We start from the raw sequence: 72,089 nt of genomic DNA, 5'->3' as shown, positions 1-72,089 counted from the left end.
GTGTGATTTTGGAACGAACGTGATCCGGGAGACTTGGAGTTGAAGTCAAGGAAGCTTCGAGGTGGCCACGAGGCAGGGAGGCGCGCCCCCACCCTCGTAGGCCCCTCGTGGCTCCCCTGACCGATTTCTTTCGCCTATATATATCCATATACCCTAAAAACATCGGGGAACAGAATAGATCGGGAGTTCGCCGCCGCAAGCCTCTGTAGCCACCAAAAACCAATAGGGACCCTATTCCGGCACCCTGCCGGAGGGGGGATCCCTCACCGGTGGCCATCTTCATCATCCCGGCGCTCTCCATGACGAGGAGGGAGTAGTTCACCCTCGGGGCTGAGGGTATGTACCAGTAGCTACGTGTTTGGTCTCTCTCTCTCGTGTTCTTGAGGTGGCACGATCTTGATGTATCGTGAGCTTTGCTATTATAGTTGGATCTTATGATGTTTCTCCCCCTCTACTCACTTGTAATGGATTGAGTTTTCCCTTTGAAGTTGTCTTGTCGGATTGAGTCTTTAAGGATTTGAGAACACTTGATGTATGTCTTGCCGTGCTTATCTGTGGTGACAATGGGATATTCACGTGATCTAATTGATGTATGTTTTGGTGATCAACTTGCGGAATCAATGAACTTATGCATAGGGGTTGGCACACGTTTTCGTCTTGACCCTCTGGTAGAAACTTTGGGGCACTCTTTGAAGTACGTTGATTTGGTTGAATAGATGAATCTGAGATTGTGTGATGCATATCGTATAATCATACCCACGGATACTTGAGGAGACATTGGAGTATCTAGGTGACATTAGGGTTTTGGTTGATTTGTGTCTTAAGGTGTTATTCTAGTACGAACTCTATGATAGATTGAACGGAAAGAATAGCTTCGTGTTATTTTACTACGGACTCTTGAATAGATCGATCCGAAAGGATAACTTTGAGGTGGTTTCGTACCCTACCATAATCTCTTCGTTTGTTCGCCGCTATTAGTGACTTTGGAGTGACTCTTTGTTGCATGTTGAGGGATAGTTATATGATCGAATTATGTTATTATTGTTGAGAGAACTTTCACTAGTGAAATTATGAACCCTAGGCCTTGTTTCCTAGCATTGCAATACCGTTTACGCTCACTTTTATCATTAGTTACCTTGCTGTTTTTATATTTTTAGATTACAAAAACCTATATCTACCATCCATATTGCACTTGTATCACCATCTCTTCGCCGAACTAGTGCACCTATACAATTTACCATTGTACTGGGTGTGTTGGGGACACAAGAGACTCTTTTTTATTTGGTTGCAGGGTTGTTTGAGGGAGAACATCTTCATCCTACACCTCCCATGGATTGATAAACCTTAGGTCATCCACTTGAGGGAAATTTGCTACTGTCCTACAAACCTCTGCACTTGGAGGCCCAACAACGTCTACAAGGAGAAGGTTGCGTAGTAGACATCAATTTGTTTTATCACACTAACGGATCTCACGAGTTTTTTGTTGAGTTTTGTGTTGTGAAGTTTTCATGTTTTGGGTAAAGATTTGATGGACTATGGAATAAGGAGTGGCAAGAGCCTAACCTAGGGGATGACCAAGGCATCCCAAGGTAATATTCAAGGACAAACAAGCATCTAATCTTGGGGATGCCCCAGATGGCATCCCTCTTTTGTCTTCAATCCATCGGTAAATTTACTTGAGGCTATATTTTTAATCGCCACATGATATGTGTTTTGCTTGGAGCGTCTTGTATTATAAGAGTTTTTGATTTTTAGTTTGTCAATATCATCCTTGATGTACACACCTTTTGAGAGGGACACGCTTTAATCATGAATTTATTAGAATAGTCTATGTGCTGCACTTATATCTTTTGAGCTAGGCAGTTGCTCTAGTACTTCACTTATATCTTTTTAGACCACGACAGTGGTTTTATTTTGTAGAAATTGATGAACTCTCATGCTTCACTTATATTACTTTGAGAGTCTTAAAACAGTATGTCAATTTGCTTAGGTTATGAATTTGGTCCTAATATGATGGGCATCCAAGAGGGATATAATAAAACTTTCATAAAGAGCTTTGAATATATGAGAAGTTTAATTCCTTGCATTTGTTTTGAGATATAAAGATGGTGATATTTAGGTCATGCTAGAGAGTAATTGTGGATTGGTAGAAATACTTGTGTTAAAGTTTGTGATTCCCGAAGCATGCACGTATGGTCTATCATTATGCGATGAAGTTAGAGCATTATTTATTTTTGATTGTCATCCTTATGAGTGGCGGTCGGGGACTAGCGATGGCCTTTTCCTACCAATCTATCCCCATAGGAGCATGCATATTAGTGTGTTGCTTTGATGGCTAATAAATTTTTGCAATAAGTATTTGAGTTCTTTATGACTAATGTTGAGTCCATGGATTATACGCACTCTCACCCTTCCACCATTGCTAGCCTCTCTAGTACGGCGCAACTTTCGCCGGTGCATTAAACCCACCATATACCCTTACTCAAACCAGCCACCATACCTACCTATTATGGCATTTCCATAGCCATTCCAAGATATATTGCCATGCAACTTCCAACAATCCGTTTACTATGACATGCACCCTCATTGTCATATAGCTTTCCATGATCTTGTAGTTGGCATAGTATTTGTGGCTTGTCCACCCTTCATATTTTATACATGTCACACTAGATCATTGCACATCCCGGTACACCGCCTGAGGCATTCATATAGAGTCATATCTTTGTTCTAGTATCGAGTTGTAATTTTTGAGTTCTAAGTAAATAAAAGTGTGATGATCATCACTATTAGAGCATTGTACCATGTGAGGAAAGGATGATGGAGGCTATGGTTCTCCCACAAGTCAAGATGAGGCTCCGGATTTAAAAATAAAAAAGAGGCCAAAGAGCCCAAAAATAAAATAAAAAAGAGAGGCCAAAGAGCCCAAAAGAAAAAAATAGAAAAAAGAGAAAATAAAATGAGAGGAAAAGAGAGAAGGGACAATGTTACTATCCTTTTCCATACTTGTGCTTCAAAAATAGCACCATGTTCTTCATGATAGAAAGTTTCCTATTCACTTTCATATACTAGTGGGAATTTTTCTTTATAGAACTTGGCTTTTATATTCCAATGATGGGCTTCCTCAAATTGCCCTAGGTCTTTGTGAGCAAGCAAGTTGGATGCACACCCACTTAGTTTTCTTTTGATCTTTCATACACTTATAGCTCTAGTGCATCCGTTGCTTGGAAATCCCTACTCACTTGCATCGATATCAATTGATGGGCATCTCCATAGCCCATTAATTTACCTTGTTGATGTGTGTCTTTCTCCCTTTTTGTCTTCTCCTCACAACCACCATCTATTCCACCTATAGTGCTATATCCATGGCTCACGCTCATGTATTGCATGAAAGTTGAAAAAGCTTGAGAGCATTAAAAGTATGAAACAATTGCTTGGCTTGTCATCGGGGTTGTGCATGATAAATACTTTGTGTGAAGAAGATAGAACATGACAAGACTTTATGATTTTGTAGGAATAACTTTCTTTAGCCCTGATATTTTGTGAAGACATGATCGCTTTACTAGTATGCTTGAAGTATTATTGTTTTTATGTCAAAATTAAACTTTTGTTTTGAATCTTATGGATCTGAACATTCATGCCACAATAATAAGAATTGCATTGATAAATATGTTAGGTGGCATTTCACATCAAAAATTCAATTTTTATCATTTACCTACTCGAGGACAAGCAGGAATTAAGCTTGGGGATGCTTGATACGTGTCCAATGTATCTAAATTTTTTGATTGTTCCATGCTATTATATTATCTATTTTGGATGTTCTATATGCATTAATATGCTATTTAATATTATTTTTTGGACTAACTTATTAACCTAGTGCCCAGTGTTAGTTGCAGTTTTTTCCTTGTTTTTGGCTTTTACGAAAAATCAGTACCAAACGGAATAAAATTTTACGATGATTTTTCTTGGACCAGAAGAAACCCAGGAAGCTTTGGGGGAGGACAGAAGACCTACGAGGAGGCCACAAACCCTAGGGGCGCGCCCCTATGCCTGTGGGGCCCTCGGAGACCTTCCAACCCTAACTCCAACACTATAAATTCTCAAATATTCCCCTTACATCAGAGGACACACCAAAAATACTTTTCCGCCTCTGCAAGCTTCTATTCTCGTGAGATTCCATCATGGGGCCTTTTCGGTACTCCGTCGGAGGAGGATTCGATCACGGAGGGCCTCTACACCAACCTTGCTGCCCTTCCGATGAAGCGTGAGTAGTTTACCACGGACCTAAGGGTCCATAGATAGTAGCTAGATGGCTTCTTATCTCTCTTTTATCTTCAATACAATGTTCTCCTGGATGTTCTTGGAGATCTATTCAATGTAATCTTCTTTTGCCCTGCGTTTGTTGAGATCTGATGAATTGCGGATTTATGATCAGTTTATCTATGAATATTTTTCGAGTCTTCTTTGAACTCTTTTATGGATGATTGAGATAGATTAGTATTTCTTACCGATCTATTAACTTGGTTTGGCCTACTAGATTGGTTTTTCTTGCAATGGAAGAGGTGCTTTGTGATGGGTTCAATCTTGCGGTGTCCTCACCCAGTGACAGTAGGGGTAGCGAGGCACATATTGTATTGTTGCCATTAAGGATAAAAAGATGGGGTTTATATCATATTGCTTGAGTTTATCCCTCTACATCATGTCATCTTGCTTAAGGTGTTACTCTATTCTTATGAATTTAATACTCTAGATGCAGGCAGAAGTCGGTCGATGTGTGGAGTAATAGTAGTAGATGCAGGCAGGAGTTGGGCTACTTGTCACGGACGTGATGCCTATATTCATGATCATTGCCATAGATATCGTCATTACTTTGCGCTTTTCTATCAATTGCTCAACAGTAATTTGTTTACCCACCGTATGCTTTATTCAAGAGAGAAGCTTCTAGTGAAACCTATGGCCCCGTGTCTATTTTCCATCATATATTTTCAGATCTATAAAACCAAAAACCCAAAAATACCTTGCTGCAATTTATTTATATTTATTTTATTTTGCCTTTTACTTATCTTTTATACCTGTCTCTATTAGATCTCACTCTTGCAAGTGACCTGGAAGGGATTGACATCCCCTTTTTCGCGTTGAGTGCAAGTGTTTATTAGTTTGTGCAGGTGCATATATTGGGGACATTCTTGTGCCTCCTACTGGATTGATACCTTGGTTCTTAACTGAGGGAAATACTTATCTCTACTTTGCTACATTAGCCTTTCCTCTTCAAGGAAAAATCAACGCAAGCTCAAGAAATAGTAGCCACCCGCGTTGAGGAGCTGACAAGCAAAGATGCCGGCAGCCATGCGATCACAACTGATGTTGCCGGAGGAGAAGGAGTTCCTCCTCAACAGAGCCATATAGGTAATCCACTTGTATTTGAGCACTTCATATTTCTTTTGCTGTTTTTGTTTTCTTGAACTTTGTTTTGAATCTGATTTGTCTTTTTCCTTCATCTACAGTTCCAGCTCCAATCGACGACATGAATGTTGATGTTGATGTTGCGGTGATCACCAAGGACGCCGCCACGGAAGCCAACAGGATTGCCGCTGACAAGGCCGCCAAGGCTGCCCAAGAAGAGGCCGCCGAGAGGACCTCTATGGAAGAAAATTCCAAGAAAGTCGTGGATGGGGCTGGCAAGAATACAAGTGGACCAACTGACAGCGTCCTTGCTGCAGGAGCGCTTGGTGCTACTCCGGCCACAAAATCACCAGTTGCCGGCAAGGCTATCATGGAAGACATGCCATCTACATCTGAAGATCCTTCGGCAAGCAAGTACCTCAAGGTGGGTGACAACTTATACGTCTAAATCTCAGGGACGACAAACATTGCAGAGCTAAATGAAGGAGAAAGCTTTAATGAAATTATTGCTGCCGTCGGACTAAGAGTCGTTGATCAACCACATGTCATCAGCAGTGAATCCAAGGAAGAAGAGATCCTCAGAGCTATGAACGGCAACTTTCAATAGCGTCAATCACTTTTCCGCAACCAGTCAGATAGTCAGAATTCCTGGGTAGCAGTTGTGGGAGCAGTGGAAGCAGAGTTCCTTAAGTGCGTCAAACATGCGCAAACTGAATATTCTGAATCCCTCAAAGAGCTGACTGTCCAATGAGAACAGCTGAGCAATGAATGGGAATAGTTTTTCCTGTTGAAATCTGATGCTGAGAAAGCACAAGATGAGGTCGCGCAAAGATTGTCAGCAACAGAGGGAAAGCTGAATGAGCGCAGGGCTGAGCTCAACTCTCACGAAGAAGACCTTGCCGCTCACGAGGAAGCACTAGCTACCAAGCTCCTCGGCAAGGATGAAGAGATTGAGAATCTGGTTGTGCAGAGAACACAAGAGCTGGAGCTGAAGTATAAAGAAGAACCGCAACCTATTCTATGGATCATGCCAACAAGCTCAAGGAGGCCATTGATGTCGCTAAAGCGCAGAGACCGCCAAGAGTGAGTTGGTGGAGAAAGTGAAGAAGCAGGGAGTAGACATCGAGGACCTTGGCAAACAGATCTCAACTTTCAAGACTCAAAGGGAGCAAGTTCTTCCTGATCTGGCGGATATGCAGACCACCATATCCAACAAGAACAAGGACCTCACCGCCACCAAAGACTCCATAAAATATTTGCAGTTGAAGGTGGCGACGCACGAGAAGAACCTTGATGAGAGCAGAACTCGCGAGAAGGGCTTGCTCAAGGAACTTTAGAAGGAGAAGAATCTGCTCACCAGTGCCGCCGCCACATACAATGACTATGAGAATGGCGTGAAGGTCTGGAACAAACGGCTTGTCGATGCAGCTCATAAGCTTACTGCGCAATTGGCCAGCATGGGTCTTCAGAACTTCAGCTACTCCTCCAACAAGAATTTGAGCACCAACGCCAGGTTGACCATTTTCTTGGAGTGCACCAGTGATATCTACTACACAACCTTCTTCTTGTAGACGTTGTTGGGCCTCCAAGTGCAGAGGTTTGTAGGACAGTAGCAAATTTCACTCAAGTGGATGACCTAAGGTTTATCAATCCGTGGGAGGCATAGGATGAAGATGGTCTCTCTCAAGCAACCCTGCAACCAAATAACAAAGAGTCTCTTGTGTCCCCAACACACCCAGTACAATGGTAAATTGTATAGGTGCACTAGTTCGGCGAAGAGATGGTGATACAAGTGCAATATGGATGGTAGATATAGGTTTTTGTAATCTGAAAATATAAAAAAAGCAAGGTAACTAATGATAAAAGTGAGCGTAAACGGTATTGCAATGCTAGGAAACAAGGCCTAGGGTTCATAATTTCACTAGTGCAAGTTCTCTCAACAATAATAACATAATTGGATCATATAACTATCCCTCAACATGCAACAAAGAGTCACTCCAAAGTCACTAATAGCGGAGAACAAACAAAGAGATTATTGTAGGATATGAAACCACCTCAAAGTTATCCTTTCTGATCGATCTATTCAAGAGTTCATACTAGAATAACACCTTAAGATACAAATCAACCAAAACCCTAATGTCACCTAGATACTCCAATGTCACCTCAAGTATCCGTGGGTATGATTATACGATATGCATCACACAATCTCAGATTCATCTATTCAACCAACACAAAGTACTTCAAAGAGTGCCCCAAAGTTTCTACCAGAGAGTCAAGACGAAAACGTGTGCCAACCCCTATGCATAGGTTCATGGGTGGAACCCACAAGTTGATCACCAAAACATACATCAAGTGAATCAATGGAATAATCCATTGTCACCACAGTTATCCCATGCAAGACATACATCAAGTGTTCTCAAATCATTAAGGACTCAATCCGATAAGATAACTTCAAGGGAAAACTCAATCCATTACAAGAGAGTAGAGGGGGAGAAACATCATAAGATCCAACTATAATAGCAAAGCTCGCGATACATCAAGATGGTATCACCTCAAGAACACGAGAGAGGGAGATCAAACACATAGCTACTGGTACATACCATCAGCTCCGAGGGTGAACTACTCCCTCCTCGTCATGGAGAGCGCCGGGATGATGAAGATGGCCACCGGTGAGGGATTCCCCCTCCGGCAGGGTGCCGGAACAGGGCCCCGATAGGTTTTTGGTGGCTACAGAGGCTTGCGGCGGCAGAACTCCTGATCTATTCTATTCCCCAAAGGTTTTAGGGTATATGGATATATATAGGCGGAAGAAATATGTTAGGGGAGCCACGAGGGGCCCACGAGGGTGGAGGGCGCGCCCAGGGGGGTGGGCGCGCCCCCCTGCCTCGTGCCTTCCTCGTTGCTTTCTTGACGTGGACTCCAAGTCTCCCGGGTTGCTTTCTATCCAAAAATAACTTATCCAGAAGGTTTCATTCTGTTTCGACTCCATTTGATATTCTTTTTCTTCGAAACACTGAAACAAGGGAAAAAAACAGGAACTGGCACTGGGCTCTGGGTCTATAGGTTAGTCCCAAAAATAATATAAAAGTGCATAGCAAAGCCCATAAAACATCCAAGATGGATAATATAATAGCATGGATACTTCATAAATTATAGATACGTTGGAGACGTATCAGCATCCCCAAGCTTAATTCCTGCTCGTCCTCGAGTAGGTAAATGATAAAAGAAATAATTTATGAAGTGTGAATGCTAGCAGGTGCATAAGTTTGATCAATGATAATTGCAATCACCTTTTCTAGCATCATTATATGTCATAACAGTAGTTCAACTCATAGAACTTTTCATGATCAAGTAACAAGCTATTCACATGTTAAAGTATAGATCATAAACTTTCTTAAAAACTAAAAAACCGTGTTATTAGTCATCAAACAATTACAATTCATCTTATTTTCAGGAAGAGTCTATGTCAGAGCTTTGATTCAGCAAACTTCACATACTCAACTATCTTTTAGTCTTCCATGATTGCTACCACTCAAAGCATATTTAGAACAAATAGTATTCATCAAACACAGAGAAAGATAGGGGCTTAATGTTTCGCCTCCCTACCTTTTACCTCAAGGGTAATGTCAACAATAATAATTCATGCTCAAATATATTTGAATGGCCATATATGCTTAGATCTTTCCATCACATGATGCTTGCCAACTAAAGAGTAGGTTCGAATAAGAAGGAATACTATTGACTCTTGCATAAAAGTAAAAGATAGGCCCTTCGCAGAGGGAAGCAGGGATTTGCAGAGGTGCCAGAGCTCGAAGCAAAAACGGAGATGAAAATAATTTTGAGAGGTATGCTTTCATTGTCAACATAACGACCAAGAGTTCCCAATATCTTCCATACTAGATACATTATAGGCGGTTCCCAAACAGAAAGGTAAAGATTTTACTCCCCCTCCACCAACAATCATCAATCCATGGCTTGCCCAAAACAACGGGTGCCTCCAACTAACATCAAACCTGGGGGAGTTTTGTTTACAATTATTTTTTATTTGATTTCGATCTTTTGATCATGGGACTTGGCATCGAAGTTACCAGCCATTTTCTCGTGAATGATGAGCGGAGTCCACTCATCGTGAGAATAACCCACCTAGCATGGAAGATACTGCTAGCCCCTAGTCTCTACATGAGCGATTCGGGCATACAAAATAGATTATTATTTGAAGGTTTAGAGTTTGGCACATGCAAATTTACTTGGAACGGCAGGTAAATACCGCATATAGGTAGATATGGTGGACACTCATGGAAGAAACTTGGTTCAAGGAGTTTGGATGCACAAGCAGTATTCCTGCTGAGTACAGATATTTTGGCTCGCAAAGGATTCTAAATAGCAAGCACCACATGTTAGAGGATCCGTAACAATATAACTTCTATACAAATATACCCAAGCACAACTCATTACGTTGTCTTCCTTGTCCAACTTCAACTAATTTGCTTAGGTTTGAAAATAATTAATGAGGCTCACAATCATAGAAGATGTCCAAGATAGTATTATATGTGAAATCTCTCTTCCTTCAATATTCTTTCATGAATTGTTCAAGTGACCAATACAATGTTTGCTAACCTTCAATAAATTTACCACCTCTACTTCTTATATGTGAAGTCATTACTCCCCATGGGATAAGCATATGAAACATATATAATTTCAGATCTATGACATTCAAATCATTCAACCATTTACTCATAGGATATAAGTGAAGCACACGAGTAAATGACTAACTACTCCAAAAAGATATAAGTGAAGATCAATGAGTAGTTAAATAATTATGTAGCTATGTGAAGACTCTATAACATTTAAGACTTTCAGATCTTGGTATTTTATTCAAACAGCAAGAAAAGCTAAAGAAAATAAAATGACGCTCCAAGCAAAACACATATCATGTGGTGAATAAAAATATAGCTCCAAGTAAAGTTACCGATGGAATTAGACGAAAGAGGGGATGCCATCCGGGGCATCCCCAAGCTTAGGCTCTTGGTTATCCTTGAATATTACCTTGGCGTGCCTTGGGCATCCCCAAGCTTAGGCTCTTGCCTCTCCTTATTCCCTAGTCCATCGAATCTTTACCCAAAACTTGAAAACTTCACAACAGAAAACTCAACAGAAAACTCGTAAGCTCCGTTAGTATAAGAAAATAAATCACCACTTAGGTATTGTTGTGAACTCATTCTAAATTCATATTGGTGTAATATCTACTGTATTCCAATTTCTCTATGGTTCATACCCTCCGATACTACTCATAGATTCATCAAAATAAGCAAACAACACAAAGAAAACAGAATCTGTCAAAAACAGAACAGTCTGTAGTAATCTGTATCAAACGTATACTTCTGGAACTCCAAAAATTCTAAAATAAATTTGTGGACCTGAGGAATTTGTCTAGTAATCATCTGCAAAAATAATCAACTAAATATCACTCTCCAGTAAAACGTTTTAGCTAATCTCATGAGCGCCAAAGTTTCTGTTTTTTACAGCATGATCATAAAGACTTCACCCAAGTCTTCCCAAAGGTTCTACTTGGCACAAACACTAATTAAAACACAAAACCACATGTAAAAAGAAGCTAGATGGATTATTTATTACTAAACAGAACCAAAAATCAAGAAACTAAAATAAGATTGGGTTGTCACCCAACAAGCGCTAACGTTTAACGCCCCTAGCTAGGCATGATGATTTCAATGATGCTCACATAAAAGATAAGAATTGAAACATAAAGAGAGCATCATGAAGAATATGACTAGCACATTTAAGTCTAACCCACTTCCTATGTATAGGGATTTTGTGAGGAAACAATTTATGGGAACAATAATCAACTAGCATAGGAAGACAAAACAAGCATAATTTTAGAACTTTAAGCACATAGAGCGGAAACTTGATATTATTGCAATTCCTATAAGCATATATTCCTCCCTCATAATAATTTTCAGTAGCATCATGAATGAATTCAACAATATAATCAGCACCTAAAGCATTATTTTCATGATCTACTTGCATAGAAATTTTATTACTCTCCACATAAGCAAAATTCTTCTCATTCGGAATAGTGGGAGTATCATAAGAGACTTGAATACTATAAATTGTTTCCACATTAAAAGGGTAATGTTCAGTAAAAGGGTAATCATAATCATGACAAGTTTTATAAATATAATCATCACTACTTTCTATAGCATAAGTTTCATCACAATAATCATCATAAGTAGCAACTTTGTTCTCATCATAATCAATTGAAACCTCTTCAGAAATAGTGGATACATCACTAAATAAAGTCATGACCTCTCCAAATCCACTTTCATAAATATTATAAGATTCAACATCCTCCAAAATAGTGGGATCATTACTTCCTAAAGTTGACACTCTTCCAAACCCACTTTCATCCATATAATCATCATAAGTAGGAGGCACGCTATCATCATTATAAATTTGCATATCGAAACTTGAGAGGCAAAAAATATAATCTTCATTAGACATAGCATCCCCAAGCTTGGGACAAACATTAATTGCAGCAAATATATTCTCAAAAACATCATCTTCTCCAAACATAGGATCCCCAAGCTTGGGCCTTTTCATATCATAAGCATAATCACTCTCGTCATTAATAGTATGGATAGCACCAATAGTATAGCAATTGTCATATTCCAAGCAAGTGCCAAAAAGATTTTCAAGATCATAATAAGTATCATTATATTCCCAATCATAATCATCAGAACAAGCAATAGTCATAACGAGATCATCATCAAGTGCATCATCTTCCACAATTATTTTTGATTCATTTTCATGAGGCACAACAATAATAGGAGCAACATTACTTGGGAGGGATACGTTTTTACCTTTGCTTCTCCATTTTTTATTTTTCTTCTTCTTCACCACATCATGTGTGGGTTCAATCCTCATTTTGTAGCTCCTTATTAATGAGATTGGTTGAATAGAAGGCTCCCCCTCGTTACTTGATTCATCATAAGAAATAATAGGAGGATATTGGGAAGTCTCTTCCCTTTCATTAGTATTCTCTTCATCCTCTATTTCTTTTGTTTTCTTTATGTAATTGGCAATATAAGGATTTTCAATGCAATTCACTTCTCAATACATATAAATTTTCTCTAGATCAAAATTAAGAAGTTTATAACGGGCAAATTATGGGAGATAGTTAGTTATACGTTTCATTTCTTCATAGCCCATAAGCAAACTAAGTTCATTATAATGTGCAAGGGAAATCAAGTCATCACAATTTTTGGACACGATTAGATCATGAAACAATTTGCATCGGAGAGTTAAATGACCCCGTTCATTGCAAAGTTCACAAGTACGGCTAAGAAAATTTAAAATTTCAGCACAAACATCTAGCCATTCTTGCAACAATTTAGTTTCTAAATGCTTATGCCTCTTGCAATATCTATCTTCCCTATTTGGTGTGTATTTGCAAACCCAATGTACTCCACAAAAATTGACATGTTTATAGGAGACATTTTCATCAGAACTAGTGCAATCATCATTAGTACTATGGATATTCAAAGAGTTCATACTAACAACATTGCAATCATGCTCATTATTCAAAGATTTAGTGCCAAACATTTTAATGCATTCTTCTTCTAGTACTTGAGCACAATTTTCGGTATCCTTATTTTCATGAAAGACATTAAAAAGATGAAGCACATGAGGCAACCTTAATTCCATTTTTTGTAGTTTTCTTTTATAAACTAAACTAGTTATAAAACAAGAAACTAAAAGATTCGATTGCAAGATCTAAAGATATACCTTCAAGCACTCACCTCCCCGGCAACGGCGCCAGAAACTGCTTGATGTCTACTACACAACCTCCTTCTTGTAGACGTTGTTGGGCCTCCAAGTGCAGAGGTTTGTAGGACAGTAGCAAATTTCCCTCAAGTGGATGACCTAAGGTTTATCAATCCATGGGAGGCGTAGGATGAAGATGGTCTCTCTCAAGCAACCCTGCAACCAAATAACGAAGAGTCTCTTGTGTCCCCAACACACCCAATACAATGGTAAATTGTATAAGTGCAGTAGCTCGGCGAAGAGATGGCGATACAAGTGCAATATGGATGGTAGATATAGGTTTTTGTAATCTGAAAATATAAAAACAGCAAGGTAACTAATGATAAAAGTGAGCGTAAACGGTATTGCAATGCTAGGAAACAAGGCCTAGGGTTCATACTTTCACTAGTGCAAGTTCTCTCAACAATAGTAACATAATTGGATCATATAACTATCCCTCAACATGCAACAAAGAGTCACTCCAAAGTCACTAATAGCGGAGAAAAAACGAAGAGATTATTGTAGGGTACGAAACCACCTCAAAGTTATCCTTTCTGATCGATCTATTCAAGAGTTCATACTAGAATAACACCTTAAGATACAAATCAACCAAAACCCTAATGTCACCTAGATACTCCAATGTCACCTCAAGTATCCGTGGGTATGATTATACGATATGCATCACACAATCTCAGATTCATCTATTCAACCAACACAAAGTAATTCAAAGAGTGCCCCAAAGTTTCTACCGGAGAGTCAAGACGAAAACGTGTGCCAACCCCTATGCATAGGTTGATGGGCGGAACCCGAAGTTGATCACCAAAACATACATCAAGTGAATCAATAGAATAACCCATTGTCACCACGGTTATCCCACGCAAGACATACATCAAGTGTTCTCAAATCATTAAAGATTCAATCTGATAAGATAACTTCAAAGGGAAAACTCAATCCATTACAAGAGAGTAGAGGGGGAGAAACATCATAAGATCCAACTATAATAGCAAAGCTCGCGATACATCAAGATCGTATCACCTCAAGAACATGAGAGAGAGAGAGAGATCAAACACATAGCTACTGGTACATACCCTCAGCCCCGAGGGTGAACTACTCCCTCCTCGTCATGGAGAGCGCCGGGATGATGAAGATGGCCATCGGTGAGGGATTCCCCCTCCGGCAGGGTGCCGGAACAGGGTCCCGATTGGTTTTTGGTGGCTACAGAGGCTTGCAGCGGCGGAACTCCCGATCTATTCTATTCCCTGAAGGTTTTAGGGTATATGGATATATATAGGCAGAAGAGATACGTCAGGGGAGCCACGAGGGGCCCACGAGGGTGGAGGGCGCGCCCAGGGGGGTGGGCGCGCCCCCTGCCTCGTGCCTTCCTCGTTGATTTCTTGATGTGGACTCCAAGTATCCCGAGTTGCTTTCTTTCCAAAAATAACTTCTCCAGAAGGTTTCATTCCGTTTCGACTCCGTTTGATATTCTTTTTCTTCGAAACACTGAAACAAGGGAAAAACAAGAACTGGCACTGGGCTCTGGGTCAATAGGTTAGTCCCAAAAATAATATAAAAGTGCATAGCAAAGCCCATAAAACATCTAAGATGGATAATATAATAGCATGAGTACTTCATAAATTATAGATACGTTGGAGACGTATCAACCAGCTGTTATCCGGAAGGTGCTCGTCAAGGTTGGTTACTGGAATCCTGGTGTTGACTTCTCCAATGTTCTCGCAAGTTTGTCGGAAGATGCTGACTCCAAGGCCATTGAAGAAGCCATCTAGCTAATCGTTCATAGAGTAAACCAGGTGAACATGGTTGAAGGCCAGTGCAGGTACTAGTCGTCGAACCTTGTCTTAACACCAACAGTTCATGTAAAGGACCATATTTATCTTAAGTTAGAACTGCTGCAAGCTATATGATGTAATATAAAATATCTGTGTTTGATGGATGAATGCCATTTCCCCTTTGTTCAGATATCATTTTGCATGTGTATACCCAACGCTTGTTGGAAACTTCCCGATGCGCACACTTGCCGCGAGCGCTTGAGGAACGGGTCGTTAGCAGCCTGCTGGAAATGCTGCCTCCAGCGAGGTAACTTGGCGGTCACAGTGCAGCTACTAATCTTTCCGAGTGGACTCGAGACAAGACAAGAGCGCAATCTGATTACGACAAGGTTCCTCCATGTGTAGGTTTTCCATACAAAAGCCAAAAACGTTGAAGGGAAAATAGCTCTGCAACAAAGAATTTGTTTGAAAAAAATTCAACTTAGATTTTCTTTGATGTACTTCTATTCATGGAATATTAAATTGAACGTCACTTTTTGGTGTCCATACCATCACTCACCCTGGCAAACATGCACACGAGGCAACCTTCTGTCCTTTGAGGAAAAGAAAGAAGAGAAAATAAAGGTATGTGAACTTGACGGTTTATTAGCATCCATACAAGGCAAGCATACCTAATAGGGGCGGGGTGTCCCGATGTTTCGATGAGATGATAACTATCGATTTGGTGGAGATGGCTTTGACGATCCGACTACAAATGTGTACGACGTTGCGCCTTAGCAATCGCTAAACCAACTCCGAGAGGTTATTGACCACGCCAGAGCACGATCAACCTGACCACAAAGCTCTATTCCTGCAAGCAATCAAAGAACAAGCAAAAATATGACAAAAGCAATTTAAATATTGCGAATATATATGAAGTATTGATAAAGGTGGGGATCCGGAAGCGGTCTTGGTCTGGTTGTTGGACAGAAATGAAGTATACGAAGTTGCAATGGCTAACTTTTAACTAAACAAATCCCAAGGAAAAAGCTACTAGATGGATCTACTTATATAGGAGCGAGGGGGGCAAGGAGGTGGGAGGACGTCCCAAGGCATCCTAAGACTAACCCTAGGTCGTACAAGGCTCATGGGCCCAAGTGGAGGTGATGCAATACCTTTGGAGTTGTAGTTTGATTCGGATTCTGCTGCAGCATCACATTGTTTGGTCGATAACTCAACGTTTTGGACGAATTTTAAGGTTAATCCAATTGGGTTGGAAAGAGCATGAAATCTACGTTCTAACAAAGAAAGAATCACCCTATTCGGAGTCTGTATGAAAGTGTTCTTGGCGTTTTGAGTCAGGTATGTCTGTGCAGTCCGAATCTGAATCCAGAACATGAGAGACTTGGACTCTATCTTCTCTTGGCCCAAAAGTGACATGAGAAGACTTTTTGAACAAAACCTAAACTTCTCTTTTTCCTTATCTTCATATGTGGATTGTAGAAATGTCCCATACACCTGCAATTAGACATGGCACAAAAGTTAGTGATGTATTTTTGTCCTGGATGACATAAATTAATTCTTGCATAGTTTGCATTAGAAATCACCTCGCAAATATACAACTATGCAATATTTTTGATTGTATCCAAGGTAGTCATGTCCTCATCATCCTCCCCTTCTTGAAAAAAAGCCGTCCTCGACGTCCTTTAATCTGAAATGTGGCTAACAAAGGAGACAAGGTGTACATGTTATCCATTTTTACTTCCTTTGGTTTTTGCACATATGACACATGTATACATGAGTAACTTTCATAGTTCATAAAATATAAAGCCAAAATATTATCTCAAGAAGTAGAAGGCATGAAAGTATTGCAACACAGTTTGCACATATAAGTGAAGCTCTTGTTCATATCAAATGATTGACAATGTTCATCATTAAACCATCCCAACATTGGTGAATAAATCTTACTTCCATCAAATTTACATTCTACCACATGCTTAAATAAGCAAACATGCAATTAGTCATTTGACACAGAATCATCACCAAGATTAGAGGTCATATCAACATGATTAAACATTGATTCTTTTGCATCAACAATTAATTCAATGGGTGCACTCAAAATTGTTGGTATTTCAGCTGTTTGATCACATGATGCATTCATGACAGTAACACGATTCTCTAAAATAGGTGGTGTGCTCAAATCAATAGGTAACTCAACACATGATGTATTCAAGTTAACTAGGCATGCAACATTCTCATGTGAAAGTGGAAAATTTGTACCTTTGTCTTTATCGCTTATGATCAACTCAGATGATGTAGGCACTCTCGGTGGTGATGTGTGGTGGAGATGGTGTAGTCCTCGAAACAATGGATGTGTTGTCATAGTACGCCTAGTAGCTGAAGAAGCATATTTATCAACACTTTGAATGTGCACCTTGCGCTTGTTCTCCTCGTGGGCAACACGTCGTTTTATTTTCTGTTCATCTTTGCAAGCAAGACTAAACAAACGGTCCATGGGATAACACTCTCATGAATTAGTATCTCATGGATATCACGGTTTAGTGCTCCCCAAAATCTATCCATAAAATCTTCTTCACTTTCTTCTAAAAATGAGTGCAACAAGGTAGTTTGTAAATCATCATAATATTTTGCTACAGTGTCACTACCTTGTTTTAAATGTTGTAGTTTTTTAATCATGCCACGAGTACAATGAACATCTACGATTTTATCTCTCGTGGCATGTTTTAAACCACCCCAAGTAGTAGGTATATAATTAGGGTTTAACCGACAATATTCCCCACCAAACAGAAGCATAACTAGTGAATGAACCAACCACGACCTTAACTTTCTTACTGTCAGCAAAATTATGGGAAGCAAATATAGTATTTATGTCGAACTCCCATGCAATATATAAAGCAGGTATAAAATGGCCATTAAATGGTGGTATAGAAACATTAACCCGATCATGTGCATTTGGATGTTTGTGTACCTCTCGTGATGGTTGTAGTATTTGCTTAGGCGGTGGCACATCTCCCACGATCGAAGAAGCCCAAGAACTAACAACCCCGGAACCTGCAATAATTAGTAGAAAGCAAGAAACAAAATCTGAGAATAATGTTCCTATGAACTACTAGGATGTGGTGGTAAAACTCTCACGGTATAGCAAATATCAATGTCTTACAAGTTCCTACCATGCAGCAGGTGGTGACTAGCAACCAACAGTGTCAAATAACTCCGAAGATTTAGTAAAGCGATTGCTAGGGGAACGTACATATACATGGTGTAGAAATATGTGGAGCTTGGAAGGCTTAAATATATGGTAGCAAAAGTTTAGCAATAATCAATTCAGAGATGCAATGTTGAATAAATGCTAACAACGGTACAGTGCTGGTCCAAGGCTAGACCGGACTAGAGACGCAAGCCTGGAACACTAATATGATCACGACGTAGCAAAACTGGCATCAATAAAGGATATGAAGTAGCTCTGGATAGTGTGGCACCCTGGCTCAGAGCAACCGGTTTACCCTGCATTGCCAGCCCAGAGATCGAGTCTTCTGGCAATACACAACAACATGGTACATAAATAACCGCTTTATTGATACTAGCGTGGTACAAAGGTCTGATATTACACCGTGATTTGAGGCCAAGCGGCACACACGGTGCTGCTGGACAGTATGTGCATTATTTAATGAACATGGCTGGGGCCTCGATCACACGAAACTACGCGGCAGCGGAAGAACGACGTAGCGGAACTCCATGGCATAGGGACACCGACGTGGACACGGCCTAGACACGAGATATGCTCCCATGCGAATCAACTTGCCTGAAAGCTGGCATGACACGCCAGGTCAGTACATTGAATGTACTTGCAAGCTCACAACAAACATAAGCACGATGACAAACAATATCATGATAATTAATCAAGTTAAATTAATGCAAGAAATTACTACAAATGCAAAACTATGCAAAGCAACCAAACAGCGCACCGAGTCACACGGACTCTCTTACCAGACGGTTACCTCGTAACCAAACAGTGACCACACCGGGGTCACACCTGAAACCAATCTCTCATGAACACCTCGAGTGTTCAAGGTTCACCATGAAACAATGCATCACAACAATTACTAGTTTGCAAGATTAATTATAAAAGTTGATCCATGGTGTGACTTACTCCCGAGACTTGCCCATAACCGAGGGCGCGGCTATCGATTGATTAAATACACTCTGCAGAGGTAGCGCACTTTACCCACACTACGGAATACCTGGCCTCGTACTCCCATTCGGGTGGACCAAGGTATTCTGACGAAACCTTTTGCCATGCACTCTCCCCGGCCACTCCGACCATCTGCCTCTCAGGGCTAGGTCTTGGATGGCCCCGTGTCTACCAAAGACACCAACGGCCACCGTCGTGGCAAAACGGTCCCAAACGGGGACAAGGTACCATAAAAACAAAACAAGCACACAATGTTATGTCTGCCTACCGGGCCAGGGTATGCACGCCCATAACCTTCCCTCGCGGGAGGCACCGGTAAGAGCCACGACAAAGGAACGAATGAAGACCTTCCCATTAGGTAAATGTGGTCGCACTGAATTAATAACCCGATTCAGTGGCACCATGATGTGATCAACATCATATTCAGGTTGAACTTAATCAAGTACTAACTTTCAGAATTTTTTTTATTAGTAACATGGCATCATACCGGAAATCATGCAACTACTCGTCACACAGAGCAAGCAACTCTTAAGCATGGATCAAAACAAGCAACATAACTATCTTGCAATACTAAGATCAGAAACTTCTCTGGTTATAACTCATTTTTATCTACAAACAACATTTTTATTAGTTCATCATTTAGTTGAAAACTATTACTAGAAAAAATAGCTACCATAAATTTCCATAACAAAATATCTAGTGCAAAATCTTACTCTACTTAGCCAAACAATTCTATGAACTCAACCAGAAGCTAAAACAAGCACATCAAGCATCAGAAAACAACTAGCAATTAACCATATTAATTTATCAAATTTTAAATGCAAATAAAGACTCATATTCAAGTAGAAAATCATATATATTGAAATAACACCATCCAAATGATGTTGTGGCTTGCCTTAGTGCAGAGGAGGGTCACACTCCTCCTGGTTAGCTTCAAGGCAAGATCCTCCTTCTGAAAATATTTTTAAACCACAAAAATAAATGTGAAAACACATTCTGAAAATCACCAGAAATTCTAGACATCAAGTAAAAATCCACCTTTTGGTGTGCTGCTAGAGCTTTCTTTAACAAAGACAATGCAAAAAGAATCAATTCATTTGGACTTATGGTTTAGAAATGGTGGCTGGTCAAAGTTTAGTCAAATTTCTGAATTAAATTTGAATAAATAGAAAATCCTGGGGGGTGACGTCGAAGGCGTAAAGTGGAAGTGCTCCTCCACTCGTACCGCTTCCGGCGCGAGTGGTGAGGCTGACACTGGGCCCCACCAGTCAGGAGAGAGGGAAGGGGATCGAGATCAGAGGGGAGGCGGTGCTTCACCGGAGCTCATGCCAGCGACGAGGGGGTTTGGGGCTAGGCTAGAGGGATAGATTGGAAGCGGGGCTCGCGGCGCACCTGCCCGTACCCGTGGCTTGGCGAAAGGTGGACGGAGCTGGTCGCAGTCGAGCTCGCAAGCTTCGGTGGCGGACGGGGTTCACCGGAGAGGTGGAAGACGGTGGCTAGAGGCAGCTCCGAGGGCTTGGCGGGGTCCAGGCAGCTCCAGTAGACCACCAAGGCCCTGCCCAGGCAGCTGCTTGAGCTCGAGAGGCCCGGGAGAGGGGCAGCTGGCCTGGAGGGATCGCCGGAGTCCTCGGGTCGGGGCGATAGCTAGAGGCCTGCCCGAACGGGCTTCTGCTCGTCTACGTGTTCGTGGAGGTGGTGTGGAGTGGTGCGTGGCTAGCAAGGGAGGCGGGGTTGCTTTATATAGCCGGAGCAGGGGGGACGTGTCGCCGCCGGAGCGCTCTGGACACGCGGCGAACATCGACGAGAGGCTCCAACGCAAGGGGACAGGGTGCAGCGTCAACGCCGGCGCTTGCCCACACTCGCGGACGAGCACAGGAGGCGGTTTGAGATGGGGACAAGCACACGCGCGCACTGTGCCGTGTTGGCCACGACTTGACCTGGCTTGCTGCTGCGGCTCCTACGTCGGCGAGCGCCAGGGAGGGGTCATGGGTGATGGGTTGAGGGTTGTGGCATGTTGCGGCAGTCGGAGGCGAGCGCTTGCATGCACACGCGCGAAACAGAACGCAAAGCGCCGGCCAGAGCGCGTCGAGACGCTGCCAGGCGCCGTGTCCCCGCGCGGTCACCAAGATGGTATGGCCAAAACGACGGCCAGGAAAGGCCAAACCTTGTCTACGAGCTCGACCGTGTAGTGCTACGTCTAGGAGAGGTGATGGATCATACCGAGGCCGACCAGACGCGAATCTACCAAGCTGGCAAGTTTCTCGTCAGAAACTTGGTCGCCAAGTTTGGCCACCTTCTAGAAGGCCATTAGGGCTAATCTCCTCGGTTTTAGGGTTTCTTAGGAAGGTCTTTAAGCTCAAGAAATCTCAGGGCCAAAAGCTCAAGGAAAAATGCACTTGCTGTACAAAGTGCATTTCTGGTCCAGAAGTGAAAATATTTTCTACAGCAAAAATATTAAAAAAGTGATGCAATATTTTTGCATGGGAAGATGTGCCATGGTCCTAAGAATATTTAGGAATTCTCTCCGATTTTTCTGAGCAAGAAAACTTGAGGTTGCTTTGGAGCACAAAGTTCTGAAATGAGCTTAAGAGAGAAAAATGAATATTTTCCTTTTAGGAAAAATATTCATTTTATTATTTTGGGAATTTGTGGGAGGAATAAGGTAGATAAGTCACTTGGGTGAAAGCCAAGGATATGCCCAAGTGACAAGTCCATTTGAATTGATCCAAAAATCCAAATCAAGTCAGGGCAAAAACCACGATGAAAACCAAGTCTCGAAAGAAAGCGAAGGCAAGTCCGGTAAAAAGAGAGAAGGCAAAATCCAGGCTATCACAAACCTCCCCCACTTAGGATGAATCTCGTCCTCGAGATTTGGTTTCTTGGGAAAACCATTCTAGGTAAGCAGTCCTTAAAAATTCCTCTCTTTCCCAGGTTGCTTCTTCTTCGGTGTGATGCTCCCACTGAACCTTGTAAAATCTTATCTCTTTGCTGCGAGTGACCCTTTCTATCTGATCCAATATTCTGATTGGCTTTTTCCTCATAAGAAAATCCTTAGCCAATTCTATCTCTGACATATCAGTCCTTTTCTCCGGTGGCGAGATGCATCTTCTTAGCTGTGAGATGTGAAACACGTTGTGTACTTCTGACAATTCTGGTGGCAATTCCAACTGGTAGGCAACTGTTCCGACTCTGGCCATGATGGGGAATGGACCGATATATCTGGGTGCCAATTTTCCTCGGGCCTGAAACCTCTTGACTCCTTTCATAGGGGTGACTCGGAGATACACGTGTTCTCCGGGTTCGAAGCTGATCTGACGATGTTTGGCATCATAGTAGCTCTTCTGTCGGGATTTGGCCAGTTGCTGTCTGTCTCGGATTTCCTTGACTTGCTTCTCTGCTTCGAGCATTAAATCAGTCCCGAAAATACGGCTATCTCCGGTTTGAGACCAATTTAATGGGGTGCGGCATTTCCGGCCATACAGGGCTTCATAGGGTGACATCTTTAAGCTGGCCTGGAAACTGTTGTTGTAGGAAAACTCGGCATAGGGCAGACAGTCTTGCCACTTGGTTCCTTGGGCCAATGTACATGCCGGGAGCATATCTTCGAGTATTTGATTTACTCGCTCAGTCTGTCCATCTGTCTGAGGATGGTAAGCCGTGCTGTACTTCAGAGCGGTCCCCAAGGCTTGATGAAGTCGGGACCAAAATGCGGATGTGAATAGAGATCCCCTGTCGGAGGTGATAGTCTTGGGTACTCCATGCAGACTGACGATTCTTGATACATACAGCTGTGCAAGTTGATTTGCACGGTATGTGGTCCGGATGGGTAGGAAGTGTGCCACCTTGGTTAGAGTGTCCACTATGACCCATATCGCGTCGTTTCCTCGATGAGACCTTGGTAATCCGGTGATGAAATCCATGCAAATATCGTCCCATTTCCATTGGGATACCGGCAGAGGCTGGAGGAGTCCGGCGGGTTTTTGGTGTTCCGCCTTTACCTTATTGCAGATATCGCAGCAGGCCACAAAATACGCGATGTCTTTCTTCATTCCATCCCACCAAAATATCTGACGAAGATCCTCATACATCTTGGTACCACCGGGATGAATTGAGTATGGTGCTTCATGTGCTTCCGCCAATATTTTCTTCTTCAGACTGTCTTGGTTGGGTACGCAAAGTCTTCCTCGGAACCTTAGCGAACCTTGCTGATCCATAGTGAAATCCGGTGCTTGCCCTTGGTGCAGCTTCTGAACATATATCCGTAACACCTTATCATCCGCTTGAGCTCTGCGGATTTCTTCTTCGAGAGTAGGAGCAACTTCCAATATATTGGTAAGACGGGCGTCGGTGATTACCAGATTTAGCTGCATGATTTCTTCATAGAGCTCTGGAGGCAAGGAATCCATTAGGGCATTGAGGTTGGCTGGTTTGCGGCTGAGGGCGTCAGCCACCACATTAGCTTTGCCCGGGTGATAATTTATTCCGAGGTCATAGTCCTTAACCAACTCGAGCCATCTTCGCTGTCGAAGGTTCAAGTCGGGCTGAGTGAATATATACTTGAGACTTTTATGGTCGGTGAATATCTGGCACTTCTTTCCAATCAGATAATGTCTCCAGATTTTCAAAGCGTGCACCACTGCGGCCAATTCCAAATCATGAGTAGGATAGTTTCCTTCATGTTGTCGCAGTTGGCGAGATGCATAGGCCACCACTTTGCCATCTTGCATGAGTACACACCCCAGTCCTTTTCTGGAGGCGTCGCAGTAAACATCGAAACTGCGGTAGATATCTGGAAGAGTTAATACGGGTGCCGATGTCAGTCTGGTTTTTAACTCATTGAAGCTCCGTTCGCAGTCTTCAGTCCATACGAACTTCTTGTCCTTCTTGAGGAGCTCAGTCATTGGCTTGGCGATCTTGGAAAATCCTTCGATAAAACGGCGATAATATCCGGCCAGTCCAAGGAAACTCCGGATTTCTGAGACGGTGGTGGGTGCGGACCAATCAAGTACATCTTTTACCTTGCTTGGGTCCACCGAGATTCCTTCTGCCGAGAGGATATGTCCGAGGAATCCCACTTGCTGGAGCCAAAACTCACATTTGCTGAATTTGGCATACAGTTGATGATCGCGAAGCCGTTGCAGAACTGCGCGAAGATGTTCCTTATGTTCGTCCTTGCTTTTGGAGTAAATGAGGATGTCATCAATGAACACCACCACAAACTTGTCCAAGAAGTCCATAAACACCTTGTTCATCATATGCATAAAGAATGCAGGAGCGTTGGTGAGGCCGAAGGACATAACAGTGTATTCGTAAAGACCGTACCGAGTGGTGAACGCGGTCTTAGGAATATCTTCCTTCTTAATCTTGAGTTGATGATATCCCGTCCTCAAATCAATCTTTGAGAATACTTTGGCCCCACTGAGTTGATCAAACAGATCGTCAATCCTCGGCAGTGGATACTTGTTTTTAATGGTGACGTCATTCAGCTGTCGGTAGTCTACACACATTCGTAGACTGCCATCCTTTTTGTCCACGAAGATTGCTGGTGATCCCCATGGGGAAGAGCTTGGACGAATGTATCCTTTTTGCAGCATCTCATCCAGTTGTTTCTTCAATTCCACCAATTCTGAGGAGGGCATCCGATAATATTTCTTATGTATCGGGGTGGTTCCAGGCACTAGGTCAATAGCGAACTCCAATTCCCGGTCTGGTGACATGCCGGGCAATTCTTTAGGAAATACATCTAGATACTCACTGACCACTAGGATTAATTCCACCTCTTCTGTCATGGCTGCGAAAACCATATCCTTCGTGGGGATGCGCTTGCAGGCATAAAAACTGCTAGTGCGACCTTCCATATTTTTCACGGTAACTTCCCTGGTCGCACAGCTGATGCAGACTTGGTATTGGGTTAACCAATTCATGCCCAGAATGACATCCAATTTGTTGGAATCGATGATTATCAACGATGTTGGAAACTTGACGCCCTTGATGTCAATCTCCAAATTTTGGCAGACGAGATTGCTTCTGAGGAGGGATCCCGGGGATTGCATGTGTTTTCCCAAAATCGAGCAAGGAAAATTGTTTTGGGAAGCAAAACTCCGCGAAATAAAAGAGTGGGAAGCCCCAGAGTCAAATAAAATTACGGCGGGTATGTTGTTAACGAGAAACATACCAATGACGACTTCCGGGTCCTCTTGGGCTTCGTCTGCGGAGATGTGATGAACTTGCCCTTGGATTATATCGGGGGCGGAATACTGCTCCATGTAGTTGACTTGCGGCTGAAATGGAGCGACGTGCTTGGTGTTCTTGGGACACTGTCGGGCGTAGTGTCCGGTTTGACCACAGCTGAAGCACGAATTGTTGCGCTGGCAATCGTCGCGCACCGGGCTGGTCACGACATTCTTGACTTGTGTAGTAGTCTTGTTGACGTTCTGCTGCCAATTGGGTTTATACTCCACCTGAGTCTGTTGCCATGTACGAGCCTTTTGCACTGGTTGCATATCCTTCTTGGGCTCGAATTTGCGCTTGTGGTCATTAGCAGCTGGCTTGTTGTCGTGCAGGAGCTTGTGTTCCCTCTCGGCGATGAGGGCCTTGTTCACCAGAGTCAGGAAGTCCGGGAAATCAAACATACTGAGAGTGCACCGGAGATGTTGATGTAGGCCTCCAAGGAATCGGTCGATCTTCCGCTCTTCTGTGGCCACATCGTGGAGAGAATAGCGGGCCAGATGGTTGAATTTATTCAGATACTCGGCGACGGTCATGCTGCCTTGAGTGAGAGCGAGAAATTCGCGTTGCTTGATCTTCATGACTCCGGTGGGAATATGATATTTGCGGAAATGATCCTTGAATTTTGTCCAAGTAATTTCCTCGTCGGCAGGCCATATTGCTTTGGCATTATCCCACCATATAGCGGCAGCTCCTTCGAGATAATGCGTTGCGAAGGGAACCTTGTCTCCGTCGTCTGTGCGAGCAATTTCCAGTTTTCTTTCAATAGTCCTTAGCCAGTCGTCGGCGTCCAAAGGATCAGTAGCATGGCTGAAACTGGGAGGCTTGGTTCGCTGAAAATCTGATAGCTTGGAATGATGGCCATTCTGGTTTCCATTCTGCCCAACCATAACTTGTACACTTTTCAGTATTTCCAGCAGATCGTTGCTCCTTCTTTCTTCAAACATTCGCAGGATTTGCTCGGTGGAAGGCGGTTGTGGCGGTGGAGGCGGAGGTGGCTGGTATGGTTCAGGGGAATGTCCTGCCTGTCTTGCGGAACGACGGACAGGGACATCCTCACCAGCTTGACTGCTGCTGCCTCCACGCGGCATCCTATTTTTCGTTTTCCCAATACATAGCAACCATGATGAGAAAATTCCAAAATGGGGGAAAAACCAATGACAAATCCCGGAAGAAAGCAGCGAATAAAACCAAGTCGAAAAAGAGTCCAACATAATTATACATAGTCCCAACATGAAAATAAACATCGCAATGGGTCTACTACCCTCGTACATGAAACTACGCATCATGACAAGTGCGATTACAGCCATACATCATGCTCATGACTACCACGATACTCTAACGATCTACTGCTCGGATGGTGCTGCTGCAGGCTCGTCTCCTGAGCCGGACCCAGATCCTGAACTGATAGTAGAGACCTCCGGGGGAAGAGAGGTGCGCTGGCGCTGCCTTGAGGGCTCTCCCTCAGGGGCAGGCGGGGGATGGGATCTAAGCATAGGAGCGGCAGGAGTAGCGACAAGAGAAGACCATGCAGCAGGAGCGCTGCGAGGGTTCACCGTCAAAGGGTTAACGGTACCCTGCGAGGTCGTCGTAGGAACGGAGGTGGGAGGAGCAGAAGTGTAGATGACAGCGGGAAGAGGGTTCCTTATACGAGCAGCAGCGAGAGCGGCGCGAGCGCGTGAGAGCTCCCGAGCTAACTCGTAGTTAAGGAGATAGCTAGCGGTGATGTAGCGTGCAAGGTGGCTAGTGGGACGATCGCACGCCGGATTAATCAAAGGAAAGCGGATACGCCCATTCTCGTGCAGAGATGGGTAGAAGAAAAGTCCAGGGTGGGTGTGCATGCGAACCTCATTGTAGCGCAAGTCTACAAGAGCCTCGATAGCAGCAAACTGAACCGCCTGAGATGGCGTAGAAGCAAGACCACCCTTAGACGAACGAGTGTAAGCGCCGGATGGGGAACTGTGGTGTAGAGTGACCTCAGCATAATACTCATACAATGCACCGGCCAGATGCTCGCGATACACCCGATACTCTGGATCAGCACCCTCTGGATAGAGTCGTCGCCACACGTTCTGAAGCAGGTGCGGCGATGTGCACGGAGCTGGCTCAGGATGGTACAAGATCGGTACTGGTGCCATCTACACTCACAAACCATACGGTTAGTAATAACAACAATAAGTCATGCATGCAATGCAACAACCAATTCCTGTGTCTACCGGCACTCAAACGAAACTATCTACCGTTTTACTAACGCACTACCGGTCTAGCGTCCTACAATCAGCGCAGCTCTGATACCAAGCGTTGTGGCACCCCGGCTCAGAGCAACCGGTTTACCCTGCATTGCCAGCCCAGAGATCGAGTCTTCTCGCAATACACAACAACATGGTACAGAAATAACCGCATTATTGATACTAGCGTGGTACAAAGGTCTGATATTACATCGAGATTCGAGGCCAAGCGGCATGCACGGTGCTGCTCGACAGTATGTACATTAATGGAGATGGTTGGGGCATCAATCACACGAAACTACGCGGCCACGGAAGAACGACGTAGCGGAACTCCATGGCACAGGGACACCGACGTGGACACGGCCTAGACACAAGATGCGCTCCGATGCGAATCAACTTGCCTGAAAGCTGGCATGACACGCCAGGTCAGTACATTGAATGTACTTGCAAGCTCACAACAAACGTAAGCACGATGATAGACAATATCATGGTAGCTATCAAGTTAAATTAATGCAAGAAATTACTACAAATGCAAAGCTATGCAAAGCAACCAAACAGCGCACCGAGTCACACGGACTCGCTTACCAGACGGTTACCTCGTAACCAAACGGTGACCACACCGGGGTCACACCTGAAACCAATCACTCATGAACACCTCGAGTGTTCAAGGTTCACCACGAAACAATGCATCACAACAATTACTAGTTTGCAAGATTAATTATAAAAGTTGATCCATGGTGTGACTTACTCCCCCAGTCTTGCCCATAACCGAGGGCGCGGCTATCGATAGATTAAATACACTCTGCAGAGGTAGCGCACTTTACCCACACTACGGAATACCTGGCCTCGTACTCCCATTCGGGTGGACCAAGGTATTCCGATGAAACCCTCCCTTTGCCATGCACTCTCCCCGGCCACTCCGACCATCTGCCTCTCAGGGCTAGGTCTTGGGTGACCCCGTGTCTACCAAAGACACCAACGGCCACCGTCGTGGCAAAACGGTCCCAAACGGGACAAGGTACCATAAAAACAAAACGAGCACACAAGGTTATGTCTGCCTACCGGGCCAGGGTATGCACGCCCATAACCTTCCCTCGCGGGAGGCACCGGTGAGAGCCACGACAAAGGACCGAATCAAGACCTTCCCATTAGGTAAATGTGGTCGCACTGAATTAAAAACCCGATTCAGTGGCACCATGATGTGATCAACATCATATTCAGGTTGAACTTAATCAAGTATTAACTTTCAGAAAAACTTTTTATTACTAACATGGCATCATACCGGAAATCATGCAACTACTCGTCACACAGAGCAAGCAACTCTTAAGCATGGATCAAAACAAGCAACATAACTATCTTGCAATACTAAGATCAGAAACTTCTCTGGTTATAACTCATTTTTATCTACAAACAACATTTTTATTAGTTCATCATTTAGTTGAAAACTATTACTAGCAAAAATAGCTACCATAACTTTCCATAACAAAATATCTAGTGCAAAATCTTACTCTACTTAGCCAAACAATTCTATGAACTCAACCAGAAGCTAAAACAAGCATATCAAGCATCATAAAACAACTAGCAATTAACCATATTAATTTATCAAATTTTAAATGCAAATAAAGACTCATATTCAAGTAGAAAATCATAGATATTGAAATAACACCATCCAAATGATGTTGTGGCTTGCCTTAGTGCAGAGGAGGGTCACACTCCTCCTGGTTAGCTTCAAGGCAAGATCCTCCTTCTGAAAATATTTTAAAACCACAAAAATAAATGTCAAAACACATTCTGAAAATCACCAGAAATTCTAGACAGCAAGGAAAAATCCACCTTTTGGTGTGCTGCTAGAGCTTTCTGTAACAAAGACAATGCAAAAAGAATCAATTCATTTGGACTTATGGTTTAGAAATGGTGGCTGGTCAAAGTTTAGTCAAATTTCTGAATTAAATTTGAATAAATAGAAAATCCTGGGGGGGTGACGTCGAAGGCGTAAAGTGGGAGTGCGCCTCCACTCGTACCGCTTCGGGCGCGAGTGGTGAGGCTGACACTGGGCCCCACCAGTCAGGAGAGAGGGAAGCAAATCAAGATCAGAGGGGAGGCGGTGCTTCGCCGGAGCTCATGCCGGCGATGAGGGGGTTTGGGGCTAGGCTAGAGGGATAGATCGGAAGCGGGGCTCGCGGCGCACCTGCCCGTACCCGTGGCTTGGCGAAAGGTGGACGGAGCTGGTCGCAGTCGAGCTCGCAAGCTTCGGTGGCGGACGGGGTTCGCCGGAGAGGTGGAAGACGGTGGCTAGAGGCAGCTCCGAGGGCTTGGCGGGGTCCAGGCAGCTCCAGCAGACCACCAAGGCCCTGCCCAAGCAGCTGCTTGAGCTCGAGAGGCCCTGGAGAGCGGCAGCTGGCCTGCGGGATCGCCGGAGTCCTCGGGTCGGGGCGACGGCCAGAGGCCTGCCCGACCGGGCTTCTGCTCGTCTACGTGTTCGTGGAGGTGGTGTGGAGTGGTGCGTGGCTAGCAAGGGAGGCGGGGTGGCTTTATATAGCCGGAGCAGGGGGGGACGTGTCGCCGCCGGAGCGCTCTGGACACGCGGCGAACGTCGACGAGAGGCTCCAACGCGAGGGGACAGGGTGCAGCGTCAACGCCGGCGCTTGCCCACGCTCGCGGACGAGCACAGGAGGCGGTTTGAGATGGGGACAAGCACACGCGCGCACTGTGCCGTTTTGGCCGCGACTTGACCGGGCTTGCTGCGGCGGCTCCGGCGTCGGCGAGCGCCAGGGAGGGGTCATGGGTGATGGGTCGAGGGTTGTGGCACGTTGCGGCAGTCGGAGGCGAGCGCTTGCATGCACACGCGCGAAACAGAACGCAAAGCGCCAGCCAGAGCGCGTCGAGACGCTGCCAGGCGCCGTGTCCTCGCGCGGTCACCAAGCTGGCATGGCCAAAACGACGGCCAGGAGCGGCCAAACCTTGTCTACGAGCTCGACCGTGCAGTGCTACGTCTAGGAGAGGTGATGGATCATACCCAGGCCGACCAGGCGCGACTCTACCAAGCTGGCAAGTTTCTGGTCAGAAACTTGGTCGCCAAGTTTGGCCACCTTCTAGAAGGCCATTAGGGCTAATCTCCTGGGGTTTAGGGTTTCTTAGGAAGGTCTTTAAGCTCAAGAAATCTCAAGGCCAAAAGCTCAAGGAAAAATGCACTTGGTGTACAAAGTGCATTTCTGGTCCAGAAGTGCAAAGATTTTCTACAGCAAAAATATTAGAAAAAGTGATGCAATATTTTTGCATGGGAAGATGTTCCATGATCCAAAAAGTATTTAGGAATTATCTTCGATTTTTCTGCGCAAGAAAAATTGAGGTTGCTTTGGAGCGCAAAGTTCTGAAATGTGCTTAAGAGAGAAAAATGAATATTTTCCTTTTAGGAAAAATATTCATTTTATTATTTTGGTAATTTGTGGGAGGAATAAGGTAGATAGGTCACTTGGGTGAAAGCCAAGGATATGCCCAAGTGACAAGTCCATTTGAATTGATCCAAAAATCCAAATCAAATCAGGGCAAAAACCATGATGAAAACCAAGTCCGGAAAGAGAGAGAAGGCAAGTCCGGTAAAAAGAGAGAAGGCAAAATCCAGGCTGTCACAGATAGCAAGATAAAAGGGAAGATCACTATAACAGTAAAGATAATGATGCGAAACAACTGTGAAGCAGGATATACCAACAACTTTCTCTCCAATTTTCCTCTGGAAAAGTTTGTGCCAATTTTCTAATAATTTTTATAAAGAATGGCACTGACTCAAGCTTTCAAATGAAAAAAGAATCACACAATTCTGAGTAGATATGAGGAGTAAAAAAAATTCTAAAACTGGGCTGAAAAACTAGAACAAGCTGTGTTCGCAAACTTTTTCGGAGGGCAAAAAGACCTATTTAGAAGCCGATTTTGAGGTGTCAAATATTGAATGAGCTTCTGCAACTATTTAGATGCGGCTTGTCGCTAGCTTTAATTTGACTACTCACCGAGCCAAAATGGACTTCATATGAGGAAGATATGCCTGATTTAGAACAGTGCACAAAACAGATTCCAATCCAAATTTACCTACGAGATTGACTCTAGATAGATTCAAATTTTGTTTTTTTCTTCTCTCTATTTTTCCTCACAATTTTTTTCTTTCTCTCCTTTTTTTCTTCTGACTTTTTTTACTTTTTTTTCTGTCCCTCTTTCCAAAGCAAACTTGATAAGATGCAGATTGGAGCAATCGAATATGTGAATGACCTCAACTATGATTATGACAATGAACGGTGGATAGAACGTGGTGGAAATTGATGGATGAGGTGGTGGACAACGGAAGGAATAACGATGCACCGATGGCGTGACTAATGTGAACAAAACTCGAAACTCTAAACAAACTAGACACTAAAACCAGCAGCCTGACACGACGATGCAACCGTTAATTCTACTAAGCAAGCAATGAAAACAAAATTGCGAAGGCTCAGATTGGCTTGGACAAAGGATGAACAAATCTAACTTTTTTACAGATTTTTCTTGGATAGTAGGTAAGAAAATAGATCTAATTTAGGGATAACTGGAAATTCTCACCAAGCAATCTGAAAACGGATACCACTTGATAGGGGCGGGGTGTCCCGATCTTTCGATGAGATGATAACTATCGATTTGGTGGAGATGACTTTGACGATACAACTACAAACGTGTACGACATTGCGCCTTAGCAACCGCCAAACCAACTCCGAGAGGTTATTGACCACGCCGGAGCACGATCAAGCAGACCATCAAGGTCTATTCATGCAAGCAATCGAAGAACAAGCAAAAATATGATAAAACAATCTAAATATTGCGAATATATATGAAGTATTGATAAATGTGGGGATCCAAAAGCGGTCTTGGTCTGGTCGTTGGACACAAACGAAGTATACGAATTTGCAATGACTAACTTTTAACTAAACAGATCCCAAGGAAAAAGCTACTAGCTGGACCGACTTATATAAGAGCAAGGGGGCGACCAAGGAGGTGAGAGGATGTCTCAAGGCATCCTAAGACTAACCCTAGGTCGTACAAGGCTCATGGGCCCAAGTGGAGGTGATGCAACACCTTTGGACTTGTAGTTTGACTCGGATTATGCTGTAGCTTCAGATTGTTTCATCGATAACTCAATGCTCCGGACGAATTTTATGGTTAATCTAGTTGGGTTCGAAAGAGCATGAAATCTACTTTCCAACAAAAAAAGAATCACCCAATTCGGAATCCGTATGAAAGAGTTCTTGGCATTTTGAGTAAGGTATGTCTTTGTAATCCGAATCTGAATCCAGAACTTGAGAGCTTGAACTCTATCTTCTCTTGGCCCAAAAGTGACATGAGAAGTCTTTTTGAACAGCACCTAAACTTCTCTTTGTCCCTTATCTTCATACGTGTATTGTAAAAATGTCCCATACACCTGCAATTAAACATGGCAAAAAGTTTATGAAGTATTTTTGTCCTGGATGACATAAATAAATTCTTGCATAGTTTGCGTTAGAAATCACCTCACAAATATAGAAGTATACAATATTTTTGATCGTAACCAAGGTAGTCATGTCCTCATGAATACCACAACATCAGAGAGAAGCACATACAATTAAACATGTGAATTGACAAGAGTTGTGAAACACTTAGCTTTGTTTCATTATGCACAAGGTTGCTACTTGTGAGCTGTGTTGGGATTTCCCCGAAGAGGAAGGGATGATGCAGTACAATGGAGATAAGTATTTCCCTTAGTTATGAAACCAAGGTTATCAATCTAGTAGGAGAACCAAGCAACACTATGTAAACAACACCTGCAACCCAACGCGTACAGGGGTTGCCAATCCCTCAACGGTTATGAGCAAGATTAAATTGTATAGGTTTTGATAGATTTATCTGATAAGAATACAAAATAAAATAAAATTGCAGCAATGTATTTTTGGTTTTAATATACGATAGAAAATAGACCCGGGGCCATAGTTTTCACTAGAGGCTTCTCTCAAGAAAATAGCATACGGTGGGTAGAGAAATTACTGTTGGGCAATTGATAGAAAAGCAAATAATTATGATGATATCCAAGGCAATGATCATGTATATAGGCATCACGTCCAAGATTAGAAGACCAAAATGATTCTGCATGTACTACTATTACTCCACACATCGACCGCTATCCAGCATGCATCTGGTGTATTAAGTTCATGAAAGAATGAAGTAATGCCTTAAGCAAGATGACATGATGTAAACAAGATATACTCACGTATGAGTAAACCCCATCTTGTTACCCTTAATAGAAATGGTACATGCATGTCATGTCTCTTTCTGTCACTCAGATTGAGCACCACAAGATCGAAACCATCACAAAGCACCTTTCCCATGGTAAGATAAATAAATCTAGTTGGCCAAACCAAACCAATAAATCAGAGAAGAAATACAAGGCTATAACAATCACGCATAAAAGAGTTCACAGAAAACTCAAATAATATTCATGGATAGATCTGATCATAACTCACAATTCATCATATCCCAACAAACACACCGCAAAAAGTCATTACATCAAATAGATCTCCAAGAACACCGAGAAGAACATTGTATTGGAGATCAAAAAGAGAGAAGAAGCGATCTAGATACTAACTATGGATCCATAGGTCCGTGGTAAACTACTCACACATCATCGAGGGCTGCAAGGATGATGAAGAACCCCTCCGTGATCGTTCCCCCTCTGGCAGAGTGCCGAAAAAGGCCTCTAGATTGGATCTCGTGGTTCTGGAACTTGCGGTGGCGGAAAAAGTATTTCGTGTACTCCCTTGAGGGTTTTGGGATTTTAGAGTATTTATAGAGGCAGAGGTAGATCAAAATGATGCTCATGGGCCCCACTACCCAGCAGGGCATGCCAGATGCCCCTGGCGCGCCCTGGTGCTTAGTGGGCCTATCTTTCATCTTCTCGTGGCCTCAAGAAAATTCTAGGGTCTCTTGTTGCCAAAAAAATGTCCAAAAAGTTACGTGACATTTGGACTTTGTATGGAGGTGATATTCTGCAAAGTTAGTAACAAGCAAGAAACAAAATCTGGCACTGGGCACTAAGTTAATAGGTTAGTCCCAAAAAATGATATAAAAGCCGCTTGTAAATGTATGTAAAACATCCAAGATTGATAATATAATAGCATGGAATAATACCAAATTATAGATATGTTGGAGACGTATCAACATCCCCAAAGTTAATACCTGCTCGTCCTTGAGTAGGTAAATGATAAAAACATAATTTTTTGATGTGGAATGCTAACATATTCATCATATATTCTTTTCTTTGTAGCATGGACATTTGGTCTTGAATGATTCAATGCAATAGTCTATAGTTTGACATGAAGACATCAATACTCAAGCATATCAACAAGCAACTATGTCTTTTAAAATATCAATGCTAAAGAAAGTTATCCCTAGCCCATTATGATGAATCACTGATTCATTCATGAAACAGACTCAAATATTAACTACATCCAATACCCAAGTATGACAATAGTGTTCCCTAGTTGGTGCTTTGTAAGAGAAGATGGAGACTTAACATAAAAATAAAAATAGCATAAAAAGTAAATAGATAGGCCCTTCATAGAGGGAAGCAGAGATTTGTAGAGGCGCCAGAGCTCATAGCTTAAATTGCGAGGTAATTTTTTAAGAGGCATGCTTTTCCTATCGATGAAAACGACCAAGAATTCCCAATATCTTCCATGCTAGACAAATTATATGCGGTTACCAAAACAAAAAGCGAAGTGTATTTCCTTTCCACTATTCTTTCACAATTCATGGCTAGTTGTATCCACGGGTGCCTTCCTTACCAACACTTTCCAAGGAAATTATTATCATGGTATTTTTTCATTTTGGGACTAGGCATCCTTATTACCTGAACACTCTCGTGCAGTGACAAGTGAATAAACACTCCTCGTGAGAATAAAATACCTAGCATGGAAAATATTGGCACCCCCTTGCAGCTTCATGAGCGGGACGGGCACACAAAAGGAAATTCATTTTGACAATTAGAGTTGGCACATACAAATTTACTTGGAACGACATGGAAATACCGCATATAGGTTGGTATGGTGGACTCATTTGGCACAACTTTGGGTTTAAGGAGTTGGATGCACAAGCAATATTCCTGCTTAGTACAAGTGAAGGCTAGCAAATAGATTGAGAAGCAACCAACCAAAAAACAAAAACGGTCATAAACGCGCATTGAACATAATTAACACCGAATAATGCACCACAAGTAGGATATAATTTCATTGCATAACTATGGACTTTACGTGCATGCTTAGGGAATCACAACCTTTAACATCGATATTCTTACTAAAGCATAATTATTCATTAACATGATTCACATATCACTATCTCCATATCGCAAAACTATTGCAAGGAATCAAGTTTGTAATATCCAATGATCTTTATGAAAGTTTTTATTATACCCGCCTTGGATATCTATCAGTTTGGGACCAAATTCATATCTCGTGCAAATTACCATTACTATTCATAACTCTCAAAAAGGTCTAAGTGAAGCACGATAGCATAAATATTTCTTCAAAACATTTCAACTCTCAAAATAATATAAGTGAATCATGAGAGCATATTTGTTTGAAATTTACTACTCTCAAAATAATATAAGTGAAGCATGAGAGCATATTTCTTTAAAATGTAACCACCGCCGTGCTCAAAAAGATATAAGTGAAGTACTAGAGCACTGCCTAGCTCAAAAGATTTAAGTGAAGAACATAGAGTATTCTAGCAAATCATGATATGCATGTAGCAAATCATGATATGTGCATGGCTCTCTCGAATAAGTGTGTTTAGCAAGGATGACTGTGACAAACTAAAAAGCAAACAAAGCAAAGACTCATATAATTCAAGACGCTCCAAGCAAAACTCATGATATGTGATGAATAAAAATATAGCTCCAAGTAAAATTACTGATGGTCCTTAGAAGAAAGAGGGGATACCTTCCGGGGCATTCCCAAGCTTAGTTGCTTGGGAGTCCTTGAATATTACCTTGGGGTGCCTCGGGCATCCCCAAGCTCAGGCTCATGCTAATCCTTACTCCCTCATCCATCGTGATCTCACCCAAAACATGAAAACTTCAATCACACAAAACTTAACAAAACCTTCATGAGTTTCATTAGTATAATAAAGCAAATCACCACTTTAAGTACTGCTGCAAACCCATTCATATTTTGTTATTATATTATACCTATTGTATTATAAATTTACCATTGCTTATACCCCCCAATACAATCCATAGATTTATCAAAATAAGCACACAATGCAACTAAAACAAAATCTGTCAAAAATAGAACAATCTATAGTAATCTGAACTTTGACCATACTTCTCTAACTCCAATTTTTTTGAAATTTTATGAAAATGTGGTGTCAGTGCGGTAAACATTTGTGTTTGTCGCCTGGACTTGTGCACATGTGTTCTGGCGATCATGCACCAATTACCCAGACGTGACACAAAATAAGCCAGAGAAACTGATAGAGGCAAAGGTGTCCCGTCTTTCGATGAGATGGTGATTATCGTTTTCGGAGGAGTAGACTTTGACGATCTGACTACGAACGTGCGAGGACGTCGCACCTTAGCAATCGCTAAACCAACTCCGAGAGGTTATTGACTACACCGGAGCACGATCAACCAGACCACGAGGGTCTATTTCCTGCAAGCAAAGGAAGAAAAAGAAATAAACTGAGATTGCAATCTGGATATTGCGAATATAAGATGAAAGCTTTATTGATCAAGGTGGGGTTCTGTGATGGCTTAGTCTGGTCGTTGAACACCAATGAAGTACGCGAAGTTGCAGCTTTGGAGAACTTTAATCAAAACAAAACCCAAAGTCTAAACGACGCCCTAAGGGCTGTATATATGGAGGGAGAGGGGGAAATTTTGTGACCCTTGGAGCAGGGGTCCGAAACCAACCCTAACTCTTGTTTCCGCACACATACGGACTCTAAAAATAGCTTATACTCATGTATTTAGAAATTACATGGGCCTGGCCCAAAAATAAGGTGGCGCAGCACCTATTATAAGCTATGGATGAAATTTATGAAAGGGCATCTTGTATATTTTGTCCATGTCCTTATATGTCATCAAGGAGGCTTCAAAGTACTGAAATCTGCAGTAGAAACGCTGTTCTGGTTCCCTTCACGCGCGCCTTCATCTCCATGCTTGTTTATGCTCCAGTGTTCATTCCTCTTGTCCATGCTAGGCCCTTCATTAGTAATCAACACAAAAGTATCCAATTTAGGCAGCATCATATTCTCATGACCATTATAATTGTTACCCAGAAACGAAAGTACCAGGTAATTCAATTGGCGTGCGCGAGCTCTAGTGTTTGGTCCAGTATGTATATCAGCAGGGGCAGTGGGTGTAACAATGGTATTGTTGTCCTCATCAGAAACCGCTCCTCATGAGAGCAAGGAGTGCATTAAGAATATCAAGTCAGCAGGAAAACGCCTCAGGAAGGACTCCCTTTCCGGGCAGGAGAACCCGGCTGGGTCGAGACCACCCCTGAGGGCCAAGACTAGATCGCCTCGGCAAGACTCCTCGGGCCATCAAGACCGGATCCCGGTAGGCTGCGTACCGACAGGCCTCCATCAAGACACCACCGCTCCACCTCATCGCACGCCAGTCGTTAATAAATGCGGTGTCGAGCTCTCAAATGGCTAGGTGGATCCTGTCAGGCACGTGGTAACCTACTAGAGAAGAGATTAACTTTATTGACACCCGTCTGGATGGCGTGTCACGCAAATAAGGAGAAGATGGATAAGCGGCGTGGAAGGCTTGCCGGGCTTCAACCTCAGCATGCCACCTAGCAGTGCATTTAATGCATTTTGTCCTAACTGCCAGAGTTAGGTATGATAGCACTTAGCTATCTAATCATACCATAATGACTGTTTTGCCACTGTGGTCGCCCCTTAAGCTATAAAAGGAGGCCCGAGCAACCTAGCAAAGGGTTTGAACATTTTCAACCTACCAACACTTGTACGTGCGCGTTGCTCTCCCCGAGGCACACTTGCCGGACTTGAGCTCATCACGTCTTCGTGTTCCTCCAGAAAGATCCACCACAACAGGAGCAGGGTTTTACACTACAAAGCGGCCCAAACCTGGGTAAAAGAGAGCTATCCACCATCGTGCTACCCTACTATTTCTGCTCTTTGTGCAATGTGACTGTCCCCTTGCTGAACCACAAAGGGGCACCCCTGCCCCATAGGTGATCATGCTTCCACGCCGACATCTTTGGCGTGCCATGTAGGGGGAGTCGCTTGTGCAAATCTGACACAGTAACCACCATGTCGATCTTCATCACCTTCTACATCGTCAATGCCTACCAATAAGAAAAGCGGTGCTGCGGCACACCCTTCTGCCTCGAAGGTTTCTTCGCCTCCAGCTGCGGGTGCCGTGGACACCAGTGTTGCGACGGGCGAGGAAGGCACTGTGATCAATGCAGCTAACACTCCCACTGCGGCCGAAGTGGGGACCGAGGCCGCGGGAGCGTCCCAGCTTCCTCAACCTATTGGCGATCATACTCACGCCAGTGCGTGTCAAGGTGATGCCCAACTTTCACCTCTACACCGCACCAGCGAGCGTGACCAGTGCAGCATCGACGCCCGCTCCGGTGCAAGCCAAGATCCACTGGCTGCACCATCTAGAGGGGCAACGACAGCACGAACGCTCCATCCCATGTAGGGTGAGCGTGACAAGACTCCGAGTGGCACCATCGATCCACAACGACCGCGTCCCCTTGGGAAGGGCCCAGCAGATCAAGAACCTGGCATCGAGAACAGCTTCGACCACGCCAAACCGCCCTTGCGATTGGTCCAACGCGGGACGAGCGCAATGATGCTCCTTCTGGTTCGTCTAGAAGTCGAGCGGTATTGCACTCTGCCTCCCACGCCATGCTAGGGACGGTGGCAGAAGCAATGGCCAGGGCTCAACTACTGTTGAACTTCCCGCCAACAATAGACAAGATGGATGAATGGAGAGCTACCATCCAAAGCCTCATCGGGTTTGCTGAAGCCAACAAGTCATAGCATGCGGGGCCTTTGCGACGACCGCAGGTGACGCCGGCAGCCCCCACTGGTGGCCAAGTTGAGAGGACTACACCCACGGTGCAGCCCCCTCTGCGGCAGCTTACCCAGGGCAACCACGACGGGCTCAACAAACCCAGGACGTCGATGAGCCTGATGAAGCATCAATGGCTTCATCCGACACACAACTTCAGCGGGATCAATGCCAAGTGTTGAGAGACAGGAGGAAGGAAGACGCCCGCGTGACCATTGAGCGGCGTCACAAGGCGCGCCGTCAATCACACAGGCGTAATGGACCCGATGTTGACGAACCCGCGCCCAGTTTCGCGGGTACTTGCCTTACGAGGTAGGGTCCTTCGCCTTCACTCGTGAGGTGCTGCCAGTCCGTTGGCTGTCCTCGCGCACCTTCAAGCCTGACCTGCCGGAGAAATATGATGGAAAACTGAACATGACAGAGTTTTTGGGCATCTATACGATTTCCATTCAAGCTGCCGGGGGAAGAGATGAGGAAGTACATGCCAATTACTTCCCGTTGGCTTTCAAGCCTAATGTGAGGTCTTGGCTGATGCACCTGCCTGAGGATTCCATTTCCTCGTGGGCAGACCTGTGCAATGAGTTCGTTGGCGCCATCATAGGTGGCCATCAAGAACCATGACAACCCAGTGACCTGCAGGACCTTATACAAAAAGAAGGGGAGAGTTTGTGCAAGTATTTGCAAAGGTTTAGCCGAGTGCACCGCAACATCCTGAAGATACATCCAACAGCTGTGATTGCCGCAATCCACACAAATGTGCGCAATCGGAGGATGCGAGCAAAGATGATTGTTCAGTTGCCCAAGACTGTCAACGAACTCTACATGTTGGCGGACAAGTGTTCTCGTGCTGAAGAGGGGAGAAGACTTCTAGGGGAGGGGGTTGGTGTCGAAGTTGATTCGTAAGACGATGACGACGCTGCCACTCCCAGGAAGAGGAACATAAAGCGCAACAAGAAGCGTAAGGAGAAAACAGTGATCGTGATAGAGGCGAAGGTGTCCCGATGTTTTGATGAGATAGCCATCGTTTTCAGTGAGAGCCGACCTTGACGACCTGACTACGAACGTGCAAGACGTCACGCCTAATCGCTAAGCCAACTTTCGCAGGGTTATTGACCATGCCGGAGCATGATCAACCTGACCACGAGGGTCAATTTCATGCGAGCAAACGAAGAACAAGCAAGAAACTGAGATTGCAATCTGGATATTGCAAATATAGGATGAAAGCTTTATTGATCAAGGTGGGGTTCTATGACGTCTTTGTCTGGACGTTGAACACAAACAAAGTATGCGAAGTTGCAGCTATGAAAAACTTTTAATCTAAACAAAACTCAAAGTCTAAACGACGCCCTAAGGGATGTATATATGGAGGAGTAGGGGGGAATTGTTGGGGAACGTAGTAATTTCAAAAAAATTCCTACGCACACGCAAGATCATGGTGATGCATAGCAACGAGAGGGGAGAGTGTTGTCCACGTACCCTCGTAGACCGATAGCGGAAGCGTTTAACACAACGCAGTTGATGTAGTCGTACGTCTTCACGATCCGACCGATCAAGTACCGAACGCACGGCACCTCCGAGTTCAGCACACGTTCAGCTCGACGACGTCCCTCGAACTCCGATCCAGCCGAGTGTTGAGGGAGAGTTTCGTCAGCACGACGGCGTGGTGACGATGATGATGTTCTACCGACGCAGGGCTTCGCCTAAGCACCGCTACGATATTATCGAGGTGTAATATGGTGGAGGGGGGCACCGCACACGGCTAAAAGATCGTTGATCAATTGTGTGTCTAGAGGTGCCCCCTGCCCCCGTATATAAAGGAGCAAGGGGGAGGCCGCCGGTCAAGCAGGAGAGGCGCGCCAGGAGGAGTCCTACTCCTACCGGCAGTAAGACTCCCCCCTTTTCCATGTTGGACTAGGAGAGAGAGGGGGGAGAGGTGGAGGGGAGGAAGGAAGGGGGGGCGCCACCCCCCTCTCCTTGTCCTATTCGGACTAGGGGGGAAGGAGCGCGCGGCCCTGCCCTGGCCTCCTCTCCTCTCTTCCACCTAGGCCCACTAAGGCCCATTAAGTTACCGGGGGGTTCCGGTAACCTCCCGGTACTCCGGAAAAATCCCGATTTCACCCGGAACACTTCCGATGTAGAAACATAGGCTTCCAATATATCAATCTTTATGTCTCGACCATTTAGAGACTCCTCGTCATGTCCGTGATCACATCCGGGACCCCGAACAACCTTCGGTACATCAAAACATATAAACTCATAATATAACTGTCATCGTAACGTTAAGCGTGCGGACCCTACGGGTTCGAGAACTATGTAGACATGACCGAGACACCTCTCCGGTCAATAACCAATAGCGGAACCTGGATGCTCATATTGGTTCCCACATATTCTATGAAGGTCTTTATCGGTCAGACCGCATAACAACATACGTTGTTCCCTTTGTCATCGGTATGTTACTTTCCCGAGATTCGATCGTCGGTATCTCGATACCTAGTTCAATCTCGTTACCAGCAAGTCTCTTTACTCGTTCCGTAATACATCATCCCGCAACTAACTCATTAGTCACAATGCTTGCAAGGCTTATAGTGATGTGTATTACTGAGTGGGCCCAGAGATACCTCTCCGACAATCGGAGTGACAAATCCTAATCTCGAAATATGCCAACCCAACAAGTACCTTTGGAGACACCTGTAGAGCACCTTTATAATCACCCAGTTACGTTGCGACGTTTGGTAGCACACAAAGTGTTCCTTCGGTAAACGGGAGTTGCATAATCTCATAGTCATAGGAACATGTATAAGTTATGAAGAAAGCAATAGCAACATACTAAACGATCGAGTGCTAAGCTAACGGAATGGGTCAAGTCAATCACATCATTCTCCTAATGATGTGATCCCGTTAATCAAATGACAACTCATGTCTATGGCTAGGAAACATAATCATCTTTGATCAACGAGCTAGTCAAGTAGAGGCATACTAGTGACACTCTGTTTGTCTATGTATTCACACATGTATTATGTTTCGGTTAATACAATTCTAGCATGAATAATAAACATTTATCATGATATAAGGAAATAAATAATAACTTTATTATTGCCTCTAGGGCATATTTCCTTCAGTCTCCCACTTGCACTAGAGTCAACAATCTAGATTACACAGTAATGATTCTTACACCCATGGAGTCTTGGTGCTGATCATGTTTTGCTCGTGGAAGAGGCTTAGTCAACGGGTCTGCAACCTTCAGATCCGTATGTATCTTGCAAATTTCTATGTCTCCCACCTGGACTAAATCCCGGATGGAATTGAAGCGTCTTTTGATGTGCTTGGTTCTCTTGTGAAATCTGGATTCCTTTGCTAAGGCAATTGCACCAGTATTGTCACAAAAGATTTTCATTGGTCCCAATGCACTAGGTATGACACCTAGATCGGATATGAACTCCTTCATCCAGACTCCTTCATTTGCTGCTTCCGAAGCAGCTATGTACTCTGCTTCACACGTAGATCCCGCCATGACACTTTGCTTAGAACTGCACCAACTGACAGCTCCACCGTTCAATGTAAACACGTATCCGGTTTGCGATTTAGAATCGTCCAGATCAGTGTCAAAGCTTGCATCAACGTTACCATTTACGATGAGCTCTTTGTCACCTCCATAAACGAGAAACATATCCTTAGTCCTTTTCAGGTATTTCAGGATTTTCTTGACCGCTGTCCAGTGATCCACTCCTGGATTACTTTGGTACCTCCCTGCTAAACTTATAGCAAGGCACACATCAGGTCTGGTACACAGCATTGCATACATGATAGAGCCTATGGCTGAAGCATAGGGAACATCTTTCATCTTCTCTCTATCTTCTGCAGTGGTCGGGCATTGAGTCTTAATCAATCTCACACCTTGTAGTACAGGCAAGAACCCTTTCTTTGCTTGATCCATTTTGAACTTCTTCAAAACTTTGTCAAGGTATGTGCTTTGTGAAAGTCCAATTAAGCGTCTTGATCTATCTCTATAGATCTTGATGCCTAATATATATGCAGCTTCACCGAGGTCTTTCATTGAAAAACTCTTATTCAAGTATCCCTTTATGCTATCCAGAAATTCTATATCATTTCCAATTAGCAATATGTCATCCACATATAATATCAGAAATGCTACTGAGCTCCCACTCACTTTCTTGTAAATACAGGCTTCTCCAAAAGTCTGTATAAAACCAAATGCTTTGATCACATTATCAAAGCGTTTATTCCAACTCCGAGAGGCTTGCACCAGTGCATAAATGGATCGCTGGAGCTTGCACACTTTGTTAGCTCCCTTTGGATCGACAAAACCTTCCGGTTGCATCATATACAACTCTTCTTCCAGAAATCCATTCAGGAATGCAGTTTTGACATCCATTTGCCAAATTTCATAATCATAAAATGCGGCAATTGCTAACCTGATTCGGACAGACTTAAGCATCGCTACGGGTGAGAAGGTCTCATCGTAGTCAATCCCTTGAACTTGTCGAAAACCTTTCGCAACAAGTCGAGCTTTATAGACAGTAACATTACCATCAGCGTCAGTCTTCTTCTTGAAGATCCATTTATTTTCAATGGCTTGCCGATCATCGGGCAAGTCAACAAAGGTCCATACTTTGTTCTCATACATGGATCCCATCTCGGATTTCATGGCCTCAAGCCATTTTGCGGAATCTGGGCTCACCATTGCTTCTTCATAGTTCGTAGGTTCGTCATGGTCTAGCAACATAACCTCCAGAACAGGATTACCGTACCACTCTGGTGCGGATCTTAATCTGGTTGACCTACGAGGTTCAGTAATAACTTGATCTGAAGTTTCATGATCATTATCATTAACTTCCTCACTAATTGGTGTAGGTGTCGCAGAAACTGATTTCTGTGATGATCTACTTTCCAATAAGGGAGCAGGTACAGTTACCTCATCAAGTTCTACTTTCCTCCCACTCACTTCTTTCGAGAGAAACTCCTTCTCTAGAAAGGATCCATTCTTAGCAACGAATGTCTTTCCTTCGGATCTGTGATAGAAGGTGTACCCAACAGTCTCCTTTGGGTATCCTATGAAGACACATTTCTCCGATTTAGGTTCGAGCTTATCAGGTTGAAGTTTCTTCTGTAACATCCCAAATTTTCATCATTTGCATATCATGCTTTGTTGCATTTTGACAAATCCTCGATAAATCCTAAGCAACTCAAGGACCCTCGGAGAGAGTTGGGGATTTTCTCGAATTTTCTTATTTGATTTTCAAACGAGGATTGGGATTTTAATTATTTTTCTCTCCGGAAAAATATTTCATTTTAAAATACACGAGAGGAGAAAATATGAATTCTCCAAAACATTGGAATACTGGAAGAAAAATGTTAAAATCGTTATTTGGAATTTAATTGGATTTTATTTGCAATTTTTATTGCATTTAAAAATATGCATGTTATCAAAATATTTATTTTTGATTTTAAAAATGTTCACCCTATTCTAGATTTTCTAACTAGACGGGGAAATATTATTTCATATTTTTCTGATTTTTATTTATTTTTCTACGCAATATTTTCCGCGGAATTTTTTATAAAAAACCTTTTGTTTAAAAAAAACCCTAGATCGTTTTTTTCGGTTTTCTTATTTCACGAGCGTTCACCGAACCGTTCGTTTTAACGAACGTGTTCGTCGGTTTTTCTCTGTTAACGAACGTCCGTTACTTAACCGTTCGTCCGTTTTTCTTTTTCGTCGGATTTTCTCGTTATTTTCTCAGATTCGATTTCTGATCGAATTTTCGAATCTGTTTAACTTTTCGCTCGTTTATCGGAATCAGGCGATTCAAGCGCCTAGAGTTTCGTCTCGAAATTATCTTTCCATTTAACCTACTCAAACAAGTTTTTGCTACAGTAAAATTTGACCTAGATCCAGATTAGCAAACGAAGTTTCTTTCTTTCGCCGTTTGACTTTCGTTGCTTCTTTCGAGTTGATTCTTTTTGCAAACCAGAGTTCTTAAGTTGAACTTTCTGGTTGGATCTTTCATTCGAGTTTTACCTGTGCATTAGTTGAGTACTGATTGTATGCTTGTTTGTTTGCGATAGAGTACCCGGAGTGTGCCGCTTGTTACTTCGACTCGCTAGGTTTTGCGGATCATCAGCAAGGCAAGTAACACTTTGATCATACCTCGCTCATACCCAGTTTTATTGCATTAGATCTGTTTTCCTCAAACACATTGCATTATTAGGATCTAATTAAACTATGGGTATTGGGAAGTAGTTGAGGTAGTACGTATTACCTGTTTTCTATCAAACCCTTGGGAGTTTCTTCTACGTTGCTTTTATTATCGCCATGCTATGCTCGTAGACGTGGATTGGGTTTGAGTGATATCCATGACAGATGTGAGATGTTAATTAATGGTTCAACTTAAGGTGGCAACTAAAACTCACATCTGGGTGGATTGAGACACCTGGAGAACCCAGTGTTGTCTGTTTGTATAAGGTCCGCCACCCAGGCTCAAAGGGATCATAAGATTATTCATGCTAGAAACTTCCGTGTGCAGCCACAAGCTATTATGGGCTCTAGCATAGCTGAGTAGGTTACAGGATCTCTTGAAGAGGTGGACTAGCAGATGTAGGGGAAAGTAGGTGTACCAGTCCATCCAGAGTAAAGAGTGATTGTTTCTGAAAGACTGTGTCTCGGTCATCCGTTTCTCAAACATCATGCAGTGCGAGAATCAAGCGGAGGCGATCGAGTCTTGTGGGGAAAAGTGCACAAACCTCTGCAGAGTGTACAAACTGATCATGATTAGCCGTGTCCCCGGTTATGGACAACTTGAGTATCTAGTATCTGGATTATCATTTGAATCTCATCACCGTGATACTTATAATTAATTTTGTTGGGTTAATGATGTTACTTAATTGGGATTGAGTTGGAGGTACCTTCTCAATGTTTCAACCACCATGATAGTTAAATAAAATTTATTCCTTTGATGTAGGATAAAATTGGCTTTTCGCAAAACTGTAACCATAGAGCTTTCCACCAGCCATATATGCATATAGTATAGCATTATCATTGTTCATTGCTCTCTATGTGTTATTTTGCCAGCATATTCTATGTGTTATTTTGCCAGCATATTCTATGTGCTGGCCCGTTTTCGGGCTGCAACGTTTCATGTTGCAGACTTTTCAGACGACGAGTAGGGTGCTTTAGGTCGTGGTCTTATATTCAGTGATGCCGCTGGAGTTGATGGACTCACTTATCTTCCAAGTCTTCCGCTGTTATCGTTATTAGATGGCCTTAAGCCATGTTTATACTTAATCTCTTTGGAGATTTTCGATGTAATAAGTGTGTGATTGCTACTCTGTTATAAATCCTCCGTGTGTACTGTGCGTGTCAGCATTACTGATCCAGGGATGACACTGGTGCACAGCAGCACACGCCATTTGAGGTCTGGTCGCTACAAAGTTGGTATCAGAGCACACGCTGACTATAGGACACGACCACTAAGCTTAAGCCCTAGAAAACTTCTCTCTTCTCATTTCTGACCCCTCTCCACTTTCTACTCTTTTAGGAATGGCGAATGCAAGGAGCAAGTTCATGCAACCGGATGAAGACACGCCATTTGGACGAGATTTGAAGGAAGTCACCAAGTACTTGAACATAGGAATACCAAGCGTCACCGGAACCTACAACGCTACATTACCTGAAGAGGAGAGCTGGAAGATTCAAGTTATCATTCCAGGAAGAACGTTTGCGCCAATTACGGAACCCATAAGATTGGTTTTCGAAGCACCAACTTGGAGTTTAGGGAAGAGCATGGCCGCACACATCGCCATGGGACGCATTGGAGAAGTCTATCACCAGGAGCTTAAGGATACAATTTATCAGATTTGTGGACGTCGAGACGCGCAATGGGAGATGATCAAGACCAAGAAGGACGGATCAATTGCAGCTTTCATCCAGGAGCAGAACCAACATATTCGACGCCAGGAGAACCAGATATGCACGGACAAGGAAGAACTGAAGAAGGCATTCACGAAGATCAAGGAACTCCAAGAAGAACTCAAGACTACACGCGAAGATTATTTGGAGGAAATCAACGCACTAGTAGGGAAGATTGACGACCTGGAGAATAAGATTGGAGCATTCGTGGGAAATCCAGTGCCAAAAGCAGAAGTCGACGAATGCACTTGTCCGGATAACTACATCATCATCGACGACACCGACTCGGAACCAAGTGAAGACGAATGGATTGATGAAGCTGGAGCAGACATCATGGAGTCTTCAACGGATCAGAATTTTTAGTAGACTACCATATCAGTAGTAGTTTTCCCCCATTTAGTAGTATAGCTCAAGCACTTTGTAACGCTAGTTAGATCGATTGTTTTGCCTTGTTTGGATTGATTGAGTGATATTGATTGAATTTGTCTCATGAGCATATGGGTAGTGTTTTCTCTCTAGACCTCATTCTATTCTTAATTCTCATCTTTTCTAAACCTATCAGATGCCTCCGAGACGCGACACCGGATTTGTTTTCCCGCCAGAGATCACCCAGTTGATTCAGCAACAGAATGCCTTGATGCAAGTGTTAGTTCAGAACCAAGGCAACAACAACAACAACAACCCACCGCCACCACCACCTGTTGATCACTTAGCCCGTTTCTTAAGGCTAAACCCGCCGGTGTTTTCCAGTAGCACCGAGCCGATTGTAGCAGATGATTGGCTCCGCAAAGTTGGAAGGGAGTTGACCACTGCAGGATGCACAGATGCGGAAAGAGTGCGTTTTGCCGCACATCAGCTTGATGGACCCGCAGCATCATGGTGGGAGAATTATACAGCCACGCACCCTATTGACACTGTCACATGGGACCAGTTTCAGCAAGCTTTCCGTACAGCTCATGTTTCAGCAGGAGCTATGGCTATGAAGAAGCGTGAGTTTCGCAACCTACGCCAAGGAGGACGCACCGTAGGCCAGTATGTGGAAGATTTCAGTAAGTTAGCACGTTATGCACCAGATGACGTTGCTACGGATGCTGCCAAGCAGGAGAAGTTTCTGGAAGGATTGAATGATGAGCTGAGTATGCAGTTGATGGTAGCAACTTTCAACAACTACCAGGAGCTGGTAGATAGAGCTCTCATGATTGAAGGGAAGCAACAGCAGATTGAAAACCGCAAGAGGAAGTATGGACAAGGGAAGTACAATTCTGGAGCCCAGCAGAAGCCACGATTTACCCCGAAGCCGGGAGGACAGTTTCAGCATACCCATGGTCGAGGTAGTTCGCACAACCATAATGGCTCCAAGAATGGTAATGGGAATGGAGGAGGAAACGGACAGAACCGCACCAACCCATCTACCCCAACCAAGAGAGATCTAAGTCACATTACTTGTTTCAAGTGCCAGAAGACGGGACATTATGCTACTGATTGTCCCGAAGCCCAAAATGGAAATGGCAATGGAAGCTCCGGGAAGAAGCCGAACCCGTTCAACAAAGGACATGTGAACCACGTGAGCGTGGAGGAGATTGAAGCTCAGCCTGATGCAGTAATAGGTAAGTTTTTGGTTAAGTCATTTACTGCAACTGTTCTTTTCGATACTGGTGCATCGCATTCATACATATCAAGGGGATTCGTAAACAAGTTTAAGATGTCCACCCAAGTTCTCAAAAGCCCCATGTTAGTAACCTCGCCAGGAGCAGAGTATATGGCCACCCAAGGATGTTTTCAGATACCGTTGGCCATTGGAAGGCATGTTTTCCCCTCAGACCTCATTGTTTTGGAATCGCAAGGTTTGGATGTGATTTTGGGAATGGATTGGCTATCGTTGTATGGAGGAAACATCGATTGTGCCAGCAAGACAATTTTGCTTACCACCCCGGAAGGAAAAAGGATCAAGTATGTATCCAGGCATATGCCGAAGAGGACTCAAGTGAATTCCTTATCAGGAGTTGTACAGGAGGAAGTACCAGTGGTGAAGGACTATCCGGATGTATTTCCAGAAGAGTTGCCAGGCATGCCACCAGATAGAGACATTGAGTTCTTGATTGAACTTTTGCCAGGCACAGGGCCAATATCTAAGAGACCGTACAGGATGCCCGCAAAGGATTTGGAGGAAATTAAGAAGCAGATCAAGGAGTTACTGGATAAAGGCTATATTCGCCCAAGTTCGTCACCTTGGGGATCACCAGTACTTCTAGTGGAGAAGAAAGATGGATCACTAAGGATGGTTGTTGATTACCGAGGATTGAATGAAGTGACCATCAAAAACAAGTACCCACTGCCGATGATCAATGATTTGTTTGACCGCTTGCAAGGAGCTAAAGTATTTTCCAAGATCGATCTACGATCAGGATACCATCAGTTAAAGATTCGAGAGCAGGATATACCTAAGACAGCATTTACCACCAGATATGGATTGTATGAGTATACCGTTATGTCATTTGGACTGACTAACGCACCGGCCTATTTCATGAACCTGATGAACAAAGTGTTTATGGAGTTTTTGGATAAGTTCGTCGTGGTGTTCATTGATGATATTTTAATCTTTTCCAAGGATGAAGAAGAGCATGAGGAGCATTTACGATTGGTACTTGAGAAGCTCAGAGAACATCAGTTATATGCCAAGTTCAGCAAATGTGAGTTTTGGTTGAAGGAAGTTGGATTCCTTGGACATGTTATTTCTGGAGAAGGAATAGCAGTAGACCCTGCCAAGGTTGACACAGTGACAAGTTGGGAATCACCCACGACAGTTGGAGAAATCCGGAGTTTTCTTGGACTTGCAGGATACTACCGGAGATTTATCGAGAATTTCTCAAGGATTGCTATGCCCATGACTGAGCTATTGAAGAAGGACACCAAATTTAATTGGACTGAGCAGTGTGAAGCTAGTTTCCAAGAGTTGAAGAAACGATTGTTACATCACCAGTGTTGATTTTGCCAGATCAACGCAAGGACTATGAAGTTTATTGCGACGCTTCTCGTCGAGGACTTGGAGCAGTGCTTATGCAGGAAGGAAGAGTTGTTTCGTATGCTTCACGACAACTTAAACCCCATGAGAAGAATTATGCTACGCATGATTTGGAATTAGCAGCCGTGGTGCATGCATTGAAGACATGGAGACATTTTCTCATTGGAAACATTGTGAAGTGTACACGGATCACAAGAGTTTGAAGTACATTTTCACGCAGAAGGAGTTAAACCTCAGACAGAGGAGATGGTTGGAGCTCATCAAAGACTATGATATGAGATTGCATTATCACCCTGGAAAGGCTAACGTAGTAGCAGACGCGTTGAGCCGCAAGAGTCATGTCAACACCCTCATGACAGGAGAGTTACCTCAGGAGTTAGCCGAGGACCTACGTGAGCTATGTTTGGAGATAGTCCCTAGAGGCTATTTAGCGACATTGGAGATTCAGTCTACCTTGATGGAAAGATCAGAGAAGCTCAGAAGACAGACAAGGAGATTGAAGAGATAAAGGAGAAGATGAGCAAAGGAAAAGCCAAGGGATTTCGTGAGGATGAGCACGATACCTTATGGTTTGAGGACCGTGTATATGTGCCAAATGATCCGGAGATCAGGAAGTTGATTTTGCAAGAAGCCCATGATTCACCGTACTCGATTCACCCAGGGAATACCAAGATGTATTTGGATTTGAAGAATACTTTCTGGTGGACCGGAATGAAGAAGGATATTGCGGAGTTTGTAGCAGTTTGTGATGTATGTCAGAGAGTGAAGGCAGAGCATCAGAAGCCAGCAGGATTGCTACAGCCATTGCCGATACCCGAATGGAAGTGGGATAAAATAGGCATGGATTTTATCACAGGATTACCCAGGACTCGTTCAGGCTATGACTCGATATGGGTTGTAGTCGACCGTTTGACGAAAGTGGCTCATTTCATTCCAGTGAAGACCACTTACACCAGTGCTAAGTTGGCAAAGATATACATGACCAGGATAGTATGTTTGCATGGAGTTCCGAGGACCATTGTATCAGACAGAGGAACCCAATTTACCTCGAAGTTTTGGAAGCAGTTACATGAAACATTGGGAACCAGGCTGGAATTTAGTACAGCATTTCACCCACAGACAGATGGACAGACCGAGAGAGTCAACCAGATTTTGGAGGACATGTTGAGAGCATGTGCGCTAGATTATGGATCTAGTTGGGACGACAATTTGCCATATGCAGAGTTTTCATATAACAACAGTTATCAAACCAGTTTGAAGATGGCCCCTTTCGAAGCCTTGTACGGAAGGAGGTGTAGAACACCGTTGTTATGGGACGAAGTTGGAGATCGTCAGTTGTTTGGACCAGATTTGATTAAGGAGTCTGAACAGAAAGTAAGGTTGATTCGCGATAGGCTCAAGGTAGCCCAGTCCAGGCAGAAGAGTTATGCTGATTCTAAACGCAAGGAGACAGTTCACGAAGTCGGAGACAGAGTGTATCTTCGAGTATCGCCACTTCGAGGAGTGAAGCGCTTTGGAGTTAAGGGAAAGTTAGCGCCCGTTTTATCGGACCATACAGAGTGTTGGAACGTATGGGAGAAGTTGCCTACAAGCTGGAATTGCCCGAAGGATTGTCTGAAGTACATGATGTATTTCATGTTTCGCAGTTGAAGAAGTGCCACGCAGAGATGGCTGAGATACCACTGAGAGATACTGTGCCACTGGAAGCGATTCAGTTGGAAAGTGATTTGACCTATGAGGAGAACCAGTTAAGATTCTCGAGTATGCCAGCCGAGTTACCCGCAGCAAGGTTATGAAGTTTTGCAAAGTCCAGTGGAGTCACCACACAGAAGATGAGGCCACCTGGGAGCGAGAGGAAGATCTACGGAAAAACCACTCCCACCTGTTTTCTAGCCAACCCGAATCTCGAGGGCGAGATTCATCTTAAGGGGGGTAGGTTTGTAACATCCCAAATTTTCAATTTGGAATGTTATACATAGATCATCATTTGCATATCATGCTATTTTGAATTTTGACAAATCCTCGATTAATCCTAAGCAACTCAAGGACCCTCGGAGAGAGTTGGGGATTTTCTCGAATTTTCTTATTTGATTTTTCAAACGAGGATTGGGATTTTAATTATTTTTCTCTCCGGAAAAATATTTCATTTTAAAATAAACGAGAGGAGACAATATGACTGCTCCAAAACATTGGAATACTGGAGGAAAAATGTTAAAATCGTTATTTGGAATTTAATTGGATTTTATTTGCAATTTTTATTGCATTTAAAAATATGCATGTTTTCAAAATATTTATTTTTGATTTTAAAAATGTTCACCCAATTCTAGATTTTCTAACTAGACGGGGAAAATTTATTTCATATTTTTCTGATTTTTATTTATTTTTCTACACAATATTTTCCGCGGAATTTAAAAAAAAAACCTTTTGTTTAAGAAAAAACCCTAGATCGGTTTTTTTTCGGTTTTCTTATTTCACGAGCGTTCACCGAACCGTTCGTTTTAACGAACGCGTTCGTCGGTTTTCTCTGTTAACGAACGTCTGTTACTTAACCGTTCGTCCGTTTTTCTTTTTCGTCGGATTTTCTCGTTATTTTCTCAGATTCGATTTCTGATCGAATTTTCGAATCTGTTTAACTTTTCGCTCGTTTATCGGAATCAGGCGATTCAAGCGCCTAGAGTTTCGTCTCGAAATTCTCTTTCCGTTTAACTTACTCAAACAAGTTTTTGCTACAGTAAAATTTGTCCTAGATCCAGATTAGCAAACAAAGTTTCTTTCTTTCGCCGTTTGACTTTCGTTGCTTCTTTCGAGTTGATTCTTTTTGCAAACCGGAGTTCTTAAGTTGAACTTTCTGGTTGGATCTTTCATTTGAGTTTTACCTGTGCATTAGTTGAGTACTAATTGTATGCTTGTTTGTTTGCGATAGAGTACCCGGAGTGTGCCGCTTGTTACTTCGACTCGCTAGGTTTTGCGGATCATCAGCAAGGCAAGTAACACTTTGATCATACCTCGCTCATACCCAGTTTTATTGCATTAGATCTGTTTTCCTCAAACACATTGCATTATTAGGATCTAATTAAACTATGGGTATTGGGAAGTAGTTGAGGTAGTACCTATTACCTGTTTTCTATCAAACCCTTGGGAGTTTCTTCTACGTTGCTTTTATTATCGCCATGCTATGCTCGTAGACGTGGATTGGGTTTGAGTGATATCCATGACAGATGTGAGATGTTAATTAATGGTTCAACTTAAGGTGGCAACTAAAACTCACATCTGGGTGGATTGAGACACCTGGAGAACCCAGTGTTGTCTGTTTGTATAAGGTCCGCCACCCAGGCTCAAAGGGATCATAAGATTATTCATGCTAGAAACTTCCGTGTGCAGCCACAAGCTATTATGGGCTCTAGCATAGCTGAGTAGGTTACAGGATCTCTTGAAGAGGTGGACTAGCAGATGTAGGGGAAAGTAGGTGTACCGGTCCATCCAGAGTAAAGAGTGATTGTTTCTGAAAGACTGTGTCTCGGTCATCCGTTTCTCAAACATCATGCAGTGCGAGAATCAAGCGGAGGCGATCGAGTCTTGTGGGGAAAAGTGCACAAACCTCTGCAGAGTGTACAAACTGATCATGATTAGCCGTGTCCCCGGTTATGGACAACTTGAGTATCTAGTATCTGGATTATCATTTGAATCTCATCACCGTGATACTTATAATTAATTTTGTTGGGTTAATGATGTTACTTAATTGGGATTGAGTTGGAGGTACCTTCTCAATGTTTCAACCACCATGATAGTTAAATAAAATTTATTCCTTTGATGTAGGATAAAATTGGCTTTTCGCAAAACTGTAACCTTAGAGCTTTCCACCAGCCATATATGCATATAGTATAGCATTATCATTGTTCATTGCTCTCTATGTGTTATTTTGCCAGCATATTCATTGTGCTGGCCCGTTTTCGGGCTGCAACGTTTCATGTTGCAGACTTTTCAGACGACGAGTAGGGTGCTTTAGGTCGTGGTCTTATACTCAGTGATGCCGCTGGAGTTGATGGACTCACTTATCTTCCAAGTCTTCCGCTGTTATCGTTATTAGATGGCCTTAAGCCATGTTTATACTTAATCTCTTCGGAGATTTTCGATGTAATAAGTGTGTGATTGCTACTCTGTTATAAATCCTCCATTTGTACTGTGCGTGTCAGCATTACTGATCCAGGGATGACACTGGTGCACAGCAGCACAGGCCATTTGACGTCTGGTCGCTACATCTTCACATAAGCATCGCAACCCCAAACTTTAAGATACGACAACTTTGGTTTCTTGCCAAACCATAGTTCATAAGGCGTCGTCTCAACGGATTTTGATGGTGTCCTATTTAGAGTGAATGCAGCCATCTGTAAAGCATAACCCCAAAACGATAGCGGTAAATCAGTAAGAGACATCATAGATCGCACCATATCTAGTAAAGTACGATTACGACGTTCGGACACACCATTACGTTGTGGTGTTCCGGGTGGCGTGAGTTGCGAAACTATTCCGCATTGTTTCAAATGTAGGCCAAACTCGTAACTCAAATATTCTCCTCCACGATCTGATCGTAGAAACTTTATTTTCTTGTTACGATGATTTTCAACTTCGCTCTGAAATTCTTTGAACTTTTCAAATGTTTCAGACTTAAGTTTCATTAAGTAGATATACCCATATCTGCTCAAATCATCTGTGAAGGTGAGAAAATAACGATATCCGCCACGAGCCTCAATATTCATCGGACCACATACATCTGTATGTATGATTTCCAACAAATCAGTTGCTCTCTCCATAGTTCCGGAGAACGGTGTTTTAGTCATCTTGACCATGAGACACGGTTCGCAAGTACCAAGTGATTCATAATCAAGTGATCCCAAAAGTCCATCATTATGGAGTTTCTTCATGCGCTTTACACCGATATGACCTAAACGGCAGTGCCACAAATAAGTTGCACTATCATTATCAACTTTGCATCTTTTGGCTTCGACATTATGAATATGTGTATCACTACTATCGAGATTCATTAAAAATAGACCATTCTTCAAGGGTGCATGACCATAAAAGATATTACTCATATAAATAGAACAACCATTATTCTCTGATTTAAATGAATAACCGTCTCGCATCAAACAAGATCCAGATATAATGTTCATGCTCAACGCTGGCACCAAATAACAATTAGGTCTAATACTAATCCCGAAGGTAGATGTAGAGGTAGCGTGCCGACCACGATCACATCGACTTTGGAACCATTTCCCACGCGCATCGTCACCTCGTCCTTAGCCAATCTTCGCTTAATCCGTAGTCCCTGTTTCGAGTTGCAAATATTAGCAACAGAACCAGTATCAAATACCCAGGTGCTACTGCGAGCATTAGTAAGGTACACAACAATAACATGTATATCACATATGCCTTTGTTCACCTTGCCATCCTTCTTATCCGCCAAATACTTGGGGCAGTTCCGCTTCCAGTGACCAGTCTGCTTGCAGTAGAAGCACTCAGTCTCAGGCTTAGGTCCAGACTTGGGTTTCTTCTCATGAACAGCAACTTGCTTGTTGTTCTTCTTGAAGTTCCCCTTCTTCTTCCCTTTACCCTTTTTCTTGAAACTAGTGGTCTTATTGACCATCAACACTTGATGCTCCTTTTTGATTTCTACCTCCGCTGCCTTTAGCACTGCGAAGAGCTCGGGAATTGTCTTATTCATCCCTTGCATGTTATAGTTCATCACGAAGCTCTTGTAGCTTGGTGGTAGTGATTGAAGAATTCTTTCAATGACGCTATCATCCGGAAGATTAACTCCCAGTTGAATCAAGTGATTATTACACCCAGACATTTTGAGTATATGCTCACTGACAGAACTATTCTCTTCCATCTTGCAGCTGTAGAACTTATTGGAGACTTCATATCTCTCAATCCGGGCATTTGCTTGAAATATTAACTTCAACTCCTGGAACATCTCATATGCTCCATGACGTTCAAAACGTCGTTGAAGACCCGGTTCTAAGCCGTAAAGCATGGCACACTGAACTATCGAGTAGTCATCAGCTTTGCTCTGCTAGACGTTCAAAACTTCTGGTGTTGCTCTTGCAGCAGGCCTGGCACCCAGCGGTGCTTCCAGGACGTAATTCTTCTGTTCAGCAATGAGGATAATCCTCAAGTTACGGACCCAGTCCGTGTAATTGCTACCATCATCTTTCAACTTTGCTTTCTCAAGGAACGCATTAAAATTCAACGGAACAACAGCACGGGCCATCTATCTACAATTAACATAGATAAGCAAGATACTATTAATCATATTACTTAAGAACTCCCACTTAGATAGACATCCCTCTAATCATCTAAGTGATTACATGATCCAAATCAACTAAACCATGTCCGATCATCACGTGAGATGGAGTAGTTTCAATGGTGAACATCACTATGTTGATCATATCTACTATATGATTCATGCTCGACCTTTCGGTCTCCGTGTTCCGAGGCCATATCTGCATATGCTAGGCTCGTCAAGTTTAACCTGAGTATTCCGCGTGTGCAACTGTTTTGCACCCGTTGTATTTGAACGTAGAGCCTATCACACCCGATCATCACGTGGTGTCTCAGCACGAAGAACTTTCACAACGGTGCATACTCAGGGAGAACACTTTTATCTTGAAATTTTAGTGAGAGATCATCTTATAATGCTACCGTCAATCAAAGCAAGATAAGATGCATAAAAGATAAACATCACATGCAATCAATATAAGTGATATGATATGGCCATCATCATCTTGTGCTTGTGATCTCCATCTCCAAAGCACCGTCATGATCACCATCGTCACCGGCGCGACACCTTGATCTCCATCGTAGCATCGTTGTCGTCTCGCCAACTATTTCTTTTACGACTATCGCTACCGCTTAGTGATAAAGTAAAACAATTACATGATTGCATTTCATACAATAAAGCGACAACCATATGGCTCCTGCCAGTTGCCGATAACTTGGTTACAAAACATGATCATCTCATACAATAAAATATAGCATCACGTCTTGACCATATCACATCACAACATGCCCTGCAAAAACAAGTTAGACGTCCTCTACTTTGTAGTTGCAAGTTTTACGTGGCTGCTACGGGCTTAGCAAGAACCGTTCTTACGTACGCATCAAAACCACAACGATAGTTTGTCAAGTTGGTGTTGTTTTAACCTTCGCAAGGACCGGGCGTAGCCATACTCGGTTCAACTAAAGTGAGAGAGACAGACACCCGCGAGTCACCTTTAAGCAACGAGTGCTCGCAACGGTGAAACCAGTCTCGCGTAAGCGTACGCGTAATGTCGGTCCGGGCCGCTTCATCTCACAATACCGCTGAACCAAAATATGACATGCTGGTAAGCAGTATGACTTATATCGCCCACAACTCACTTGTGTTCTACTCGTGCATATTACATCAACGCATAAAACCAAGCTCGGATGCCACTGTTGGGGAACGTAGTAATTTCAAAAAAATTCCTACGCACACGCAAGATCATGGTGATGCATAGCAACGAGAGGGGAGAGTGTTGTCCATGTACCCTCGTAGACCGATAGCGGAAGCGTTTAACACAACGCGGTTGATGTAGTCGTACGTCTTCACGATCCGACCGATCAAGTACCGAACGCACGGCACCTCCGAGTTCAGCACACGTTCAGCTCGATGACGTCCCTTGAACTCCGATCCAGCCGAGTGTTGAGGGAGAGTTTCGTCAGCACGACGGCGTGGTGACGATGATGATGTTCTACCGACGCAGGGCTTCGCCTAAGCACCGCTACGATATTATTGAGGTGTAATATGGTGGAGGGGGGCACCGCACACGGCTAAAAGATCGTTAATCAATTGTGTGTCTAGAGGTGCCCCCTGCCCCCGTATATAAAGGAGCAAGGGGGAGGCCGCCGGCCAAGGAGGAGAGGCGCGCCAGGAGGAGTCCTACTCCTACCGGGAGTAGGACTCCCCCCCCTTTTCCATGTTGGACTAGGAGAGAGAGGGGGAAGAGGTGGAGGGGAGGAAGGAAGGGGGGCGCCGCCCCCCTCTCCTTGTCCTATTTAGACTGGGTGGAAGGGGCGCGCGGCCCTGCCCTGGCCTCCTCTCCTCTCTTCCACCTAGGCCCACTAAGGCCCATTAAGTTACCGGGGGGTTCCGGTAACCTCCCGGTACTCCGAAAAAATCCCGATTTCACCCGGAACAGTTCCGATGTCCAAACATAGGCTTCCAATATATCAATCTTTATGTCTCGACCATTTCGAGACTCCTCGTCATGTCCGTGATCACATCCGGGACTCCAAACAACCTTCGGTACATCAAAACATATAAACTCATAATATAACTGTCATCGTAACGTTAAGCGTGTGGACCCTACGGGTTTGAGAACTATGTAGACATGACCGAGACACCTCTCCGGTCAATAACCAATAGCGGAACCTGGATGCTCATATTGGTTCCCACATATTCTACGAAGATCTTTATCGGTCAGACCGCATAACAACATATGTTGTTCCCTTTGTCATCGGTATGTTACTTGCCCGAGATTCGATCGTCGGTATCTCGATACCTAGTTCAATCTCGTTACCGGCAAGTCTTTTTACTCGTTCCGTAATACATCATCCCGCAACTAACTCATTAGTCACAATGCTTGCAAGGCTTATAGTGATGTGTATTACTGAGTGGGCCCAGAGATACCTCTCCGACAATCGGAGTGACAAATCCTAATCTCGAAATACGCCAACCCAACAAGTACCTTTGGAGACACCTGTAGAGCACCTTTATAATCACCCAGTTACGTTGTGACGTTTGGTAGCACACAAAGTGTTCCTCCGGTAAACGGGAGTTGCATAATCTCATAGTCAAAGGAACATGTATAAGTTATGAAGAAAGCAATAGCAACATACTAAACGATCGAGTGCTAAGCTAACGGAATGGGTCAAGTCAATCACATCATTCTCCTAATGATGTGATCCCGTTAATCAAATGACAACTCATGTCTATGGCTAGGGAACATAACCATCTTTGATCAACGAGCTAGTCAAGTAGAGGCATACTAGTGACACTCTGTTTGTCTATGTATTCACACATGTATTATGTTTCCGGTTAATACAATTCTAGCATGAATAATAAACATTTATCATGATATAAGGAAATAAATAATAACTTTATTATTGCCTCTAGGGCATATTTCCTTCAGGAATTTTGTGGCCCCTTATAGGAGGGGTCAGAAACCAAACCTAACTTTGTTTCCCCACAATAACGGGCTCTAAAAATAGCCTATACTTAATTATTTCAAAATTACATGGGCCTGGCCCAAAAATAAGGTGGCGCAACACCTAATATAAGTTATGGACGAAAGTTATGAAGGGGCATCTTGTATATTTCGTCCATGTCCTTGTAGGTCATCACGGAGGCTTCAAAGTCTTGAAATCATCACTTGTAACTCCGTTCATGTTACCCTTGTGCATGCCATCATCTCCATGCTTGATCTTGCTCCAATGTTCATCCTTCTTGTCCAAGCTAGTCCCTTCATTTGTAAGCAAGCGAAATGTATCCAATTTAGGCAGCATCATATTCTCATGAACATTAGAACCATTACCAAGAAAAGAAAGTACCTGGTAATTTAATTAGCGCGCGCGAGCTCTAGTAATTGGTCCAGTATGTATAGCAGGAGGGGCTGTGGGTGTAACAATGGTATTGATTTCCTCATCATCCTTCCCTTCTTAAAGTGAAGTCATCCTCGACGGAAGCTCATCTTCCATACCCAAGGAAAGAAAGTACCTGGTAATTTAATTAGCGTGCGCGGGCTCTAGTAATTGGTCCAGTATGTATAGCAGTAGGGGCTGTGGGTGTAACAATGGTATTGATTTCCTCATCATCCTCCCCTTCTTAAAGTGAAGTCGTCCTCGACGGAAGCTCATCTTCCTCACCCAAATAAGGCTTCAAATTTGCAATGTTAAAAGTGTCTAACCCTAAAATCTGTAGGCAGCTAAAGTTTATATGCATTATCATTTACTTTCTCTAACACCTTAAAAGGACCATCAACACGTGGCATTAGCTTTGATTTGGGCAAATCAGGAAACCCATCCTCACGCAAATGTAACCAAACAACATCTCCAGGTGCAAAGACAACATGTTTTCTACCTTTATCTCCAGTAAGTTTATATTTAGCATTCATACGCTCAATGTTTTCCTTAGTTAACTCATGCATTTTTAAGATCAATTCAACACGTTGTTTAGCATCAAAATTAACCTTCTCCGAAAATGGAGGAGGCAACAAATCAATAGGTGCACGAGGTAGGAAACCATATACAATTTCAAAAGGGCACATCTTAGTAGTAGAATGCAACAAATGATTATAAGCAAATTCTATATGAGGCAAGTATTCTTCCCACATTTTCTTGTTATTCTTCAAAACAGCCCTAAGCATAGTAGACAATGTTCTATTGACTACTTCAGTTTTTCCATCAGTTTGGGGTGACAAGTAGTACTAAAAAGCAGTTTAGTCCCCAACTTAGCTCATATACATCTCCAAAAGTGGCTAAGAAATTTAGTATCACAACATGAAACAATAGTATTTGGCACACCATGCAAGCGAATAATTTCACGGAAGAACAAATCAGCAACATTAGCAACATCATCGCTTTTGTGACATGGTATAAAGTGTGCCATTTTCAAGAACCTATCCACGACAACAAATATGCTATCCATCCCTTTCTTTGTTCGAGGTAAACCCAAAACAAAGTCCATAGATATATCCTCCTATGGAACACTAGGTATAGGGAAATGCATATATAAACCATGAGGATTGAGTCGTAACTTAGCTTTTTGGCATGTAATGCAGCGAGCAACAAAGCGCAGAACATCCCGTCTCAGCTTTGGCCAAAAGAAATGTGTAGCAAGTACATCCTCCGTCTTCTTCGCGCCAAAGTATCCCATTAATCCTCCTCCATGCGCCTCCTGCAACGACAAAATACGAACAAAGCTAGATGGAATGCATAGCTTGTTAGCACAAAATACAAATCCATCATTAACGACGAACTTGTTCCATGTTCTCCCTTCTTTACAATTCTGCAATACATTTTTAAATTAAGTATCATGCACATATTGCTCTTCGACGGTCTCCAAACCAAATATTTTAAAGTCGAGTTGTGAAAGCATAGTATAACGACGAGACAATGCATCAGCAATAATATTTTGTTTACCCTTCTTGTGTTTAATGACATAAGGGAAAGTCTCAATGAATTCAACCCATTTAGTATGTCTATGGTTCAGTTTTGCTTGACTTTTAATATGTTTTAAAGATCCATGATCAGAATGAATAACAAATTCTTTGGGCCATAAATAATGTTCCCATGTTTTCGAAGTCCGAACAAGAGCATATAATTCCTTATCATAAGTAGAGTAATTCAGACTAGGCCCACTCAATTTTTCAGAAAAGTAAGCAATAGGTTTGCCATCTTGTAATAACGCACCTCCTAATCCAATTCCACTAGCATCACATTCAAGCTCAAAAGTCTTATTAAAATCAGGAAGTTGGAGTAAAGGAGCATGTGTCAACTTATCTTTCATTACTGTGAAGGCTTCTTCCTATGCGGTACCCCAAACAAAAGGCACATCCTTCTTTGTAATCTCATTGAGAGGTGCAGCAATGGTGCTAAAATTTCTCACAAAACGCCTATAGAAACCAGCGAGTCCAAGAAAACTCCTCACATGTGTGACTGTTTTTGGGCTTCGGCCAACTCTCAATAACTTCAATCTTGGCTTTTTCAACTTCAATTCCCTGTGGAGTGACAACATAGTCATGAAAAGACACTCGGTCGGGGTCAAAGGTGCACTTCCCAAGGTTACCAAACAAACATGCATCACATAGAGCAATAAAAACAACATGTAAATGTGCCAAATGTTCTTCCAAGGATTTGCTATAAATCAGTATATCATGAAAATAGACTACCACAAATCGTCCAATGAAACCACGTAAAATTTCGTCATTAATCTCATGAAAGTACTAGGTGAATTAGTTAACCCAAAAGGCATGACTAACCACTCATATAAACCAAACTTAGTTTTAAATGTTGTTTTCCATTCATCTCCCAATTTCATACGAATTTGATGGTATCCACTACAGAAATCAACTTTGGAGAATATTGTAGAGCCACTCCATTCATCAAGCATATCATCTAGCCTAGGAAAAGGATGACGATAACGAATAGTAATATTATTAATGCCTCTACAATCAACACACATATGTGACGTACCATCCTTTTTTGGCACTAGTATAATAGGAACATCACAAGGACTAAGAGATTCGTGTATATAACCTTTGTCTAGCAGCTCCTGTACTTGACGCATAATCTCCTTCATCTCCTCTGGATTGGTATGGTATGGCGCATGGTTTGGCAGCGAAGCACTAGGAATTAAGTCAATCTGATGCTCAATCCCGCGGAAAGGTGGCAATCCTGGTGGCACTCTTGTGGAAAAACGTCAGCGAACCCCTGCAAAATGTTAGTGATAGCAGGAGGCAAAGAGGAAGGCATGTCCTCAAATGAAAATAATGCCTCTTTGCACACAAAAGCATAGCAAACAGATTTGCTGAAATCTAGCTCATCAATATCTGATTTGGTGGCGAGTAAACATGCACTTTTCAATTTAATTTCAGAAGCAACACTAGATGGTTTATTATTAGGCTTCATTTGTTGCTCGAATTCTTTTGCCACAATCTGATTTTCACTCCTATTTTTCTCTTGTTTTGCTTTATTAGCTCTATTAATATCATCTTTCAAAATGGAATCAGGAGACATAGGAAGCAAAGTTATATGTTTATCCTGATGGACAAGAGTATACTGATTGTTTCTACCATGGTGTAAAGAATTTTTATCAAATTGCCATGGTCAACCAAGTAATAAGGAACATGCTTGCATGGGTACCACATCACAGTCAACATAATCAGCATATGTAGAGATACTAAAATGAACACGAACAGTACGTGTTACCTTAACCTTGCCGCTGTTGTTTAACCATTGGATGTAGTAAGGATATGGATGTGGTCTTGTGGTGAGAGATAGATTCTCCACCATCTCCATGCTAGCCAAGTTGTTGCAGCTCCCTCCATCTATGATGACGCGAACAGAATGTTCCTTCACAACTCCCTTTGTATGGAACAAATTATGCCTCTGATTTTGCTCAGCTTGTGTGACCTGCACACTCCAAACACGATGAGCAACTATACTTTCATACCTGTCAGCATGTTTAGCAGTCATGTATTCCGTCTCATGATCAGAATCATCTCCACCGTGTTCTTCACTTGTAATAAGAGCCGAAGTCTCCTCATCATAGTCACTAGAGGACTCATACCCACCATCCTCAGTAGCAATCATAACATGCGGAGATTGGCATTCTCTAGCATAATGACCTCTTCCCTTACAACGACGACAAATAATATCATGTGTGTGCCCTTTGATGCCATGGATAAAGAAGACCTCCAGGCAGGCCCAGAAGGTGTACTCCTGGCAGATGGTGGTGGTGGTGCCTGTTTTCTTGTATCTCGGTTGGAATTGGCGACTGAAGTCAGTGGTGCTGCAATAGGATGTGTGGGAGTAGAGGATGTATGTGGTGTCCATGATGAATATCAACCTGCAGCCAATGCCTGTCAATCCTGCACTTCACGTTCAGCTTTGGAAGCAAGATGGAATAAACGAGTGATATTATTATACTCATTATAAACTAGAATGGTCTGAATCTCTTTATTTAGTCCACCCATAAAACGTGCAAGCATAGCTTCATTATCCTCAACGATACCACATCTAATCATGCCAGTTTATAATTCCTGATATTATTCTTCTACATAATTTTTTCCTTGTCTTAAACGCTGCCATTTTTGAAGTAATTCAAGTTGATAATATGGTGGAACCCAACGAGTACGCATAGCAGTTTTCAAAGTAGCCCAAGTAGCTGGAATAGTATATAATCTACAATGTTCAGACCACCAAACACATGCAAAACTAGTGAAAGCACAAACAGCAGGAGGAACGCGGCTCTCCTATGGATATTGTAAACATGTAAAACGTTGTTTAGTTTCTAACTCCCAAGTAAGATATATATCAGGAACATATCTACCCTCAAATTGTGGAATATTCAATTTTAGTTTAGGAAGATGGTCATGATCTCGTACCTCAGGTGGTGGTGCAGCCCTACCATTGCGATGATATGCATGAGGACGACCTGGTGGTGGTGGTGCTGGTGGCTGCACGTAGTTCTGATTTTGATCAACCTCATCCTCTTAATGGTCCTCCACCTCTGCAGTAGCAGCAGGAGCTACACAAGCATCAACAGCAGTAGCAACGGCACCAGAAGTTTGTCCTGGGTCAAGAGGACCATTCTGCGCTCGCCCTATTGGATCGCGACATGGAGGTCGTCGTTGTTGTTGTTGTTGTTGTTGTTGCACTGGTGCAGCAGATATGGGTGGTGGTTGTGGTAGATGCGTGAGTACTTCACCAAACTTGGCGTCTAACTTGGTGTCAATTGTCTTCTCAATAGCATCAATCTTCTTCAGCTGGCCATCACGTCTTCCACGTGTTGACCCAACATTTGCTGAAATTTATCCTGAAGCTCCTTCTTCGTCATGTTCTCCCAGTCAATCTCGTCAGCTTGTGGTCCTGCCATGGTTAGTAGCAATAGAAACACGCAAAAATATGATCCTACAGACTACTAGAAAGTGGTGATGGTGGGGTGTCACAAAACTGTCAAGCAAATCTCAATTTCTTACCAATTCTTACCCAACAGCAGGTGGTGATCGGCAACTGTTGTAGTCCAAACTCTCAAAGCTTGGACAGAGCGTTTGCTAGGTGGTGTCAAACACATGATTTAGATGTATGTGGATCTGGGAAGGCTTATATATGGTAGCAAATATATCAGCAATAATCAATTCACAGATGCAAAGTTGAATAAACGCTCAACGACGGTACTGTGCTGGTCCTAGGCTAGACCGTGCTAGAGACATGAGCCTAGAACACTAACAAAGTCATGGCGCTGCACAGAAACAAGGGAAAAGCATACTCTAATTTTTTCGCTTTTTTTGTGCTCCTTTTTTTTGCCGAAAATCACTATAACGATGAGTGTCTCAAAACTCTTCCCTAGTCAAAATAACAGGATAGACACGAAATTTTTTTGACTATTTTTTTTGAAATCATGGCAGTGACGACCAAAAAGTGAGATAAAAATCAGTATGATGGCACGTGTCTCAAAAGACTCAGAAAAGCCTAAAAAAGGATAGGGAAAAATATTTTCAGTCACTCAATTTTCGGCCTAAAAACTGCCCGGGGGTCTCCAAACTTTTTTTTTTCGAAACATACTCAGGCAAGGAAACACGAATCGGAAAATAAATGGATCTCAAAACAAAACCTAATATGAAAACAACTCATATTGGTGGTGGATATATGGTGGTGGTATATGGCAGCAGTGGTGGGATATGGTGGCGGTGGTGCTATATGGCTACAGATCGGTGGTGGTATGTGGATACAAATCGGTGGTGGTATGTGGATACAGATTGGTGGTGGTGTATGGATTCAGAGTGGTGGCAGATAAGCGGTGGTGGTAGATGCAAGGGGCAATGATGATGGTGCGGCGGCGGCGTGACAACTTATGACCAGAACTCAAAACTCTAAAAGACTAGACGCTAAGACCAGCAACTTGACACGACGATGCACCCGCAAATTCAACAAAACCAAATACTGAAAAGACTATGCAAAGGCTCAGACTGATTCGGATATGATGAACTAACCCTAATTTTTTGTGGCTTTTTCCTGGACTGTAGGTATGAAGAACAGACTCGATCTAAACTATGAAAAACTATAAAATCTCACTGAGCAACCTGGATATCTGATACCACTTGATAGAGGTGAAGGTGCCCCGATGTTTCGACGAGATAGCTATCGGTTTCTGTGGTATTCGACCTTGACGTACCGACTATGAACGTGTGAGACGTCGCGCCTTAAGCAATCGCTAAACCAACTTCCGAGGGGTTATTGACCATGCCGCAGCTTGAGGGTCTATTTCGTGCGAGCAAACGAAGAACAAGCAAGAAACTGAGATTGCAATCTGGATATTGAAAATATAAGATGAATGATTTATTGATCAAGGTGGGGTTCTGTGAGTCTTGGTCTGGTCGTTGAACACAAATGAAGTACGCAAAGTTGCAGCTATGGCGAACTTTTAATCTAAAAAAACCCAAAGTCTAAATGACACCCTAAGGGTTGTATATATGGAGTAGGGGGGATTTCGTGGCCCCTTGTAGGAGGGGTCCGAAACCAACCCTAACTTTGTTTCCCCACACATACGGACTCTAAAAAACAACCTATACTTAAGTATTTCAAAATTACATGGGCCTGACCCAAAAATAAGGTGGCACAGCACCTAAAATAAGCTATGGACGAAAGTTATGAAGGGGCATCTTTTATATTTCATCCATGTCCTTGTGGGTCATCACGGAGGCTTCAAAGTCCTGAAATCATCACTTGTAACTCCGTTCTTGTTACCCTTGCGCATGCTATCATCTCCATGCTTGATCTTGCTCCAATGTTCATCCTTCTTGTCCAAGCTAGGCCCTTCATTTGTAAGCAAGACAAATGTATCCAATGTAGGCAGCATCATATTCTCATGAACATTAGAAACATTACCAAGAAACGAAAGTACCATGTAATTTAATTGGCATCCGCGAGCTCTAGTAATTGGTCCAATATGTATAGGAGTAGGGGTTGTGGGTGTAACAATGGTATTGATGTCCTCATCAGATGGCCGTTGAGAGCTCCAGTGATCTTAGCGCCGGGAAGAAAGCAAAGACCGAAACACCCGGCAAGGAAGCTGCTTCTTGTGCTGATTGCCGGGCACCGGCGGCAGTTGAGAAAACCGGCAAATTCGACAGGTCATATTGCAAGATCCATAGGACCAATGGTCATGTTCTCCAAGATTGCAAGCTAGTTTAGCAACTGGTCGAGAAGCAGAAGGCCGAATATGAAAGGCGTGATAGGGAGAGCAGACAGAATGGTGCTGGCGGGAAAGGCCGTGGTGTCCGTAATGGTCATCGTGACAAAGTCGATCAGCAGAAGGAAAATGTCGCCAGAGGCCATGAGAAAAAGGAAAATGAAGATGACAGTGAAGAAGAGGATGATGAGACCAGCGAGCAGGAATTTCAAAAAGCTACTAAGGCAATATGCACTGGCGGGGAGCATCCATGCACTCCTCTCCCCGCCAGCTCAAGCAGTGGGCCTGTGAGGTCAATGCGGCAGAACCAGTAGCAAACGCATTAGAACCACTTAAGTGATCCCGCACGCCCATCATTTTTGACATCGAGGATCCTCCAGGTTGCACCACTGCGGTCGGATGCTAGCCGTTGTTGGTTTCACCAACAATCCGCAACCTCAAGGTCACAAAGATGTTGGTTGACGATGGAGCAGGGTTGAATTTGATTTCCCCTGATGTGCTTAAGAAACTTCAAATTCCTGACGAAGACCTGAAGAAGACTTACACTTTCCAGGGGATCAACCAAGGAAGGAGCCAGCCAAAGGGAAATATTACTCTGCCGGCGACGTTTGGCAGGGAAATAAACTTTAGAACTGAGAAGGTTGTGTTTGATGTTGTTGAACTTCCCCTGCCATTCACTGGAATCCTTGGTCGCCTAGCTTTGGCCAAGTTCATGGTAGCATCCCACTACGTGTATAACACATTGAAGATGCTGATACGTCTCCAACGTATCTATAATTTTTGCTTGTTCCATGCTGTTATATTATCATTCTTGGATGTTTTACAACCATTTTATAGCAACTTTATATCATTTTTTGGGACTAACCTAATGACATAGTGCCCAATGCCAGTTGCTGTTTTTTGCTTGTTTTTTACTTCCCAGCAAATCAATACCAAACGGAGTCCAAACGCAGCGAAACTTTTTGGAGATTTTTTCTAGACCAGAAGGAACAACTTGGGCCGAAGAAGTACCAGAGGGGTGCCCCGAGGGGCCACAACCCACCTGGGCGCACCCTGGTGGGTTGTGTCCACCTCGGTGGCCTCCCGCACTGCCTCTTTGTTCTATAAATACCCCAAAAGTCAAAAAACCCTAGGGGAGTCGACAAAACACAATTACAGCCGCCGCAAGTTCCAGAACCACCAGATCCAACTAGACACCATCATGGAGGGCTTCATTATCCTCATTGGTGCCTCTCCGATGATGCGTGAGTAGTTCATTGTAGACCTACGGGTCCATAGGCAGTAGCTAGATGGCTTCCTCTCTCTGCCTCTTTTGATTCTCAATACAATGGTCTCTTGGAAATCTATTTGATGTAACTCCTTTTGCGGTGTGTTTGTTGGGATCCGATGAACTTTGATTTTATGATCAGATCTATTTTATCCATGAAAGTTATTTGAGTTTTGATCTCTTATATGCATGATTACTTATAGCCTCATATTTCTTCTTCGAATCTTTGGTTTAGTTAGGCCAACTAGATTGATTTTTCTTGCCATGGGAAGAGGTGCTTTGTGATGGGTTCGATCGTGCGGTGTTCTTTCCTAGTGACAGAAGGGGCAACAAGACGCGTATTGATCGTTGTTATTAAGAATAACAAGATGGGGTCTATTCCTACATGAATAGAACTTGTCTACATCATGTCATCATTCTTATTGCATTACTCCGTTTTCCATGAACTTAATACACTAGATGCATGCTGGATAGCGGTCGATGTGTGGAGTAATAGTAGTAGATGCAGGCAGGAGTCGGTCTACTAATCTTGGATGTGATGCCTATATAATGATCATTGCCTGGATATCGTCATAATTATTTGAAGTTCTATCAATTGCTCAACAGTAATTTGTTTACCCGCCGTATGCTATTTTTCTCGAGAGAAGCCACTAGTGAAATCTACGGCCCCCGGGTCTCTTCTTTATCATATTTTCTTTCCGATCTATTATTTGACTTTTTTATTTTCAGATCTTTTAATCCAAAAACCCGAAAGTACCTTGCTGCAATTATTTTGTTATTTATTTTATCTCGCATTCCCGCGACATATATTTATACAATCTACTACAAATTTATCTATGTTTTACCCAGGAGGGATTGACGACCCCTCTTACACGTCGGGTTGCAAGTATTTGCTTTTTGTGTGAAGGTATCGTTTACATAGTGTTGCGTGGTTGTCCTACTAGTTTGATAACCTTGGTCTCATCATTGAGGGAAATACCTACCGTAGCTGTGCTGCATCATCCCTTCCTCTTCGGGGAAATACTAACGTGGACACGAGCCATCAATGGCCTCGAGGAAGCTACGCCATTAGTTCCAAGCTCATGAGATCATAGTTGTGACTCGCCTTCCGTTGCAGTGTATTCTGAGGAACCCCGAGGCTACCGGCAGGATAGTAGAGTGGGCACTAGAATTTTCAAGCTTTGCCTTGAAGTTTCAAAGCACTACAATATCCAAAGCAGGGCAATCGCAGAATTTATTGCAGAATGGACGCCAACACCTGATGAAGAAGTGCATGAAACAACTCTCCCCAGCAAGGAGACCCTTAAGGAGTGGGTAATGTACTTTGATAGAGCCTTCTCACAGCAAGGCGCTGGAGCTGGAGTGCTGCTTGTCGCACCCACCGGAGAGCATCTCAAGTACGTTATCCAGATGCACTTTCCCAGGGAAGATGCTACCACCAACACAAGAGAGTATGAAGGGCTGCTTGTCGGCCTCGGGATTGCGATAGTGCTGGGGATAAAGAAGCTGATCATTCATGGAGATTCTCAGCTCCTTGTGAAGCAAGTAAATAAAGATTATTAGAGCCCACTAATGGAAGCATATATTGAAGAAGTAAGGAGGTTGGAGGAGCACTTTGACGGGCTGCAAGCAGAGGATGTACCCCGTGCAGAGAACAGCGTTGTTGACCACCTGTCAAAGTGCACTGCTCAGAAGCTTCCTGTGGAACCAGGAACTTTTGTACTCCATCTAACTCAACCATCAGTTTCCTCGTCAGCGTTCGCCAGAAAAAAGAAGATAACTCAACACCGGCAAACATTTCCTGGCAGAGCTCCCTGGAGCCGTTGGTGAGAAGGTTGCCGGGGGGAGGCCCTTTGCTAGTTGGCGAGATGTGTCCTCCAGCACAGCCTCGATTTCTCACTGTTGAGGCTAGCGCTCCCACGGCAGAGGAGACGCCTTTAGTTCTCGTCGTCAAGCTTCAGGCTCCGGCATGGGGGCAGCATATAGTCCAATTCTTGCAAACTGGAGAACTTCCCAATGATCTAGAGGAATCTTAAAAATTGGCTCGCCAATCATGTACCAGTTTGTAGATGCCAGTCTATACAGAAAGAGGCCAAATGGTGTGAAGTTGAAGTGTATCAGTCAAGAAGATGGATTAATGTTGTTGGCAGAGATACATGGAGGTGTATGTGGCTCGCATTTGGGATCAAGAGAACTTGTCGGGAAAGTTTTCCGGCAAGGATTCTATTGGCCCGCTGCCCTCCGAGATGCAACTGAGCTGGTCACTAAATTTGAAGCATGCCAGTTTCATTCCAAGAATATGCATCAACCTGCTCAAGCCCTTCAAACAATCCCTTAATCCTTGCCTTCCGCGGTCTAGGGGCTCAACATCTTGGGCCCCTTTCCCCATGCCACCGGAGGCTTTGAATTCTTGTACGTGGCGATCGACAAGTTTACAAAGTGGCTCGATGTGGAGCCAGTGAGGAAGGTGACTACGCAATCAGCTATCAAGTTCTCTAAAGGATTGATGTGCTGTTTTGGAGTGCCCAACAGGGTGATCATCGACAATGTCACCCAATTCACAAGCCGCGGCTTCATGCAGTACATCCAGAGCCTTGGAAGCAAGGTTTCTTTCACTTCTGTTGCCCATTCCAAGAGCAACAGACAAGCCGAAAGGGTGAACACTGAAGTGCTGCGAGGGCTCAAGACAAGAACTTTCGATAAATTGCGAAAATGCGGCAAGCGTTGGGTTAATGAATTGCCGGTGGTTCTATGGTCAATCAGGACGACACGAAATCGAGCTACTGGCTAGACTCCCTTCTCCCTGGTATATGGTGCAGAAGCAGTGCTCCCCATGGAACTCATATACGGGTCACCTCGAGTATTTGCCTACGATGAAGTAGTGCAAGAACAGCTACGGCATGACGATGCCACGCTCCTCGTGGAAGATCGTCTCCGGGCAGCTGTACGTGTTGCATGATCCCAGCAAGCCCTGCACCGTATCACAGCTACAGGGTTCACGTCTAGAGCCTTGAGGAAGGTGACCTTGTCCTTAGGCGCGTTCATATGCCAAGGGTGCAAACAAGTTGACACCAAAGTGGGAAGGCCCTTACCGGGTAGTACCTATCACCAGACCTGGCGCAGTTTG

The sequence above is a fragment of the Triticum aestivum genome, chromosome 4D (genome assembly GCF_018294505.1).
Source record: "Triticum aestivum cultivar Chinese Spring chromosome 4D, IWGSC CS RefSeq v2.1, whole genome shotgun sequence".
Lineage (NCBI taxonomy): Eukaryota > Viridiplantae > Streptophyta > Magnoliopsida > Poales > Poaceae > Triticum > Triticum aestivum.
The sequence above is the reverse complement of the archived record's forward strand: the minus strand, read 5'-3'. Positions refer to the sequence as shown.